Source organism: Eumetopias jubatus, unplaced genomic scaffold (assembly GCF_037043125.1).
Source record: "Eumetopias jubatus isolate StellerSeaLion01/CBP00866 unplaced genomic scaffold, mEumJub1_p1.0 scaffold_7, whole genome shotgun sequence".
In the NCBI taxonomy this organism is placed as follows: Eukaryota; Metazoa; Chordata; class Mammalia; order Carnivora; family Otariidae; genus Eumetopias; species Eumetopias jubatus.
In genome coordinates, this window is record NW_028274813.1 from 108,636,996 (window position 1) to 108,707,974 (window position 70,979).

At 51.1% G+C, this 70,979-nt stretch overlaps 1 protein-coding gene across 1 annotated transcript; it reads left to right on the forward strand.

Moving 5' to 3' along the window:
* Positions 1 to 3,623: 3,623 nt before the first annotated feature.
* On the forward strand, positions 3,624 to 27,130 carry NOX5 (NADPH oxidase 5). The gene is given in 19 exon segments (XM_088025180.1): positions 3,624 to 3,743; positions 5,561 to 5,708; positions 9,873 to 10,033; positions 10,035 to 10,078; positions 10,994 to 11,012; positions 11,014 to 11,197; positions 11,200 to 11,234; positions 12,518 to 12,668; positions 12,824 to 12,947; positions 13,033 to 13,055; positions 13,868 to 14,073; positions 15,629 to 15,788; positions 18,003 to 18,145; positions 19,934 to 20,083; positions 22,375 to 22,442; positions 24,853 to 25,573; positions 25,690 to 25,947; positions 25,949 to 25,993; positions 26,999 to 27,130. Coding segments are annotated over 19 exon segments (2,892 nt in total).
* Positions 27,131 to 70,979: the final 43,849 nt, after the last annotated feature.

Genomic DNA, 70,979 nt, shown 5'->3' on the forward strand with positions numbered 1-70,979 from the left:
GCTTCACGACGCACGCTGCTGTACAGACCACAGCCTCTCTGGGACCTGTGGTCTAGAAAACAGGAGAAAGGATGAGCAGGCCAGAAGACCCAGCCCAGCCAGACCCTGAAAGCTCCAGAGGGTGAGTGGCTCATTTCTCTAGCTTTCCATGCCAGCGACAAGGGAAAGGCAAGAGTTCTTTGCCTTTGGTGAGGGAGCTACAAAGGATGACTGTCTGCCTGGGACAGAAGTCAGGAGACCTGAGCTCCCCTCTTGCACGGTTACTAGCAAGCTGTGCAACCTTGGGCAAGTCACCTGACGTCTCTGGGCCCGTTTTCACATCTGTAAAATCAGGAATTGGCCTAGTCAGAGTAATGACAATATCTAGCATTTGTACAGAGCTTGTCAGTTGCACATTCCCAAATAGCATCTCATGTGATCCTCATAGCAGCCCCTGTTGGAGGGATGTTTGTAACGTGTTGCAGATGAGCAAACCAGAGTGCAGTGGGGCCAGTGATCAGTTAGGGCCAAGCAAGCCTGGACCTAAACTCCTGGTCTCCTGAGGAAAATTCTGGCCTCTGCTGAGCACATTGTTTCCCCAGAGCTCTGAAATCTGAAGATTCCTAGCTCCTCATTGAGGAGTTCTCTCTCCTTTGGTGCTACCTTCTCTTTCCCACCCATCCCACCCTCCCTTCTTCCTGCCAGCTGTTCCAGCCTCTTCTTCACCAGCTTCCCAGAATTTCTTCTCCTTCTGCAGGCCCGAAACACTAACATTTCCTAGAAGAGGGAAGTGCACACCAGATACCCCATCCCCACCTTCCCTGGGTTAGCACTTGCACGCAGCCTACTTCCCAGAGTTCTCTCTTCTTTGTGGAATGACTTCCTGTGGATCCCAAGAGGTAAAGTAAGTGGGGCTGTTTAACTTCTAGGTGAGAGCGTGGACCAGCCGGCATGGGTCGCCAACATCCAGGGTGCTCGTTAAATGTGCAGATTCCTGGGTCCCACCCCAAAACTGGTGAGCCAGAGTGGGCATTTTAGCAAGCTCTCCCTGTCTCTGACAGGCAGGTATCACAGCCTGGGGGCTGCTAGTCTTCCAACCTCTGCACCGTTGGACAGCAGGGGGTGGTTGACAGATTTCTTCATAGTGAACTATCCTTGTATATCTGGAAGAAGTCCTTCCTGATAAATGTGGATTATTATTTTTTGAAGTAAATTCCAGAATTTAACTTGGTTATATTCTAGTTCAAGTGTTGCATCTCTACCAGTTACATTTGTCTAGAATTTTCCTTTTCTTGCATGCTATCTACATCGGGATTGGGTAAAGCTAGCTTGGTCAAATAAACTGGGAGTCTGACCATTATTTTTTTAAACCATCGGAGATAGTTTGACACTGGGCCTAGTCTTTGAAGACTGGATAGGACTCGGCTACAAAAACAAGCTAGGGCTGACATTTCACTGCCTTTCTCATTTCTGAAATGATTTTTGGACCGTTAAGATTGTTACATCTTCTTGAAATCAACCCATTTCCCTGAATTCACCAAACATTTGCACCAGACGCTCATATGTCTGTAGCCCCTCTGTTTTTATTGCCTTTCTCAATATTAATGTTGTATTTTTTCCACTTGTTTTCTTTAATTGTGCTTTTCTACGTACACTTTTCAGAGACCCAACTTCTTTTTTCACTGCATTGGAGCATAATTGATAAACAATAAACTGCATACTTAAAATGAACAATTTGATGAGTTTTTAAAATATGGATACATCTGTGAAACTATTGCCATTATCAAAAATAAATGTATTATTTTGACCTTTTTTAGTTTTCTAGTTCCTGAATTTCAGATTTTATATTTAATAGTCTATCTCTAGATAGATGTGTGTATTTTATTATTTTTTTCCTGGTTTCTTAAGTGGAAGTTAGCTTGTTTATTCTTAATTTTTATGTATAAATACAGTTGATTCTCATTATTCATGGCAATTATGTCCTCTAAATTCATTTCAAACAACGAATTAGGGAATTCTGAGCCTTTGCACCTCAGGAAAATACAGGGTTAGGTTCCTGCCAACATCTAGTCACAAAGTGTTTTTTATCAAACAGTCAATATATAATCTTGTTTTATGTGTGATTCTTTTAAAGACTCCTTTAAAAATATAAATTGTTGATTTGTTAACATAGAACTCATGGTCAACGGCTGAACAAAGCTTACCTAATACACATATTTTTCCTGTAAGGCATGTCACAGCCTTTTCGTGCTCAGGAACACTAGTCGGCATTTCAACACCACTCCTGGGGCCATTTTAAACAGCAGAATCACTGGTACAGCGTGGGGACTATAATCAGTGATATGGTAACAGTGTTGCCTGGTAATAGATGGTAGCTACACTTGCAATGAGCACAGCCTAATTACAGATATACCTGAAACTAGCATAACATTGTGTGTCAACCACACTCAAAAAAAAAAAAAACAACCACTTTTTTTTAAGAATGAAAAAAATAAAGAGCAAAATAACCAACAAAAAGCACAAAAATTCAAAACTTGCAGCACTCAGTAGATCATGCAAAGGACACTCGTTCTCAGTATGAGAGCTGAAACAAGAAGGCAGAGGGTCCCCTTATTCAACCTTAGCTCGGAACCTGTACATCAGGCAACTCAAACTGATCACTGCTTTGCTCATGTCCACAGTGTCTGGGAAAATGCTGCAAGTATTGGATTGGGGGTTACTAACAAGTTTCAACAAACAGGTGAATTCGTGAATATGGAATCTACAAATAATGAGGACTGATTGTAGCTAAATCATTTAATGTTCTATTGAACTCATGGGATACAGGCAAAGTCATTCTCTCAGAGAGAAGTTTATGGTAATAGATCCTATAAATCCTCACTCACAGCTTCATTTTTGGTTTGTTGGGTTCTGATGCCACAGAAAGTGGTGTCCTCATTTATCACTAACCTCTGTTCAGGTCATTATGTAGTTAGCTCGTCTGGGAGGGTGTCAGTTCGCTGATAGCCTTGGAACATCATAGAATATGCCCTGGGCCCAGAAAATCAAGACCCGAGGTCTGAGTCCTGGTGTGGCTTGTTCTAGAAGTGTTCAAGTAGAGGGTGGAGGCTCTGGGGCATGATGGAAAACACACTGGCCTTGGATTTGAACACACTCTCTCTCTCACTGGCTGAATAAATTTCGCTAAAATACTCATCTTCTCTGAATCTATTTCCTCCCTATAAAACATCATGACCCACCAGGTTGTGACAGAGACCAAAGTCGTGGGTGGGAAGTATCTGGAAAACAGTGAAGAGCTGTGTAAATGTGAGGTGGGGAATATTGTCATCATGTTAATAGCATTCCCAGAGTGTGCCACTCTCTGAATTCAGGTCCACAATTTGGGCTCCATCTCACTGGGACCCTATCATTCCAGAACCTAAAGAGCCATGAGTCCAGGCTGACTGATGCCAGATGGAAGAAAGAGACAGGTACTTTGGGACGTAAAGAAGAAGCAGTCTTGGGGAGACTCCTCTCCCATGGGCAAAGCTGATCCAACCTATGGAAGGCCGAGGCCCTAGTTAGAAAAAGGCACACATCCTGGAACCACCAGGAGCCCTTGGCCACCCCAAACCCATAAACCTGTCTCCTTTTCTTCCAGTGCCATGAGTACTGAGGAAGATGCCACGTGGATTCAGTGGGTGACACACCAGTTTGAGAGCATTGTGGGAAAAGACTGGGAGATCAACCTGCAACAATTCAAAGCAGCCCTGAATGTGAACGAGGCAAGTGTCCACTCCGGAAGTGGGCCCTGCGTTCATAACAGAGGAGCAATCTGGCTCTCAGGGACACAGTACCTCACAAGGAGGGAAAGATCGCCCCCGGGGCTTCCTCAGGGCTTCCGGCCCCACCTCTAAGCAGGATCTGAGCGTTTCAGTCTCTGTTCCTGATGCCCTCCCATCTCTCTGGTAGCCGTGCCTCCTGGGGTCTTCAAAACAACATGTAAAGTTGGGTATCAGGAGCTTGCCAGATCTCAAGAAATGTTTTTGGCCTCATATTTTCCACTAGCCTCATGGGCAGAGTTGACGCTATGATGTCTGTAAGTCTCCTTCCAAGAAATAAGCTTCTCAATGATTTATATCCATGAAACTCCCACCCCATTTCCAAACCCGCTCTCATTTCGTAAGTTCTCTGCCCATTCCTGGAGGAGCCTGCATGTCCCACAAACAGGGGAGACATCCGCAGAGACATGGGGGGAGTGAGGCTGCAAATGTTAACTTCTCCCCACACGTTTCATGGGCTGGCATCTGGTGGTGGCCTGCGTCCTTGATAGGGGCGAGCCAATGAGCATTTGCATGTCCCTATTTGGATCAGAGGGCCCCTCACTTGCTGGTAGCAGGGATACTGCTAAGAACCCTAAATGCCATGCCTCCTTCCATAGTAAACATGGGGAAGGAAAAAAAGACATTCTGCCTAACAATACATTAGTCTTTTTTTTTTTTCTGAAGATTTTATTTATTTGAGAGAGAGAGCATGAGCAGGGGGGATGGAGGGGGAGGGAGAAGCTGACTTCCCGCTGAGCAGGGAGTCTGACTTGGGCTGGATCCCAGGACCCTGTGATGATGACCTGAGCTGAAGGCAGATGCTTAACCAACTGAGCCACCCAGGCCTCCCAATACACTCTTAACAGGACGCTGTAATATACCTTAAGATAGAGACCACTCCGGATGTTAGAGAGTGATAAAGGGATCCAGGGATCCAGGAAAGAAAGAGGAGAGCAGAAGAAGGGTGAGTGTCTACAGCAGACTTCGGTCCCCACTTCCTGCTTGTGAACTCCTCATGATTTCTTAGGTCAGACATGAAGCCCTGCGGGCCCCTCTCCCTGCCTTGAGGGGAGCCTCCCGGGCCGGCATATCTGGGGCACTGACCCCGCCTGTCTTAATTTCTGTGCTGGGGGCCTAACACCAGGCCTGGCAAGTCGGGGCTGTGCAGGACATGATTGCTGAATGAATGGATGAATGAATGAATGAATGAGTGAATGAATGAATGAATAGAGTGAGTGAATAGGAGCTTAAGAATCAGCCTGAAGTGTAAGCGCAAGGAGCCTAAACAATAAGTCCCGGGACGATCCAGGTGCTCAAGTGCCATCTACCCTCTAAGAACTTCCTGGTTCGCTTGTCCCTTGTGTTCATCCCAAGGCGGATGAGACAGGACCTGGCAGGAGCCTGCAGGGGGAGCCTGCAATTTGCATGTTGAGGGGTCTGGACTGCAAGGCTGATGGGGGTGACGGGCATGTAGGGGACAGAGAGCCTGTACAAATGACCAAGGGTGAGGGGCAAGCAGGGGTCCTGAGGCCCGGATACAAGCCCAGCTTCACTGCTGGGATCTGAACCTTTCTTCCACGGAAGTCCAAACTTGCTCTAGGCCAACAGGAGGGGCCGGGGACACCACCCCCTGGTGTGGCCAAGCGGGGCGATCACACCCGGTGCGGGCCTGCGTGAGGCCCCCCACCCCACAGCGCATGCGCGCACACCCTGCGGGCCTCCAAAGCCCAAGCGCCGAGGCTACACTGTGCCCATCTCCCGCCCTTTTCTGGCCACAGTCCTTCTTTGCCAAGACATTCTTCACCCTGTTTGACCCCGATGGAGGCGGCACCATCACCCTCCAGGAGCTGCTGGAGGCGCTGACCCTGCTCATCCACGGCAACCCCATGGATAAACTCAAATTCCTCTTCCAGGTGTACGTCGATGGTAAGGGCTCCGGAGGGACGGACTGACGGGCGGGCGGGCGGGGCCGGCCTCAGTGGGAGGGGCAAAGGGATCCGCCCACCTCAGTGACTGTCTTCTCCAGACCAGGCTGATGGCTCGCCCCCTCTGCGTGCCCGCCCCCCATCTCTCTGTCTGACCACTGCCTCCCTTCTGTGGAGACGTGGGAGAAGGGGCCACTCTGGCCCAGGAGACAAATGCCCTTGATTCGATCACCAGAAGCCTGAACTTCTTTTGAAAGTTTGAAAAAAGAAATTGCTTTATTTCTTTTTCCTTATTATGATAACATATGTCCACTGAGAACATTTTAGGCAATACAGAATGGTTTAAAGAAGAAAGCCAAAATCACCCGTAACAGTTTTCTATACTGCCTTCTAATTGATCTCTCTGTCTCTGTTTCTCTGTACACAGCCCCACACATTTTTTTTAAATGGGATTACACCATACATACTGCCTTTTCTTGCTAAACGATATAAACACTTGTTCGTGTAAGACTATATTGCTTTCTAACCTCATTTTTACTGTAGCAAAATATACATAACATTAAATTTACCACTTTAACTGTTTTTTTAAGTGTCAGTGTAACAGCATTAAGTGAATTCACATTGTTGGGCAACCATCACCACCATCCACCCACAGAACTTTTTCATCTTTCCAAACTGAAACTCTATACCCACTCAACACTAGCTCCTGTTCTCAACACCAGCTCCTATTCTGCCCTCCCCAGCTCCTGGCAACCACTCTCTCCTTTTTGTTTCTAAGAATTTGACTACTCTAGGTATCTCATATGAGTGGAATCATGTAATACTTGCCCTTTTGTATCTGGCTTATTTTACTTAGCATAATGTCTTTAAGGTTCACCATGTCGTATCACGTGACAGGATTTAGTTCTTTTTTTAAGGCTGGACAATATTTCATTGTATGATACCACATTTTGTTTATCCATCCATCTGTCAGTGGACGTTTGGGTTGTTTCCACCTCCTGACTACTGCGGATAATGCTGCTGTGAACACAAGTGTGGGTCTTTGGAACCCTGCTTTCCATTCTTTGGGGTAAATACCCAGATGTGGAATTACCGGATCATATGGTAGTTCTATTTTTAATCATTCAAGGAATGCCGTATTCTTCCACAAGGTTATACCATTTTCCCTTCCCACCAGCAACGCACAGGTTCCAGTTTCTCCACATCCTGTGCCAATCACTCATTTGACTTGTTATTTCTGTTTCTCTTTTTTAATAGTACCCCCCTACTGAGTCGGTTAAACATCTGCCTTTGGCTCAGGTCATGATCCCAGGGTCCTGAGATCAAGCCCTACATTGGGCTCCCTGCTCAGCAGGGAGTCTGCTTCTCCTCTGACCCTCCCCCTCTGGTCATGCTCTTTCTCTTGTTTTCTCTCTCTCTTTCAAATAAATATATAAAATCTTTAAAAAACAATAGTAGCCACCCTAGTGTGTATGAATTGGTAACTCAGTGTGTTTACAGCATCAATTTCCGTGACCATGTCCCATCCCACCCTTTGTACATATGTGACCCTGTGTCCTGTGCAGCACAGCCTAGGAGTTCAGATCTCTGACCTGGAGGTCAGGCTGCCAAAGTTCAGCTCCACCACTTATTAGTAATCACGGAGCCTGGGGCAAGTCACTTAACTTCTTTGTGCCTCAGTTTCTCTACCTCTCATATGCGAGTAATGGTTATAATAACAGTCTACACTCATGAGGCTGATAGGATTAAATTTGTTAGCTTATGTAGACTCAGAACAGTGCCCACCACACCTTTATAAGTGTTAGCGGTTATTTATTACTGGTTATTCAAACCCCATTACCAAAATGGAGAATTTCATTGTCTCCCCATTCCCACCACTTTTTTTCTTTTCTGTTCTTTTCTTTGGCAACTGTGGGGCATCAAGCATCGCTGAGTGCCTGGAGTCATCAGAGGAAGGAGCACTCCAGTTGGAGAGAGGCACCCAGTGAGACTGGGATGATGGGTGAGGCCAGACTGGACAGGCCTTGGTGGCCAAGGTTTGGTCTCAGTACAATTAGCCACGGGGAGCCACTGAAGAGTGTTGAGCAGAGAGGTCACTGGGCTGGATTTGCATCCTGAAAAGCTCAGCCTAGCTGCAGGCCTGCTCCTGGGCAGGGCCCTCTGTCCTATGGGGTTTCGTTAGCTCCCAGTTCCACCTGACTCAATCTAGCCAGACCTCATTCCCGGAACCCACTCCCCAAATTGGCCCCCTTCCCCTAGTACACAGGCAGTTGGCCACACCCGCTTCCTGAACATCTTTCTCAGACCACCCCGCCCCAGTCTGCATGGGACAGTCCTTACTGACTGCTTCCTGACCACCAAACTTTGCTCACTCCTGAGAGGCTGGTTTGTGACAAGAAAAAGAGCACACTCACCTTCTCCTTGCAGGCAGTGGTGGGGAGGAAGGCAGAACAGGGCAGGTGGAAGGAGATTTGTATTTTTATGGGAGGAACTAGAGGGCATTCCCTTCCAGTGGCTTCTGTTTTCTCTGAGAGCCAGGCGGGGAGTGGATGCACATGGAGGTGAGAAGTGGTCCTTGCAGGCAGTAGGAGAGTGACCTTACAAGAGAAGCAGGAGAAAGTTGCCAGGCAAGTTGAAGGCCTTGCTGTGGCTGGGGATCAAAGCTTCCTGCTCTCTTGAAAGCTTTTCTTCAAGAATGTTCTATCAGCTGCCCTGGTACAGGAAGGGAAAGAACAGGTGGCTAGATTAACTCAGGGATGGGATACGTTTAGGTCACTGGAATAGAGGACAGCAGGCCAAGGAAGAGGAATGTGTGTATGAGGATAATAGCGAAGGGGGACCCTGGATTTGAAACTAGCCAAGGAGAGAATAAAGCCGGATGGATGAGAGGGTGTGAAGGCAGCAGGGGAGGGACTCTCGATGCAGTTAGAAACCTGTTGCATGGTGGCTCTTGACTGGGAATGCTGAAGGACAGGAGGCGTGACTGGAGAGTGGTACCTTAGATTCTGCACTGTCATGTGATTACAGACTTTGGCTTGGGCTTTTATGATGATCAAAATACCAATAAGGCTTTCCATTTATATGCAGCTACCTTCTTCCAGATACTGCAGTAAGTGCTTTATAATTGTTATCCTTGAGCCAGTTCTGAAAGGGGGGAATTATCCCCATTTTATAGATGAGCAAAGTAAGGTTTGCCACTCCGAAGGACTTACAGCCCATCATCACAGTTAGTAAGGGGCAGAAACATGAAGCTACCTTATGTGTGTCTGCATCCAAATCAGGCCAAGAGCTCATTAATCATGGGCCCTGCTGCTCATGCAGAGTGGAAAAATACACAGAAAAAATGGCCCAAATCTCATCTTGATGGGTAGATCTGGCTTCCTTGACCCATCACACCTTTAGTCACTCATGTTCATGTAAGACCACATGACTGGACTTGGGGGCCCAGCTCTGACCTCCCAGGACAACATGGAAAAGCAAGATCTGCTACAAGTTAGAGAACAACAGGGAACTTTCCCTCACTACCAGCCCCTGTACAATTTGCCTCTGGATAATTGAGGCTCTGGGCATGTAGCTCCTTACAGATTAAGCAAGTGTATCTTCTCCCCCACTCCCCCCCCTTTTTTTTGGAGAGAGAGCGAGCTCCAGTGGGGAGAGGGGCAGAGGGAGAGGGAGGGAGAAGGAGGGAGAGAATCTCAAGCAGGTTCCAAGCTCAGCGTGGGCCCAACAAGGGGCTCAATCCCACAACCCTAAGATCATGACCTAAGCCAAAATCACGAGTCAGATGCTTAACTGATACAGCCACCCAGGGCCCCAAGCAAGTGTATCTTCTGTGCAGATGGTCTTGGAAGCTCAGTACTTAAGAGACGAGGCTGCAGATTCTGGAGAAAGGCATGTACTAAAGCTAAGATTCTCTATGCTTGGGGAGGAGTTTATCTCCACTGAGCTGGGCAGTAGGGAGCCATGGAAGGTTTCTGAGCTGGGGATATTATGTACTTTGATTGCCTGGTCTATACCCCGAAAGGGACGTGGTTGGCAGAAAACTGGAGGTGGGCGAATAGGGAAAGTTCACCACTCCATGAAATGGTTGGGCACGGCGGAATCTGCAGGTAGAGAGTGGGGTCCGGGGAAGGCCCCCACTCGGCTTCATCCCCACTTGGGACAGGCAGCGGCTCCATCGTGGATGAGCTGCGCACCGTGCAGCAGTCGTGCGTGTGCGAGAGCGCCATCTCGCGGCCGGACGAGAAGCTGGACCAGCTACTGGAGCTCTTGGAGTCGGCCAACAAGGACTGCAACCGCGCCAGCACCTTCGACCCCCTTCGGAACCGAGCTACAGCGCTTCCCCGGGGTCATGGAGAACCTGACCATCAGGTGCGGCCCTGTCTCTGGCGTGGGCACCAACCGTGTAGAGGTTAGATTCCAGGTGCGCAGAGTGGCGGGTAAGCTCCGAGGATCCCTCAACCCCGCCCCGCCCCGCCCCCGGCCTCGCCCGCTTTCTCATAGGGGACAAAGGTCTGTTCTGCAGGGAGCTATGGTCATGTCTCCGCTTTACAGTGTCTTTTCAGAATCAACTTCACAGTGCTAAGCACCTACAGTGGGCTGGGCATTTTTACAAATATACCAGTGCATTTTATAGCAACGCGCAAAAGGAAATTAGTTACCTCACCCCAAGTAACTTACCTAGGATCACACAAATAATTAGCAGAGGCAGACATTTATTCAACTTGGTCGAGCAGGAGGCACTGTTAATTTATAAGTAATTTATGCCGATAAACAAATGCATAAACTAGAGAAGTGCTAAATTGAACAGAGCTATGGAGGAAAATAAAATAGATGGGGTGTAACGACACACCCAAGTTTGTCTGATTCCAAGCTCTGAAAAGGCCCGCTTTTGTAGTTTATTCTTTTTGTGTATTAGCTTACTTGTGGGTTATTTACCACAACACATCTCAGGTTTTTCCATCCTTTTCGATTGCCTTTCCCTCCCCCCCTACAGTTGGTAAGTAAGGGAAGTAATAGAAACAGCCGTGATTATGTCATCAGACAGATGGGAGTTCCATCTTGGCCTTGCCTAGCTGTATGACTCTGAGCAAGTTGCTTGACCTCTCTGTTTCCTTCTAGAAAGGGAAGCCGGCCGCTTGCCCCGAGGCTCCTGAAAGTTGGTGGGTTACGGTGGGCGTGGGGTCTCTAGGTTCCCACTCGGGTGCTGCCCGCCACACCCCAAGCGGATTGCCCCCTCGGCAGCCCACCTGGCCCGTGCCTCTGAACAGAGCCCCTCTCTCGCAGCGCTACCCACAGGCTGATGCCCCCTGCCCCCCGCCGCCCAACCGCGCCGGCACCGTGCCCGCCCTCTGACCTCTGCCTATTGGTCCAACCACCGCAGCCACCTGCTCTGTCTGGCCGCCGACGCGGGCCTCCACGTGTTGCTCTTCGCGCTGGTGGCCAGTGCGCACCGGGCCCCCGGCCCCTGCGTCATGGTGGCCAAAGGCTGTGCCAGTGCCTCAACGTCGACTGTAGCTTCATCGCGGTAGGACTCCGCGGGCATGATGCTGGGAAGTGGGCGGGGGTGGGGGGGTGGCGGGATGCTGACGCAGGTTCCTCATAGCCGAAGGGACCCACACGTGGACTCCCGGAGTGCCAGGGCAGAAGGGTACCTCAGACGTCAGCTGTATCGATCAATACTCGGTGGACACTGAGGCCCAGAGAGGGGCAGTGACTTGTCCGTAGTCACACAGCCTGTAAAACACAGCCGGCAATTTTGCGCACTTAACTATGTACAGTCACCGTGCTAAGCCCTTTCCATTTGCTGTTCACAACAACCTGTGGTGGCCCCAGGGCAGGTGGCGTGGCTCCCGTGCGGGACTCCCAGCAGACAGAGAACACAGTAGAAGCCCTTGAATGCCAGGCTGATGAGTCAGAACAGATGCTCCGGGCCAGGGAGTGAGGTCTCCAAGCGTGTTTGATTGTGCGCTGCTACAATTAAAACAAAACAGAAACAGAAAATGAAAAACCCTTCCAATGACCCAATATGTGCTCATTTACTTATAATGATATACATGCCCTATTATCATTATAGCACCCTATAAGGCAAGAGTCATCCTGAACAGTCAGGGATGTACATCTTTAGTTCAGATACTCTTCTTGATAATGTCAGCCTCTTATGTGGGTTTTATTTTTATCCTCAGAACTGGCTACATACCAAGAGTCGGAGACCCATAACTCATTTGCTTGGTCACTTGCTTTATTAACACTGTTTTCAGTCAGCACTTTCTTCACAGGAAATCTTGTCTTTTCTGTGAGAGGTAGTTTAACTTGGTTAAAACCAGACAAATGTCATCTGCAAGTCTATGTATCTGGGCACACATATACTGAAAGCAAATGAGCAAGGAGGGAGCCCTCCTCCAAAGCCCCTTTGGAAAACCCGGTCTTCCTCCAGGACACCTTGAGAACTAGACATAACACGTGCCTGTCTGACATACAGACTAAATGAGGGCACCGTGTCGACACGGATATTAAATGTTAGCAAAAGCTCTGTGCTTCTCATGTGTTTAGGCAAAAGTAATACCAGCAGTCATTCTGTAACATTTTCTCTTCCTGCCCCAATTCCGGAGACCCTGCTTTGCACATCTCAGCTGTGGACCTAGGGGAGCAGCGAAGGCTTGGGGGCAGGGGAGATGGTGAAGGGGCCCCTTGGGGGGGGGGGCACAGCCCGCTCAGAGGGAGGCGGGGAGACAGCTGCTGGGGAAAGGAGAATGGGCCGAGAAAGAGAGAACCAGGTGGGGGCTCTCTGCTGCTGCTGTGTCCAGCCAGGTGCTGATGTTCAGGTGCTGCCTGACGTGGCCACAGGCCACCTGGCTGGCTCAGATCCTGCTGCTGGACTGGAACATCCAGTTCCACCAGCTCATGGGCTACGTGGTGGTTGTGCTCTCCCTTGTGTACACTGTGGCCCACATTGTGAGCTGTGTGTCCTGCAGGCCCAGTGGGTGGGGAAGGGGTGTCCTGTATCAGCCAGCAGTCTGGATGGAAGTCTCTACCCGTGTGGGTATCTGACGGGGAGGGGTGGGGCCTCTGAAGGAACAGTGGAGAGGGAAGAGCTTGTCTTGTGCTGGTCTCCAGCGCTCCAGGCTCAGTCCGAGGCCAGCGCCTTCCTGTTCTGGGAACTGCTGCTCACCACCAGGCCTGGCATCAGCTGGGTCCATGGCTCGGCCTCCCCGACCGGTGCTTGTCTGCTCCAGCTCCTGTGTCCGGAGGGGCGGCCCCTTGCCCCTTTGCTCTCCCAGGCTGGGCTCGCCTCTCATTTCCTCCAGAGCCCAGGAGGTGCCCAGGCTGGTCTGCATATCATGTGCATGTGATTTGGGGTCTGCTGTTGGGTCGTAGTGTTATGTCTGCCAAGTGGAAAATGTTTTGCTCTGGAAGATTCTGCCTTTTTGCTGGCCTGCCCCCTGCCCAAATTGGATTAGATTATAAAGTGGACCTGTGGTTCTCTACCTATGAAGTTATTTTAGGAATTAAGTGAGATAACATATGTGAAGCCCCTACCTATTCATCTGGCACACAGATGCTCCCAACATGTTAGTTCCATTTTCACTCCCCTCTGTGTAGTGTCCTCAAGATGCAGGAGGTCCCAGATTTGGTTTGGAGCTCTGGGGGCTGATCTGGTCACATCAGATGGACGTAAACAGAGCCCCAGCAGCAATCCTTTGATGTGGGACTCCGCATCCTCATTTGACCAATGAGGAGTCTGATGCTCAGACAAGTAATTTCCCAGCCCACGCTCCTGTGGCTAGGGGCAGAGCCAGTATTCATGCTCTTTCTTCTCCATGCCCAGGAAATTACCATCTTTTCTTTCCCCTGAGAAAGGGTCAATGTGATGGGGACACTGATGCTCATAAGCCCTTTGGGGGCACTCCACTCTGGCCAGAATATCCCTAGGCAGATGTTTCAGATGTTTGCTGCCAGTACCAGGAACCCTTACGTGATCCCTGGGCCAAACCCCCAGAATAAAGAAACCCCAAAATTCCGTCCCCAGCCTCCTACCCAGCCCAGTCCCCAGGAGAGGGTGTGTATGACCAAGGCTCTGGGTGCTGCCCTGGCTTTGAGGATGGCCCTGAGCTCTGGCCCTGTTCTGCCCCCAGGTCTTGAGCCCTGGAAGCTTACCAGCCCCTCCCTCTCCACCCTCACAGGTGTTCTACTGGACCCATTTGACCTACCTCCCCATGTGGATTCTGCTCATTCTGCACGGGCCCAACTTCTGGAAGTGGCTGCTGGTCCCTGGCGTCTTATTCTTCTTGGAGAAGATCATCGGGCTAGCAGTGTCCCGCATGGCAGCCCTGTGCATTGTGGAAGTCAATCTCCTCCCCTCCAAGGTGCGAAGGGAAGTTGAAGGTGGAGGGCGCAGCAGCTAGATACCCGTTAGACCCGCGAGGAAATGGGGACTAGCGTAGCCCCTGCATGGTGGAGGGGACGAGCAAAGTCCAGGATCCGGTCTGGCCTTCAGGAGTGACACTTGAGGCAGAGGAATGACAGGTAGGCAGGACACCACTACAGACCAGCTCACGAAGCATATATTGAGAACCTGCAAACTGCCAAGCCCTGTGCTACGTAGCAGAGACACAGCGATGGCTCAGGCACTGTCGTGCTCGGCCCCTGCATTACAGGGTAGGGCGGTGCGGGTGCGAGCAGAATGTCAGGAGGTACAAAACTATCCTTGAGAGCTCAGAGAAGGCTCCCGAAGGAGGAAGGAGGTGCCACATCAGGTTCTGAGAGACGAGCGGGAGTTTGTTGGATAAACAAGACAAGGAAGGGTACTGCTGGAACAGGAACAGCACCAGCAAAGGCACCGAGTTTGGGAGGGTATATTGTACCTGGGGACTGTGGGTAATTTGGCACAGCTGGAGCCAAGATGGCAGGGAGAAGGGGTGGGCGGGGCCTGGTGGGCCCAAAGGCTCCTTGCCCTGCAGGCAACGGGGAACCCCTGAGCAGGGGGGGGAAGGGGACAGTGGTATTAGGCGGGTCTGTGTTCCAGCTAGATTTCTACAGTCGCTCTGGAAGATGGCTTGGTGAGGACTATTTACGAGGCTGTTGCACATGCGCAGATGAGAGCTCCTGACGGCCTTCACCTTCAACAGGGGCTGTGGGGTGGGGGTGGGGCAGCATATCCCAGACAGACTCAAGAGGTAACCTGCTGCATTTGGGGGTGGGAGAGAGGAGGGAGCCTAGGACATCTCCCAGGTGTCTGAGTGACTGGGCCATCTGTGGGGAAAGGGAAGGCAGTTCCAGGTGGGCTCACCTCTGGGCAGTTGAGTGTGAGGACATGGAGAGTGATGTGCTTTATATTGAGGCTCTGGCCTCAGACGGCCATGATGAGATTCACATCCCATGGTTACCTCGCCGGTGGCCTTGAGCAAGCTCCTTAGCCATCCTGAGCCTTAGCTGTTCATTAAAGTAGAGAATGAATGGCATCCGTCTCAGAGAATATGGCTGTGAGGACAGAGATGACATTTTCCGCACTTCACACAGCTCTGGCACCCAGTGAGTGCTCAGTGGAGTGAAGCTGTGGTCCGGGGCGGGGGAAATGTCGTTCTCCCAGGGGAGATGCCCGTGCGTGGTTGGAATCCCAGCCAAATGCTACAGAAGTTCCATACAAGGGGCTAGAGCAGTCAGGGGGCTTTACAGAGAAGGGGCCATGAAAAGCAGTGTTTACATCCTAAGATGTGGGATCAAGCCATGAGCCTCACTTCAGACGCATCTCAGTTCTCCCTTCCTCCCACCCCCCACCTGGCAAAGGGGTGCAGGGGGAGCCCCACTCACAGGCACGGGAGGGTCTCACATCCAGGGCCCACCAGGGTGGTGGTCGAGGAGGATGGCCCGGCCTCTGCCCTCTTGCCCAGGGGGCCCCCTGGCAGCTTTGAGCCTGCACAGATGACCCTGACCTTCTTCTCTCCCCGGGTCACCCACCTCCTCATCGAGAGGCCCCCTCTCTTCCACTACAGACCAGGCGACTACTTGTACCTGAACGTCCCCAGCATCGCGCTCTACAAGTGGCATCCCTTCACTATCAGCAGCGCTCTGGAGCAGAAAGGTACGCCCACCCCTCCCTGCGCTCGGCACGTACTTACGGGGTTCTGCCGGGTGTCGGGCACAGGCTGGGAACCAGGAACACGGGAGTGAACAAGACCAGAGACCCGGGTGCCTGGGTGGCTCAGTTGGTTAAGCGACTGCCTTTGGCTCAGGTCGTGAACCTGGAGTCCCGGGATCGAGTCCGACATCGGGCTCCCTGCTCGGCGGGGAGTCTGCTTCTCCCTCTGACCCTCTTCCCTCTCGTGCTCTCTATCTCTCATTCTCTCTCTCTCTCTCAAATAAATAAATAAAATCTTAAAAAAAAAAAAGACTAGAGACCCAAAGTTGCCCTCCAAAAGCTCCCTCCGAAACCAGGAAGCAGATGCCTGAACACTTCCTGACTGGGGAGGTCTGGGCTGGACCAGCTGCCGTGAGGATCCCATGAGGGCCGGGCATCTTCCCCCGTCCCTGTGAGCAGGATCCCTGTGGAGCCCCGAGGCAGCAGAATCCCTCGAATCCTTCTTCCCCATCCCTGGACCACTCCCATTTCTCTCTGGCTCCCCAGCACCCACAGAACTGCTCAGCTGACCCGCCCCCCGCCCAGGGGACCTCTGGCCCCCAGCCCCATGTGTGCCTGCCTTCTGGTCCTGGGCTGTTGTTGGAGCCAGCTCCTGGACCTCTGCCCTCTTCCTAGGCCAGAGATCGGCCTTTCCACCTTAAGTGGTACTTCTGGCAGGAATTCCTTGCATGACCTATGACAGCAAGACCCTTGCTCAACTTCATGAGGGGCGAAGGGTCCTGCTTTTTGTTTTCTCTGATTCATCCCTACTAAAAGCTTTAGTTCCACTCGGGATGCCTCCCAGGGAACCCCAGCTCCCACAGTTCAGGGTGCAGGCCCAAGGCAAGGGCTCCCCACGTGAGGCTGCTCACCTCCTGCCCTGGAGTCACCTGAGTGGTGGCTCGGATGTACGGCGGGGCAGAGGTGGGGGTGGTGGCAGGAGGAGCAATGTTGTTTTCTTCCTATTTTTCTTCCCTGTTCTGTTTCTCAAGAAGACATCTGTTCTCAGAAAATTCAGACGGTATAGAGATATGTACAGAAGAAAATTAAGATCCCTCAAATAATTCCATCCAAAGAAAGCCATTGTCAGTCTTTTGGTGATCTGTCTTAATATATTTTTAAAGATTTTATTTATTTATTTGTCAGAGAGAGAGAGCGTACACGCGCACACAAGCAGGGGGAGTGGCAGGCAGAAGGAGAGGGAGAAGCAGACTCCCTGCTGAGCAGGGAGCCCGATGCGCGGCTCGATCCCAGGACCCTGGGATCATGACCTGAACCGAAGGCAGACGCTGAACCGACCGAGCCACCCAGGTGCCCCTGTATTAATATTTCTTCGTGGTTCTATAGGTATAGAGAGAATTTTGCATACACGGGATCGTACTGTTCATGCTGTTTTGCAGCCCATTTTTTCTCCGTGCACAGTATGTCCTGAAGGCTTTTGCATGTCTGTTCTTTTAAAACAAGAACTTGCCTCTGTGGCTGCATTGTGTTCCAGTATACTGATACTAGTATGATTATAATGACTGTGTGCACTATAGGGAGGTGCCGTCAATTGGACCCCTTCTCCAAGGGGTTTCTTCAGGGTCTCAGCTTGGAATCTGCCTGTCTGCTGGGCCCTGAGTCTCCTTGCTCTAATGTTGTGGATTCTCTCTGGTCGGTACCCTTCAGCAGAGAAGCCACCCCAAACCACCTTCTACCAGTCATCCACTCCACAGAGAACCTGAGTAAGCACCTGTTAGGTCCTAGGCACTGGGCACAACAAAAGCCATTGGTCCCACCACAGACTGAACACCTACAGTGGGCAGAGCCATTGACAAGCACCTGGTTGAATGTGAGAGGGAGTGGTCCTTGCCATGGTGAGACCCTGGCGTCATGGAGGAGGCAGGGCCTGCACCCCCAGGGAGCTCCTAGGGTGCTCAGAGCCACTCTGACCCCTGTCTTGGCAGAGGAGACTGAACCCTTACTTTGTAGGCTTAAGTTGACTTCATGGATCTCACACTGGAGAGATCAGATTTCCCAGTCCCAGGGCTGTGACTCTGGTTTGGGCCTGAGGAAGGACATTTAGTCTGGGACTTGAGCAGTTAATGCCCAGCTCCAGTCCGTCAGGTGAGACAGGCCTGCTCCCCACTGGAGGAACCCGTGCTGAACCCCTGTGCCCATGCCCTGTCTCTTGCTCAGACACCATCTGGCTACACGTCCAGTCCGAAGGCCAGTGGACAGACAGGCTGTATGAGTCCTTCGAGACATCATGCCCCATGGACGGTGGCTGCAAACAGCTGTCAAGAAGGTTGAGGATGAGGAAGAGCCAGAGGAAGGCCCAGGTAGGTGGCTTCGGGGGAGGAAGGGTCCACCGTGGAGACAGACCCAACAGGGACCCTGTGCTGGCAGCTGGTGAGCATCCATCGTTGAACAATGGCTGTATACACTGGCTAGATGGCTGCACAGGGGGTGAGGCAGCTGTGAACTATGTGATCCAAGAGCCTGACCATGCCAGGTCCTCCCCAGTCGCATGTCCTCCTTTAGAAGCTGAGGGACAATGGAAAGAGCGAGGAAATTGAGATCAGAAAAACCCACCTCCATGTCTCCGCTCCAGCACATTCTAACTTTGTACATCCTTTAGCCTCACTGAGCTTTAGCTTATTCATCAGCCACCTGGAGGTGGTTCCCATCCTTGGCCTCCCTTTCTCACACGATTCTTTTAAGGACCAACAATGGAATGAATGCAGGTAAACTACTGAGCTGACCGGTCAGCAGGGTCCCGTGGACCCTTCATCATCCCCGTCAGCAGCTTCGGTGGTAGCATTGTTATCTTCTGAGCCCTGATGAAACCCACAAAGCTGACAAGTTGCCAGTGTCTGGAATGAATACAGGCTCTGGGAGATTTGGGAGGAATACAGCGAGATCACAGTAAGAATAGACAAAGGAGGCTGAAAGTGCCTGGACACAAAGCTAGTAGACTGTACCACTCAGCTGGGAGACATGTTAACATGGGGGAAACCTGCCCAGGGTCAAAGGAAAAGACGTCCTGGGCCTGGCTCTGCCCTGCCACGCCCTTGTGGAATTTAAAGTCCACGGGAGAAAACCAGGCAGAATCCTGCCAGGCCAGACCAGAGGCAGGCATCCCCCTAGAAAGATGCAAAGCTTTGGAAAATGAAGGGGTAGGTAGAAACAAGCAGGGCGTTCTCTGCTCTTACTCAGGGGACGGAGGAAGCTGGCTCTCCAAACCAGCCGAGTCCTGCACCCCAGGAATCAGTGGGTAGATACACTAAAGGCTGTGTTTCTTTGGGACCTTAGGCACCACCGCCAAAGAATAAGTTGGCACAATCTTTCTGGAAGGCAGTCTGGCCACATGCGTCAGCATCCTAAATATGTGGACCCACTGGCCCAGCATTTCCATTTTTAGGGCTTTGTCCTAAGAAGTTAATTGGATAGTTGCACAGGAAGTGCGTTAATCTCCTTGTTCATTCATTCATTTAGCAATTTATTGAGCACAGCACCTACGGTTTTCCAAGGACGGTTCTAGATGCTGGAGATCTATCAGCAAAATTGACGCAGTCTCTGCTTAACTTCTGGAGGGAGAGATAGACAATAAACAAACAAAATACATGCATAATGTGTCAAGTGAAAATAAATGCTATGAAGGAAAATAAGTCAGGGTAGAGGGATAGAGACAGGAAAGGTGCTATTTTATATATGGTGGTTGTTGTTAACAATAATGAGAAAATGGGAATACTCGAAATACCCAACAACAGGGGTGTAGCTAAATAAATTACGCTTATCATGGAATAGTAAGTCCCTCAAAATGATTATGTAATGTATATGTGTTAGCATGAAAAGCTAGTCCAGATGTACTAAGTGGAAAAGGCAGGTTAAAAAGCGGTATGTTTCATTTATGTAAGTGTGTGTGTGTGTCTGTGTGTGTAAGTAAAAGTCTGGAAGGACATCGAAAAATGTTTAGAGAAGCTATTCCACTTTATTCAGGGTACTTTTTTCACTTTATTCTTTCAAGCCCTGTAACATGGGAATCTTTACAAACTAACACATATTGATTGCATGATTTAAATAACAAAGCAATTTCCACTTTGAAACTAAACAGTTTGCCGTGCCAGCCTATCCATTTGGGAACCTCAGTACAGGGAGCAGTGGCCTTCGGCAGGGACGTCACCATGGAGCTGACCTCCTGCGGGCCCAAGGGAACTCCACAGCAGGGGGACCTAAGGCCTGGTAAGCAGCAGGACAAAGGAAGGGGCTCCGGTGCGGTGGGGAGCTCTCTTTTATTTTTACATTCTCTCAACCACACTTTTAGTATTTGTTGTGATATGTTTGTCTATGTCCACAGTGTTAAGTTTAACTTTATAAGGAGATGCCAAACTGGTTTCTCAATTTCTGTGTTTCCATCAATAATGGACGAGCGTTCCAGTTGCTCTGCAGAGCCTTTGCCAACATTTGATATTGGCAGTGTCTTACGTTTTAGCCATTCTAGTGGATATGTAGCAGTATCTCAGTGTGCTCTTAATTTGCATTTCCCTAACAACTAATGATGCTGAGCATATTTTCATGTTCCTATTTGCTGTTTGTGCATTTGTAAAGCGTCTGTTCAAATATTTTGTCTACTCCTTAAATCTAGATGTTTGCCTTTTTTTATTAAGTTGTAAGAGTTCCTTGTGTATTCTGAAAACAGATCCACTGTCAGCTGCACATTTGACAAATACATTCTCCCAGTCTGTGGTTTGTCTTTTCATTTTCTTAAACTGTCTTTTAAGGACAACATTTTGAAATTTCAGTTATGTCCCATTTATCAGATTTTTTCTTTCATTCTTCATCCTTTTGTGTCCTGTCTAAAATCTTTGCCTCACCCAAGGTCATGAGTATTTTCTCCTAGAAGTTTTGCAGTTTTAGCTCTTCATTTCAATCAATCTCATAGTGAGTTCCACAAGGTATAGGATATTAGGTCACAATCAGTTTTATTCCTATTTACTAGCAACAGTTAATTGATTTCTGCTCAGGTCATGATCTCAGGGTTGTGAGACCAAGTCCTGCATGGGGCTCCATGCTCAGTGGGGAGTCTGCTTGAGATTCTCTCCCTGCCCCTCCCTCCACTCATGTTCTCTCCCTCGCTCTCTCAAATAAATAAATGAAAAACTTTAAATAAAAAATTTAAAAACATGAAATACTTAAGGATAAATTCAGCAAAATATGAGCAAGTCTGTACACTAAAAACTACAAAACATCTCTGAGAAATGGTTTTCTTTATGTTTCTTGTATTTGTAATTCGTTGAATTTCTGGGATGTGTGGACTAGTTTTCATCAAATTTGTTTTTATAGTTTTCATCAAATTTGAGTAAATTTCAGTCATTTTTTTCTCTACATATTTTTATTCTGTCTCTCTTTCCTGTCACTTCAATTACACAGTTAGACTGTCTGATATCCCACAGGTCACTGAGACTTTGCCCCCCATCTCTGCTTCATTTTTGAGTTTTTAACTATATGTTTTCACGTTCACTGATCTTTTCTATTGCAGCACCTAATATATCATTCCCTAATCAAAATCCCAGCAGGTTTTTAAAAATAGATACTGAGAGGGGCACCTAGGTGGCACAGTTAAGCACCCAACTCTTGATTTCTGCTCAGGTCATGATCTCAGGGTTGTGACACCAAGTCCTGCATCAGGCTCCATGCTCAGTGGGGAGTCTGCTTGAGATTCTCTCCCTGCCCCTCCCTCCACTCATGTTCTCTCCCTCGCTCTCTCAAATAAATAAATAAATCTTTTTAAAAAATAAATAAAAATAGATACTGAAGCTGATTCTTTTGGAAAACCAAAAGACCTAGAATAGCTGTTAATCCTATCCATTTTTCATTTGTGGTGGTGTATTTTTCTTCTCTAGAGGTTCCATTTGGGTCTCTTCTATGTCTTCACATCCTATCTGCTCGCTCTTATTTTTACATTCTCTCAACCACACTTTTAGTATGTGTTGTGATATGTTTGTCTACGTCCATCATCTCTCTCATTTCTTGATCTGCTTCCAGTGACTAATTTTCTCCTAGTTATGGAACATATTCTCCTACTTCTCTGCACGCCTGATGATTTTATTGGATGTCATGCATTGTGAACTGCATGTTGTGTGTTCTGGATTTTGTGGTATTTCTTTACCCAGTACTGTACCTTGTTCCGGTGCGCAGTTGTGTTACTTAGGGGAATTGGGATCCTTTCAAGACTTGCTTTTAACTTTCGTCAGGGTGAGTGCAGAGTAGGTGTTATGTGGGGCGACACCTCTGCAGGCGCTACCCACCGCCCTGAACATTACAAGTTCTCTCCACTCTTGTTGATGGAAGCACAAACTCTTCCCAGCTCTGTTCAAGCTCCCAGTACTGTTTAGCCTAGTGTGTTCTGGTAATTTTCTTTCCTCTATGTATTGGTTCACACTCAGCCAAAGACTTTGCAGAAACTTGATGCAGATTTTTGGAGCTAGGGAGCTCCCTTTCTCCCTCCCTGCCTCCCTTCCTCCCTTCCTCTTTCTCTTCTTCTTCCACTTGCTCTTTTTGCTTGCAGTTCCCTTCCCTCAGTTTTGTGACTGACTGCCTTGTGTCTTCTCAACGCAGTGAGACCAGCATCAGGCAGTGAGCTGGGCTCACTTCATCTGTTTCCCTCTCTCAGTGACTACAGTCCTGTGCTGCTTGATCACGTGAGTCTGAAACCATTGTTTCATATATTTTGTCCATTTTTCTAGTTGTTTAAGGTGAGAAAGTAAATATGACTCTTTTTCCTCCGAGATCGTTTTTTTTAAGATTTATTTATTTTTTGAGAGGGAGAGAAAGCGTGCAAGCAGGGGAAGGGGCACAGGGAGAGACTCTCAAGCAGACGCCCCGCTGAGCATGGAGCCCGACACAGGGCTCGATCTCACGACCCTGAGATCACGACATGAGCCGAAACCAAGAGTTGGACACTCAACTGACTGAGCCACCCAGGCGCCCCTCCGACATAAATTTTTAATGTACATAATCTGCTAGTAGAGATGAACAGGTGAGGAAGCATAGGTATTTATTGTGGGGTGAATGCTCAGTATTTTTCCAGATGAGGTGGCAGTCGACAAGGGTACAGAATGGTCTAAGGTACAGGTTAAACAACTTAGCATGTACGAATTATTTTCCTGTTTGGTCCCTTCTTTTATATGAATGTTGTGAATGTCCTCCTCCAGCCCCATGGTCTCCCCCTGCCCACCCCTAAAGGTTGCTGCCTACATTTTGTGCTAAGCCAAGGCTTAGTCTATGCGATAGCGTGTTTCTCTGGGTTCATCGGAGTCTTCACAAGACATCTTTATGGAATACTGAGGTTTTTATCCTGTGTTTTAAAGTTAATCTGTTAGAATAATTGTTTTGTTTTACTTATGGAATAATAATATGAGGAGGAATAACTTTGGAGAATTGGTGGGGAGGTTTTATACTGGTTGAATTCAATGGAACCAGATCTTCTTTGGCTGTTTTAATTATCCTAAGGCTGCCATAAGTGAATTAAAATTCCTATGATAAATAGTTTATAAGTTCAAGTAATCAAACGTGGGTTTTTTTCTTAAGATTTTATTTATTTATTTGACACAGAGAGAGAGACAGTGAGAGATGGAACACAAGCAGGGGGAGTGGGAGGGGGAGGAGAAGGCTCCCCGCCGAGCAGGGAGCCCGATGCGGGGCTCGATCCCAGGACCCTGGGATCATGACCTGAGCCGAAGGCAGACGCTTAACGACTGAGCCACCCAGGCGCCCCTCAAATGCAGTTTTTTATAAGAAACATTCAAACAGATGTAGTTTATTATAACAAACGTTCAAAGCCCTAAAGCACAAGTCAACAGTGTTTGACACAGAATTGGTAAACTTTAGAATGTTGCAATAAAGCTCCTCACCCTTTCTTGTAAATAACAATTATAGCAAATGTTTATAGAGCTTCAACTTCGTTCTCAATGCTTTTATGTATATTAATTTATTAGAAACACAATTTTATGATGACAAGCTAGGGGGGAAGTTTAGATTTCATTTAAATTTCCTGGTCGCTGGTATATAAATATTTGCTATTTGCTTCTTCCTAATCTGTGTAAACAAAGGATAACAACAAACCTGGTGCTTTGCCTTCTCAAGGCCACTTGAGTCAACAACTTTATTACCTCAAATTTCTTCCAGGGTTTTTCATTAACTGCAACAGAAACCCGTGACTTCTGGTTTCAACTTTAATTATTTACCAAGGTTTGAGTTCAAGAATGTATGGCTTCCCGCTTTTAATTTCTACAGCTTAAGCTTCAAACATTCTGTTTGAGTTTGAATCTTTATTCTATACCATAATAGCTCTCAAAACTTGGGGACATTATTGAACTGCTTTGCTTCGATTTCCTTATGTGAAAAATAGCGATGTAACAGTACCCACCTCATAGGGTTGTCATGAGGATTCAATGAACTCATCTGTGCAGCACCTAGAGCAGTGATTGGAGCTTAATAACTGCTCAGGAAAGTAAGCAGCAGCAGTAGTACCTGTAATAGTGGCAATAGTAGTAGCAGTGGTAGTAGCAGCAATAGTAGTTGTAGTAGTAGCTATAGTAGCAATCGTAGTAGTAGTAGCAGTAGTAGCAATACCTGTAGTAGCAATAGTAGTAGTAGCAGTAGCTGTAGTAGCAGTAGAAGTAGTAATGGTAGTATAGCAGTAGTAGCAATAGTAGTAGTAGCTGTAGTAGCAGCAGTAGTAGTAGCAGTAGTAATAGTGGTAGTAGCAATAGTCATAGTAGCAGTAGTAGTAATAGTGGTAGTAGCAATAGTAGTAGCAGTAGTAGCAATAGTAGTAGTAGCTGTAGTAGCAGCAGTAGTAGTAGCAGTAGTAATAGTGGTAGTAGCAATAGTCATAGTAGCAGTAGTAGTAATAGTGGTAGTAGCAATAGTAGTAGTAGCAGTAGTAGCAATAGTAGTAACAGTGGTAGTAGCAATACCTGTAGTAGCAATAGTAGTAGTAGCAGTAGCTGCAGTAGCAGTAGAAGTAGTAATGGTAGTATAGCAGTAGTAGCAATAGTAGTAGTAGCTGTAGTAGCAGCAGTAGTAGTAGCAGTAGTAATAGTGGTAGTAGCAATAGTCATAGTAGCAGTAGTAGTAATAGTGGTAGTAGCAATAGTAGTAGTAGCGGTAGTAGCAATAGTAGTAGTAGCTGTAGTAGCAGCAGTAGTAGTAGCAGTAGTAATAGTGGTAGTAGCAATAGTCATAGTAGCAGTAGTAGTAATAGTGGTAGTAGCAATAGTAGTAGTAGCTGTAGTAGCAGCAGTAGTAGTAGCAGTAGTAATAGTGGTAGTAGCAATAGTCATAGTAGCAGTAGTAGTAATAGTGGTAGTAGCAATAGTAGTAGTAGCAGTAGTAGCAATAGTAGTAGTAGCTGTAGTAGCAGCAGTAGTAGTAGCAGTAGTAATAGTGGTAGTAGCAATAGTCATAGTAGCAGTAGTAGTAATAGTGGTAGTAGCAATAGTAGTAGTAGCAGTAGTAGCAATAGTAGTAACAGTGGTAGTAGCAATACCTGTAGTAGCAATAGTAGTAGTAGCAGTAGCTGCAGTAGCAGTAGAAGTAGTAATGGTAGTATAGCAGTAGTAGCAATAGTAGTAGTAGCTGTAGTAGCAGCAGTAGTAGTAGCAGTAGTAATAGTGGTAGTAGCAATAGTCATAGTAGCAGTAGTAGTAATAGTGGTAGTAGCAATAGTAGTAGTAGCAGTAGTAGCAATAGTAGTAACAGTGGTAGTAGCAATACCTGTAGTAGCAATAGTGCAGGCCAGACAGTGGATATAGTCGCTGTGTGCGCCTGGCGCAGAGCCCACTCCGCCCCATCAGTGCGCCGGCTTTCCTTTCTAAAGCACTGGTGGGCCAAAGGTGTGAGTTCTGAGCACCCGTGGTCTCTCTCCGAGCCCTGGGGGCAAGGGGCTGACATCATGCCCTGTGCCTATCGTGGGCGTGAGCCCCTCCATGCCACCTTTGCCTCCCACCACCCAGGCCCCTTCATGGAGCTGCATATGTACATGACCTCTGCACTGGGCAAGCATGACATGAAGGTCAGTAGCCTGCAGATGGCCCTTGACCTCCTGGCTGAGAAGGAGACGAAGGACTCCATCACAGGGCCTCCAGACATGCACCCAGCCTGGGCGGCCTGACTGGAGCAAGGTAAAGGCTAGCGAGAGCCCCGGCCGCCTGCAGGGACCAGTGGGGCTGAGAGCCTAAGGCAGTGGCTGGGCAGGTTAGGGCCAAGCAGCTAGCAACTGGGCACGAGGCCAGCATCCAGGGTCCAACCGGGGTCACTGGTGCCATGACTGGCTCCCCTTGTTCCAACTTTGGGCTCGGTTTCCCCAACTGTTCAGAGAAGAATTTAGCCAATTTGACCTCCTAGGCCTCCCCCCAGCCCTGACTCCCTATGAACCGGGGTCAGAAGGCCTGAGTAGACGGGGTCTTGGGGAGGCAGCAGGTCCTGTCCTTCCTGGTACAAATGGAAAGACTGAGGCCCAAAGGCACAAAAGTTTGCGGTCTTTCTATTTTATTTCTCAGATTGGTTTTTAAATTATTTTTCCCCCTGAGTACTTACCAATCGGAGTGCAATTTGAGTGAGGTGCCAGAAGGTACTGCTTTTCAATCTGTGGGCGATAATCATGCCCAGATAGTGAGGGAACAGGACACCACTGGTGCTTAGGCACCAAGGAGGGCTTTCCACAATGGCCTCCGTAAGCAGAATTTGGGGTGGGAAAGGGTCTTCGCTGGGGGAACAGTCAGACTTTAGGAAAGAGACATTTCAGTGGAGGCACGTGCCTGCTGGAGGACTAGCAGGATGTCCAGACAGTTGGGGTTCAGCGTGCCCACAGGGCCCTATCCCTGTCCCCCAACACTGCAGTCTCCCCGCAGACGTGCTCCAGGAGTGGAGGGCCTGGGCCTTCTGGTCCAGCCCCTTCCTGGCGTCTGGGTCAGGTTAGGGGTTGAGCCAATGGCCCCCCAAAAGAATGGCTGCATGTTGGACCCTTTGCTCTGAAGCTAAGCACCTGTGCCTTGGAGTTCCTCATGGGGACAGAGGGACATCGCTGCCGACCCGTTATGTTTTCAGCTCTAGCTGGGTGTGTCCCTGAGCGGGTCCACAGGCTCACTCCCCTCCCTCTGCTCTCTCCGACCCCGTGTGGGCTCCAGATGCTCCAGAAAGTGGCTGCTGAGAAGAAGGGCAAGGTGCAGGTCTTCTTCTGTGGCTCCCCAGTCCTGGCCAAGGTGCTCAAGGGCCACTGCGAGCAGTTTGGCTTCAAATTCTTCCAAGAGAACTTTTAGCCTCGTCTCTCCCAGTTCTGCCCAACCCACACTGCCAGCCAACTCGATCACATTTCTCCCATGCCCCACAGAGGCCAGCCTCAGAGGACCCACCTAGTCCTGCTCCACACCCAGAGCAGATGGACTTCCTTCAAAGGACCCAGGGGAAAGGGCGGTGGCCTGCGTGGTGCTGCTGTGCATTCTGGGATTGCTGAGAAACTGACCAGGCCAGAGGCCCGCGGCTCCGGAAGGGGGTGTGGAGGCGGCTCCCCAGGCCACTGCCCCTCCAAAAGTCCCCTGAGGGAGCCTTCCCCCACAGCGGTGGTCCCACACCTGCCTAATCATCACATCATTTGGGATTTTATCCCAACATTTTATTATGAAAATTTTCAAACCTACAGACAGCTGAAAGAATTGTACAGTGGACAGGGTTACCCACTTGCTGGATTCCTCTGTCAGCGTTTTGCTATATTTGCTTTCCTGCATATTATCCATCCAGCCCTCTCTCCGTCCATCAACCCACCTTGTTTTTGTGATGCACTTCAGAGCATGCTTTGCCGTTCAGAGGAGCTTTCTTTCCATGCAGACTCCTGGGTCCCATTCCCAGAAATTCTGTTTGTGAAGTCCTGGGGAGGAGACCCGGAAGATGTATTTTATTCAAAATCCATCCTTTTCGGAATAGATAAGCAGCACATTTCCTACTTGTCTCTCTGTCACTGTCCCCCTAGTTGTCTGTGTCCCTTTTCCTCCCCCCACCCCCTGCCCCTCTCCCTCTGCCTCTCTCTGCCTCTCCCCTGTTCATGTCCCTCAGTGTCCCTTCCTGGCTCCACATGTTGGTTTCTCCTTTCTCCCCATGCACCGAGTCATCAGAGAAATAGGGGGGAGACAGTGTGTGTGTGTGTGTGTGTGTGTGTGTGTGTGTGTGTGTGTCCATCTGAGGGGGACACAGAAAGGCCGAGTGCCTGGAAACCACGCACGTTGTTACTTGAAGCTCAGTTGAGCCACGCCACCGTGATGCAGCCCTGGCCTCCTCTCCCGAGTCTGATTCTTCATCTGAAAAATGGCCCTGATGACATCACCCGGTCACAGTTGTGAGAGTAGAATGAGACATCAGCATCAGGGCTCAGGACACGCATCTTCCATCCCCGCATGGCTCTCTGGGTCTCAGCATCTTCTTCCTAGGCAGCCTCTGTCACATCTGTCACCGTGCGGCCGGAGTACCTGGCAGAGGCAGCAAATGCCGAAGCTCTCCTATGAGACGTGTTGTGGAGGGCAGGGGAAGGAGGGCTGGCCTCGCCCCCTCAGATCGGAGCTGGGGGTTTCCACCTACCCCGCACCGCCAGCCCCTGTGAACCGTTCAGGTCCTGGGCATCCTCCACGTTGCAGCCTGTCCGGCTAGTTCTCTGTCCTCTGTGAGAGTCTAAGACACCCCTCCCCAACCCGCCTTCCGGGGTTCCAATCAGGCACTTACCCACGGAATTGCAGTTGTGCCTTTCTTTTGTGCGGATTGGAAGACCCAGAGGGAGAACAGGTGAAGAAGCTGGGTTACAGCCGTGATGATGACACCCCTTCTAAAGAGCTGGGCATCCAAGGGAGGAGCTGGGTGGTGTGCACAGGCTGAGCGGAGAGGACAGATGGAAGCATCCTGTGGGTGACAACAAAACAAAAGTCAGTGGGGAAAGTTCTCTTCACAAAGCAGCAGTGAGAGAAGGGGAAGGTGGCCAATGGAGTGTAAGGGCGCCCTGGGGGAGAGGGTGGAGTGCTCCTTGGGGACAGAGGCAGGACAGCGGAGGCAGGAGGAGCCGGAGGAAGGGCTGGGTGCAGAGGGCGGGGAGGAGGGGAGCTGGGCCTCACTGAGCCCCTCCACACTCGGAGCCCGCACATCTGGGAGACCTGGTGTTGGGGGCCTTCTACACATGGCCAGGTTCTGTTCCCAGCGAGCCTGGGGTAGGCACACAACTCACATGGAGGAGTCGTGTTATCATCTTGTGGTCACACAGGCTTGGAACCCATTTGCCCCTGCCGATTTGGTTTTCCCCCCTTCATCAGACTTGTGAAGCCTTTGGGGGAGACTGTCACTCTTTGCAGTGGAGAAGTTAACTAAGGGGGTGTTCTGACTCAGGGTTGGGGTATGCAATGGGAATGTGCCAGTCATTTGGAAAGTTGGCAGAGCAGAGTCTGTTTAGCATAGGACTTCTCTGTCTGTCTCTGTTCATCTAGAATTTTATATCACGCAGAGGGTGGGAACAGTTGGAAGAACATGAATATAAAATCTTTTTTTTAATTTTTAAAATTTTATATAAATTCTAAAATCCATTAAGGGCCCACATGTTTGACTTAAGACCCGGTGAGTCCTAAGGCTTTCTCTCCAGACATACTCCAGTTGCCCACTGGAGGGCGCTGCGGAATCAGAGATCTTGGAGGTTTTGTTTGCTGGGAAGGAGACTGGTTCCTGAGTGGCAGTGAATCCAAGGCAGGCGGGAGGAGACTGCACCCCCCCCACCCCACCCCCGCCACCCCACCCCCGAAGCTCCAGGCAACACCTCCAGGCCCAAACGTGGGATGTGTGAAGTCGAGAGAATTAATTTTCAAGAGCAGAGTTCCTCTAGCTGCCGGCCCCTAACACCAACACACAGATGCACACACAGACCCTCTCCCGGCCACGCCCTCCCCACATACCCCTCCCTTCCTGGGACCCACTGTCTAGGTCCTGGGGCTTCCCACGTTTCCATCTGTAAAGTCAGAAGAGGCCTGGCTGGGGGAGAGTTTGTAGGTCCATGCTCTGCCCCGGGGCTCTACCACCGTGGCCTGTCATCGTAGGTGGTGTGTCCATCTGGATGTGGCCTGGATGTCCAGATGGGGGCCATCGTCCCATCAACAAAATGGCTGACTCTCCTTAGACGTTTGCCGGTCTAAGAGGGCTGAGGCAGGCACACAGAAAAAGAACAGAAGGAACCCAGGCTAACTACAGATAAAGGGTGGATTATGTGGCGGTGAGCTCCCCACGCCGTCAGCTCCCCAAGGGCAGGCCCGCGGCCCCAGAATCTAGCGGAGGGAACAGCAAGAGGCCTACGCCGCGTGTCGACGCCCACAAGGCCAAGGGCTTCCTCAACTGGCATGATCCTTGGGGAGGACGGGTCCTCTGCATATAAGGGTAACAGAGGCGCGAACTCGAGCCCACTGAAGGCATCCCCTCGCCAGGGTCCGCAAGGCTTCTCTGCTCTGAGGACAACAGCTCGGGCAGAGACAGCAGGTGCTCGTGAAGCGGTGAGACAGGCCCACCCGGACGAAGGAGACGCACAAGTGCAGTCTATTAATACACCGAGAGCCAACGGGCATTCCGGGGAGGGGAGGGTGACAGCGGCAATAGTGCGAGGTGCCACCAGCCTGGCAGACAGGGTCAAGATTGGGGCGGGATCAGAGACGAGTGGCGCTGGGCGAACACCTTGGAGACGCGCAGAGAAAGGGCCTGTGCCCTCTGAAGTCAGGGCACGGGCTTCCACATTTGCGTCTGTCGCAGTCAGCTGTGTGACCTTGGATCTGCCCTGGGGCCTCTCTGAGCTGTCACCTCCTCATCTATAAGATGAGCAGATTAAGGATGAGTATTTTTTTAAAGATTTTATTTATTTATTTGAGACAGAATGAGAGAGAAAGAGAGAGAGAGAGAGCGCACACGAGAGGGGGGAGGGTCAGAGGGAGAAGCAGACTCCCCGCTGAGCAGGGAGCCCGACGCGGGACTCGATCCCGGGACTCCAGGGCCATGACCTGAGCCGAAGGCAGTCGCCCAACCGACTGAGCCACCCAGGCGCCCCTAAGGATGAGTATTTTAAAATGCTAGGATATGCATACTCCTTTCTTGAAAGATACGCAAAAAATGCATGTTTTTCACCTGTTTGGGGAGTAGGACCGGAGGGACAATCTTGTCTGGGGGCCGCTTTGTTGTTATTTCTTTTTCTTTTTATCTTCTACTCCTCCCTAAAGTTCGAAGTTTTTACGATAAATGTCTGTAGGTTTTATAGTTTTATTTTTTTAAAGGATGTTAAGTAAAAGAAAAATGAACTTCACGTAACCCCAAAACAAACTGCGCATGCGTATGGGGCAAGGGTTAAATCGGCAGAAACGCGTAGGAAGACAGGCCACACACCAAACGCTCGCAGGGGCCCGCGGAGGAGGAGGTAAGGGAGGACTCTCGCGCGTTCCTCTTTCCTCTCATGCATTCACGTAGCAGCCATGTAACGTTTCACATTATGGCATAGAAATTTTACACCTGGCTCTTCAGGAGTTCTTGTGTGATTGTTTTACTTCTTAATCTATGTTCTTAGGTTAGGCCTATATAGTTTTGTTTTGTTTTGTTTTGTTTTCCGAGAATAAACAAAATGGAGGAATTGAGGTGTCCTTACGATCCTGAATACCGATTAGCTCCCAAATGGAAGTGTTCGGGCCGCGGCTGGGCAGTGGGACCGGCGCGTCCAGCGAGGGGGGGCGCTGCCGGGCCTCTTCTGAAAAGGGAGGTCGCAGCCTGCGGGATTCAGTGTGCCAACCTGCGGGCCCTAGCCGGTCTCAGGAGTAAAGCCGGTGCGCACAGACGGCAGGGGCCCTGCGCAGGAGAAGCTGCCTGCACGGGGCTGGGCGCAGCAACAGCGCAGCCTCGCAGGCCAGATGCCGGGGGCCGGGGGAGCCCGCGGAGCCGGGGCGGGGTGGGGGTGCACCAGGGGTGCCGGGAGGAGGTGCACGGGAGGGGGGCACTATTTCTGCTAAACAAACACTCATCGTAACCAGCCTTCCCGACAGATTGATGCATCTTTTTATGATCTGTCTTTACAATATGATGACTCTCTCCTTTTAAAAAGAAGATTAATTCAGACAAGACGTTTATTTTATGGGGAAATCCATCCCAGGGGAAGAAATACTCAAGCTCAATGGCGGAGATGGCTGGAAGGAGAGTTGACTCCGCAGGCAGCTTCCAGCCTCCCAACCAGAGCCCCATGACAATGGCCCCAAAGGGCTCCTGCCCACGGACAAACGGGGCCATCTTGAATCAGCCCAGCTGGGTGAGGGTAGCTTGCTGGAGAAAACAAAAAAAGAAAAATAGGAGTGAGTTTCTAGGGGGCAGGCGTGAAAAGGGCACATTTTTTTGGTAAAGAAGTTCTGAGATGCGCCCAAATGTGGTGGGATTCGAGTTTTCATATATAAATCAAGCTTGTCTTTAAACGCCCCTGAAGAGCATTCAAGAGAAATGAATTATTTGTCTCTGTGTCTCTGGGACTGGAATAACGCTACCACCTGGCAGGGGCTTGGCCTTGTGTCATGAATGTTTCTGCCCCTGTGGTCCCTGTTTCAGCTGGTGGCACCGGGAGGCAGCATTGACTCTTCTATCTTCCCCATCTTCCTCCCCCAGCCAATCACCAAGCTCTGTCAACATGACATCCTATGCGTTTCTCACATCCATTCCCTCCTCCTTGGCCCTGCCCAGGTTCAGTCCTTCAACTGCCTTTCGCCTGGACTTTGCAGTAGCCTCCTGGCTGGTCTCCCTGCCTCCAGCCTCTCCCAGCCAACCCCCCCCCAACTGTTGCAGATCTAATCACACATCTTCCTGTTGGATAACTGTCCCTTTGCTATCATCCAAGCCCTGAGACGGGCACACAGACCTCCCCCATAAGCTAAGCACTCAGTTACGATCTGCAACCACGTTATTACTGGCCCTTCCCGACTTCTTGCGTCTTGCCAATGCCCATCTCCCTCTCTGTGCTCTAAAAATACCAGGTAACAGAGCTCCTCCCAGACAGAGCATCTTCAAGCCCTGGCCTCCATGGTGCCTGACATGTGGAGCACCCTTCCCCACCTTCAGGTTGAGGTTTCAGAACATTTCATCTCCAGCCCATCTGTGAAGATGGCCTTGCCTGGTCCCTCTCGTCACAGAATAAACAGCCTCCTCCATATGATGGCTCGGGACCGACTTCTGCTCGGGCATCTTCTGCAGGTACTTACCTATTTACTAGCCTGGGGACCCCTTGAGGGCAGGAACAGACTCTGTCTGTCTGTCTCTCGGCCCCTGGTACGTAGCAGGTGATCAGCAAAGGCGTTGGTAAGCTGACAGGACTCCCTGGAGCCCCCATCTCTCCTTCCTTTCCCTACCGGCATTGCTGCTCCCCATCGAGGGTGGGAAAACCCGAATATCCCTGCAGGCAGTCAGGACCTCTCCTGTGAGTAGAGCAGGCGGCTGCCTTCAGAAAGGCTCCTGCGTCCCCCACCTCCCCCACCAGCCACGCTGGCTTTTCTCCCACGGGGTCGTGGAGGGGGGAGGTCAGGTGTAATAGACACGTCTGAGAGGCAGAGGCGCTCACGTCTCCAGCCCCGCTGTGAGACTCGGCGGTGGAGCTTGAGGTCCCTTGCACCTGTGACACCTCATTCTCCTCTTCCTCTCTCTTCCTGTAACTCGAAAGAGATGGATGACTTAGAAAGAGCAAATGAATCAGAAATAGGGAGAGCAAAAAAAAAGAGAGAGTGATTTTGCCAAGTTATTATTCAAAGGAGCCCCGTCAATCGCCCGGTCAGTGGGGGGAGTGGCCGTGCTGTCTGGAGCTGGCTCTGCGTGAGTGAGCAGGTGCCTGGGGTCCTCTGGCAGCCATCACAGGGGGAGGGAGGGAAGGAGGGAGGCCAGAGGGGCGCTGAAGGGGGTCAACCAACCCAAAGGTCCGGGACAAGGTCCACCGACCTGCTTTTCTCGGCAGAGGCCAGAGCCCTGAAGGCTGCACTCCGGGCCAGGCCAGCTCTGGTGGAAGCACCCGCAGGGCAGAGAGGAAAGAGATGGGTGGGGAGGGGTGCACAAGCCTCTGGCCAGGAGCCTGCTCTCCTCAGCAGCATGACCCAGGCCTCTGCTACCCTGGACGGGGCAGTCACTGCCTCCTCCCACCAGAAGGGGAGCCTAAGTCACTCTCATCCCTGCATCCCAGGGCTGAGCCCGATGAACGCTCCTTGAGGGAGTGAATGAATGAATGAGGAAATTATTACAGCACATTGTTTGCTTCTCTTTGTGATTCTTACTTATTACTACTTACTACTTTGCCATAATTTTTGCCCATAGGTTATCCCTGCTTATTAAATTGTCATTATAATCTACTTGGAGGCAAAACCTAAATCTGATTTCTCTCTATGAGAAACTGTTGCAAATCGCTGGCCTTGGAAAATAATCGTGGGTGAAGGGAGGGTGGTGGGGAGGGGCATGAGAGCCTCAGTCCGTGTCCCAGGGGAGGTTGTTGGCCCCCAGGCTCCACATCAGAGGGCATTTTGGTGCTGTGAAGCAGACGAGCTTGTTGAATTCCTACCATTCTGGGTGCTGGAGTTCAACAATGGACAGAAGGGTCAAGGTCTCTGCTCTCAGTTTACTCATCTGTAAAATGGGGACAAAATAATAATGGAACCTATTAGATAGGACAATGGTAAGGATTCAAGGAGTTAATGTGTGCGAGGTGCTTAAAACAGTGCCATGCATGTAGTTACATTTCAATAAATGTTGGTTATTTCTGTCTTACTCTCTTTGGGCCGCTATGACAAAACAGCATAGACTGGGTGGCTTATAAACAACACAATTTATTGCTCTCAGTTCTGGAGGCTGGGGGGTCCAAGATCAAGGTGCCAGCTTGGTTGGGTTCTGGTGAGGACCCTCTTCCAGGTTCCACCCCTGCCATCAGGAGACACCTGTTGTCCCTTGTCTTTAGGTCCTTCATGACCAGCCATATCTGGAGGCCTAATAAGCACCCTCCTGTCCCACGGAGGACCACCAGGCGCCCGGGGGACAGCAAACACCACCGCCCTCCCCCGCCTCGGGGGGAAGCCTGGGCCAGGCCGTGTGGCTACTGCTGCAGTGCCCCTCCTGCATCCCATCCCAAACCCACTCGTCCTGGGCGGTAGGAGGCAGGACCAGATCAAATCATGGCTCCTCCAGCTCATTAGCGCTGCATTGTGAATTCCGGGAGTAATGTATGTTCTTTTCTCCCCGGATTGCTTCTGAAATTTCCTGCCTGTTTATCAAATCTGAGCCACACTTTGCAGCCCCTGCTCTTTAGCTTTGTGCTCTTCTTCTCCAGAAGAAGAAAAACAGCAAAATTCTCTCGGGGGTTTCAATTCAGTGCTGAGGACAAGAGGGCCAGTTTCAAATAGCCTGGCCCCATGTCCCCAGGGGAGCAGGGAGATGGGGTGGGCTTTAGGAGGTCGGAGGGTCTCAAAAAGAACCTGGCCCCCCACCCGGGCTGGACTGAGGCTAATCTCCCAGGAAGGAAAGCCCCCTCCTCCCGCCCTACTCCACCCACAAAACCCTATCGAATCAGCAGAGGCCTACTAGTCCACCATTTGGAAAATCGCTCCATTCATTCATTCATTCATTCATTCATTCATTCATTCACTTGACAAGCGTTTGCTGAATGCGGGCCTTGTGCCGGGTACAGGGGCAGGCAGGAGGACAGCGCGTGTGGTGCCAGTACGATGAAGCAGATGCCTGCGGAGAGCCTCATAAAGTGCTCTGATGGCCAAAGGAGGAGGGGGCCGAGGTCAGGGTGGGGTGAAATGACCCCTGGCCTTGGTCTTGAAGGGGGAGTGGGAAACAGGGGTGGAGGCAAGCGGCTCTTCAGGGTACAAGTCCGAGCATGCGCGGAGGCTCGGAGGTGGGACTGTGTATCTCTGCGTGGTGGAGGATGGGGGGGGCGGGGGGGAGTGGGGGGGGCGGGGGGGAGTGGGGGGGGCGGGGGGGAGTGGGGGGGGCGGGGGGGAGTGGAGGGGGGAGGAGTGCAGCGATGGAACCGGGCCTGGAAGCGGAGCCCTGAGGAGCCACTCCAAGATTTAGAGCAAGGGCATGACAGGGCCATAAGAAAGATCAGCCTCCACATTTGTAAATGAAATGGAGGCGGGAGAGCAAATGCAGGGAGCCCAGGTGGGGGAAGAGGACCCGGACCAAGGCGGAGGCGGGGAGGATGGATTGGGCAGCACTGAAGAGGCGATGAAGGGGTGAGGGGTGAGGGGTGAGGGGTGAGGGCAAAGACTTCCCACACCAAAACCGTTCAAGCCGAGACACAAAGGCCACTCAAGCCAGCCCTAGCAAAAGGAAAGTTGATGGTCAGGATGGCACAGGCAAGCTCCAATCCCGGGAGGGGATGGACCCAAGCCAGCAGTGAGGCTGCCCTTCGCTTCTCAAGGACCCGAGTGGCCTCTGCCGGCAGGTCCCTGCGCCTGGCCCCTTCTGGTATGGAGACCCCTTCGCGCAGGGGGCCGTAATCTCCGGGCCGCTGACACCCCAGATCCTTGAGAGAGAGTTTCTGAGTGGCTGGGCTCGCGTCCTGGCCGCCAGCCATTGTTTGCCTTTGGCTCGGGGCCCATGTCTGGTGCCATCAGCCGTGGCTGGGGTGGGGATGGGCCCAGACGTCCCGGGACTACCCCTTCGGGAGCTGTGAGCAGGCTGTGGTCTCTGCGAGGGGCGTGGGCAGGGAAGGCCGTGAGGGTGTCTCACGCAGGGATCGCCTGTACTCGAACCTCTGTTCCCTCAGGTCTGTGCATTCAGATCCCATCAGAGCCTCCTCATTCTCTCACGGGGGAGGCTGTTCCATGTGCCTGTGTGTGTCACCTCCAGCTGGTCTGAACGGTCCCTGAGGCTGGAGCCTTTCGTCCCCCTTCACGTGCCCTACAGAGCCCTTGGAAAAGAGCTTGGTAAACAGTAGTAAATACATAAAGGCTTTTTGCTTGACCTCGGATTGTATCTAACATCATTTTTAAATTGTTTCTCTATACTGAAGATTGGAAATAGTACCCTTGCCCAGGGAGTGTTTACCTTAGTGGGTGTCCACCCACCCCATGAACAGTGAGGGAACAAGACACCTGACCCCAATGTTCTTCTCCCTTTTTCTTTGCAAACTAAACCTTGACTTTGTTCTGGGCAACTCCAGGTGATAAATCCCGACCAGATTAACGAGTCATGAAAATTCTGAGGCACACGAGGACACCAGGGCTCCCCTGGGCAGCAAGAATCTGCCGGGGGTTCCGGGAAAGCTTTTGTTCTTCTGGGAAAAGGAACAGCAAAGTCTGGTGCCACCTCCGTCTCCTGCTTCCCGTCTTGACTGAGTGAGATTCCTGGACAACTGGAGCCATCCGCTGACCATGAGCAGAAGCCAATACCTGGAGTGATTGGAGGAGAAAGGCACGGAACCCCGGTATCCAAGGCAATGTCAAGTCCTTGCCCTCACCTAAGCTGCTTCTTCTCCAGGATAGGAAGTTCGCTTTTCTCAGGTCTCACCACAGCTCCTAGAACAGTGCCTGGTGCGTGGTCAGCTCTCAGTAGTTTTTTGTGGATCGAGGGAATGTCTTTACCCCTTAGGGCACTGTTAGTTGGGCGATGGGTTCCTTACAATCAGATTCCTAACCGATTCACTCCATACCTACAAAAATTCGTAACAGTGTAGGCCAAAATTATAAATGGAGGAAGGTGGGTGGACCCACAAATTCAGGTGCCACCCTGAAATTTGAAAAGAGATGCTGTGAGAAGCCACCTGGGCCCGGACCCTCTCGGCCTTTCTGGGCTTAAAGCAGGGACCACCCGCCCCTCTCCCTACAACTTGCGCTTGCGCCCCCCTTGTTCCCCAAGGGAAGGGCAGGATGGCTCACTGTTGATGAGTTAATGTTTCTCGGTGTTAGCCATCACCTTCTGGCCCTGATTCCCAGAGCTGAGGAGGCACCCGTGACCCAGGTCTTCCCAGGTAGGAGAGGTCAAAACCCCACCAAACATGGAGGGGAGGGGACCAGCTTTTCTCAGGTTCCCACTACAGGCCTGGAACCTAACTTGGCAAGACCCCTTTCAGCCTCCCTATTTTTATATCCAACTAATACCAGATTTTAGGTTTCTCAGCTCCCTCTCCCGTGCTCCCAATTTTCTTGCCATGCTGCTATCAACGTCTTACCCCCCATTCTCTGAAACGTCACCTAATGTCATCTGCTCTTTCCTTCAAAATCCAACTCAAAACTCCTTTTCTCTAGGAAGTATTTCTGCTTTATGCTCCCAACCCCATCATCCATAGTCTGTGCCTCACGCTGCTAAGCACGCACTTGAGTGTGGATTAATAAATGTCTCGAATCTTCATGCTTGCCCGTGTGCAACCTCCTTGCCCATACTAAGCTCCCAAGGGCAGTGCCTGCATATCTCTCATAATGAGCGTCCATGGTTTGGTACATAGTGGAGACTTAAAAATCCCGCCGTTTCAATTATCTATTGTTGTATAATACACAAAATTTAATGGCTGAAGACAACCATGTGATTATCTCTCATGAGACTGGAAGGTGATTGGGATCCGCTGGGCAGTTCTTCCGTTGTACATGGTATCGCCTGGGACCGCAGCCGTGTGGGGTTGGACTGGGCTGGAGCATCCAGGATGGCTCACTCACATGGCTGGTGCCTTACAGGCATGGCTGGAAGGCTGGGCTCTGGGGGACACAGGGATCGTTGCACTTCTCTCTCTCTCTCCACATATTCTAAGAGTTTCTTCTTTTCCACGTGTTCTCTCAATATGCTCTCTCCAGCACAGAGAGACCAAATTTCTTACATATTGGCTCCACATCCCCCAAAAGCACAAAATTGTTAGTTTCTAGGGCTTCTTAAGCCTTAGGCTCAGAACTGTCTCAGTGCCCACCACATTTTACGGGTTAAAGCAAATCACAAACCAGCCCAGATCAGATATGGAAGGAGGTCACACAGAGTGAGACCGGAACCAGTTCATAGGGGGACATCTCTGCTACCCACCACCCCCTGACTGAATGCCCAGGAGTATTTTATAGAGTCAGGGGTCTGGTTTTCTAAAGTGCCAAGATTTCCACAAAGACTCAGTTCTTCCTTGTTTTCATCAAGACACACACACACACACACACACACACACACACACACACACACACACACACATCCTGAAACACTGCCACCCCATCCTGTAAAAATAATCAAATCTCGAAGATGCTGAAGTATGTTATGTGTGTTATGAAGGAGAGATTAAACGCCATCCTTTTTTAGCTGCCTATTTATAAGGTGTCTTAAATATATTATCTCGTTCGATCCTGATTTCCATCCCCATTTTAGAGATGAGAAAACAGGCTAAGCAATCTGCCCACAGTGGTGAGCTAGGTCTGTCTAACCCCCAGACTCTTCCATCATAGTGAAAGGAGTCACTAGAGAATGAGGTAATGTTTCTAGTCTGAACAAGAGAGGCCCTGAAAGGCGAAATTGCCCAGGGTCCCACCACCAGGATCCCGATCCCCCCATAGAAGAGAACAGACACAAAAGAAAGCACAGGGCCTGGCACAAAGCAGGTGTCAGTAAATTCGAGCCTCGCCTCTCCTCCCCAAGCCTGATTTCTCACGCAGCTCACTGTCACCGGCCCCAAGAACGCAGCATGTGCTGCGTGATGGGCATCATTGTGGGCACGGCCCGGTCCCTGTCTGATTGGGCGGGAAGATGGAGGGCGAGCGGAAGGACTCAGTCCACCCCACCTCATCCTTCCCCGCTCACCTTACCCAGCAGTCATATGCGCTTTGAGCAATCCGTTCCCGGAAAGCAGAGGAGAGCAACAGATTGATGCGTTGACTACTGTGGGGCCAAGTGGTTCATTTGTTAATTTTTATTTATTTATTTATTTATTTTTGTGATTTATTTTTAAAGTGACTAAACAAGACACACACCTGCCTATGGAAATGTAATCACATCGAGTCATCAGGGACTCAGAGGGCCGTTTAGGCCAGGAGAAGACGTAGAGGGAGCGGGAGGGAGAGAAGTGAGGGAGGAGACGTAAGGGGGGGAGCAGAGAGGAGGTCGGGGGCCCGCTCCCTAAAAATGATGATTTCGACAGCATCAGCGAGGCACCTCCAAGTGGGCCAAGTGCCCCCACTTAGCTTCGCTGGTACCTGAAATTTCACAGACTTTTCATTCTCGTGGTCTAGGCAAACACAGTATGTCCCCCACCAAAGTGTCCATGTGACAGCAGAAGGGCACAAAATGACACCAATTTGACTTCAGTGAGAAAGAATTTAGAAGATCTTTTACACAAGCAGGGTATTTTTTTCTGGGGAGATGGGTATTAAAGTCTGTGGAAGTCACTGGAGAGGAAATGGGGGGGTGGTGGTTCTGGAAATTTTCTTTTGTGGCTTTTTTTTAGTTATCCCAGCTGTCCGACCTGGGGCTCTGGGGCGTCCAGGTGCTGTGGGCACAATCCGATACACGGGTGCCTTCATCCCGTCTTGGCAGTGGCCCTGGGAGTTGTCCCCGCTCTCCAGGGGAGGGCTGTAGCCCAGCCTGGCCTGCTGTCCCTCTCAGCCCCCCAGAGGTGCGCTCCGGACACAGCAGGTTCTCACGGGGTTGCCAACAGCTCAGGATGGACATGTCAACAGAGTCAAGTGGCAGAGATGGGACATGAATGCAGGTAGTCTAACTCCATTTCTCTCTCATCCGGAAGTCTAAGCTGGTAGGAAGTCCTGGGAAGAAGGGTGGCTCCCTGAGGGGGCCCAGGGACGGGGTCTTTCCATGTATCACCCCACTCTCTCCACAGGGAAGGAAGTAGGCCAACAGCCTCCTGTAAGGGCATGACCCAGTTTCACACGATACCTGTCATTGTCCAGCACTTAGTGATATGGCTCCACATAGCTGCAAGGGATGCTGGGAAGTACATTCCCGAGCCGAGCCAGCTCAAACCCAGGAGGTCTGGTGAAGCAGGAAAAGACAGACAATGGATAGTAGGGGACGATGAACAGTTTCTGGCACAAACAGGAATGATCAAAATTAAAAGTGCATACACCGCTTGATCCTGTAATTCCAGTTCTAGAAATCGGGTCTAAGGATACATTCACATAAATGTGCAAAGATTATGTATAAGGGCAGTACTGATGGTTTCAAGATATGTTCACAAATCCTTTGCACTCCTCCCTCTAGAACTGCTGGACTTAGTGACCTGTTTCTGAGGAACAGAACGTGGCCCAAGTGACAACGTGTGACTTGTGAGCTTAGGTTGTAAGAGGCGTGGCTCCTTCTGCTTGGTTCCCTCCTGAATAACTGCCGCCGGGGAAACCAGCCACCGTGTGGTGAGGACACCCAGTCAGCCTTGTGGAGAGGCCCACACGGGGGAGAAACTGAGGCTCACCTCCAACGGCCAACACCCATTTGCCAGCCCTGTGAATGAGTGTCCCCTCCCGCCCCAGTCAACACCCATTCACTGCAGCCTCGTGAAAAATGCTGAGCCAGAAGCCACCCAGCCAAGCAGCTCCCAGCTTCCTGACTGGCAAAAACTGGGAGTGATAATAAATATTTAGTATGGTTTTAAGCCACCGAGTTTTGGGGTAATGTGCCAGGCAGCAATAGATAACTAATATAATAGTCATCACGTCCTTGTTTGTAATAGCAAAATAAAAGTTAGAAACACCACGGATGTCAATAATGAGAGGTTAAAAAACCAAGAGAAATCCGCAGATTGGAACAGGCAGCTGTTGGGATGAGATAGGGCTCCATGTAGACTGGTGTGTTCCATGATTGACAGCTCCCCCAGACACATTACATGAGAACAGCAATTTGCAGAACACTTATGGTATGACCCCAATTATATTAAGAAAAAAGCAGAACCTGGGGCGCCTGGGTGGCTCAGTCGGTTAAGCGTCTGCCTTTGGCTCGGGTCATGGTCCCAGGGTCCTGGCATCGAGGTCCACATCGGGCTCGCTGCTTGGAAGGGAGTCTGCTTCTCCCTCTCCCTCCTCCCCCTGCTCATGCTCTCTCTCACTCACTCTCTTTCTTTCTCAAATAAATAAAATCTTAAAAAAACAAAAACAAAAATGATATGTACGTGCACACATAGGCATAGATGTAACAAAGCCATATTTGTGTATGCTCAGACGTGTGTATTCATGTATGTGTGAATGCAGGAACTTCCCTGAGAAACACGGATGAGATGGTGTAGCCCAGACTCTGGCTGTGATTCCACCTGGGAGGAGGCAAGGGAAATTGGGGGGGCGGGGCAGGGATGGAGGTATGCTCTGATATTGACATTTTGCTTTGTGATCTCAAGCATGTATTGTTCCAACGTCTTCCATGAGAATGAGCTTGTGTATTCCCTGTGTGATGGAACAAGGAAAATCATGAAAAGAGAAAGGGAGGCAGGCAGACGGAGGACTTGGAAGGAAGCAGACAGAGGAGAGGGAGAGGCATTTCACAGCTCACTGGGTCTCCCCTACAGGACCTGGCTCAAAAAAGCAGGGAAGCATCTCCGTGGCCTTGCACTTGCTGGGTGAGGCTGCCAGCCCTAGGGCTCAGGGCGGTCTGCTGAGGAGCAAGAGAATGGGAACTGCCTGATTTGATCCCTCCTTTCCCCTGGACCCTTGCGTTCCCCTTGTGGAGTTTGAGCTACGGAGGGGGAGAGGGGTGGGGAGGGTGTCTACACCCAAAGGGGCAGGGCGCAGACCAGGCAGAGTGGCCGAGGGACATTGGGGGAGAAGGGGGAAGGGGGTGCGCTGGTGAGCCTGCAACAGGGAGGGGCATGGGGCACTCTCGCTCCCTTGGGTGCTCTGTTCCGTGCCCTGCGGGGACAGCGGCTGCCCCGGAATCCCCAGGCTTGGGAAGTCCACGAAGTTTCTGCATAAAGGCCTAGGGAAGAATCAGTCGGGGCCTTGGGCACAAACCAGAGACGGGAGGAGGGGGCACAGAGAGGCCCGAGACGGTTTGCACCCCTACAAGGTCGTGGCTGCAGCCAGCGAGGAAACCGAGGAAGCCGGCTTCCGGCCCTGGGATCTGGCCTCTTGGTCGCCGCCCTTGTCCAAAGCTACCCCCCCTCCAGCCTCCCTGGGCCTCTGCAGGAGAAGGGGACTGGGACATCTGGGATCGTCAGACAAACCCCGTATTCCTCCTCCATCTCCCTCCCTGCAGGCTGGGCCCCCCATCCTGGCAGCCTCACTGAACCCACTTCCTTGCGCCCCTGAGATGAAACAAAGAGAAAGCTGGACTCTTTTTTTACTTCCCCTCCCCTGTGTGGGTAAACGCTTCCATAGCTCCTGTTGGCCTTTGGGAACTCACCGTCAGAGCCCCATGAAGCCTGTAGAGGCCCGAAACATGACAAAGCCCCACAGAAGGAGGCCACTACCTCCATCTCTGAAATTGAAAGGGAAAAGCAATACACAAATGACACTTTACAAAGAGCTGATTTTTTTTCCCCATCAGATTATTTCCAGGGCAACGACATGTTTTGCCCCCGGCCTCCCAGCACACTAGCTTGGGCACCGGACGACCCTGCAAGTGGCACAAGACCTGTTGGGGTCTCCATCACTTCTCTCCGCCTTGCCTCTTCCCAGTTCCCTGCACCAGCACGCCACCCCCAGCCAGTTTCCAGTTCCTCTGAGGCTCAGCTCACCCCTGTCTCCAGGCCTTTCCGGAGAAGTTCCCAGTGCCAGGCAGGCTCGCCTGCCCTCTCTACCTAACTAACTTGCACACCACTTTCCCAGCCAGCCCACATTTCCAATCCTCCAGCAGCCTCACCCCATCTGCCCCTGCCCCAGCTTCCTTGCCAGTCTGTGTTAGGGGTCTCCAGGGTTTCTCACTCGCAGGACTTACTGCCCTGGAGGCTCACGCTGTGGTCTGCATGTGTGCGTGCCCTCCCCTGGCCCCCCACCAATTCATATGTTGAAGCCCTAACCGTGTGGCTCTATTTGGAATAAAGAGTGATAAGGTAAAATGAGACCATAGGGTGGGGCCCTGATCCAATAGGACCAGTGTCCTTCTAAGAAGAGACGCCGGAGAACGTTCTCTCTCCAACATGCCCCAAGAGAAGGCCATACGAGAACAGAGTGAGCAGGTGGCCATTTTGTGCTCCAACAAACGCATCAATATTGGAAATTGGCCATTTGTGCATAGCAAAATAAATAGTACCCGATAAAAATGCACAGTTCATCCTGGCCTATGCAATTAATTAATCATTCCTTCACATTCAGCTTGTCAACATGTATTGAGTTCCTCCTACGTGCCATACAGGTAACGCTCAATACAAGTTAGCTTCCTTCATGCGAAAAAGGATGTGGTATCCACCTAACTCAGCTGCAACCCTAAAGGAAACCAATTATCCTCCCCTTTCCCTGGGTGTCTGATTGAACTCGGCGTGCCCGTCATAGCCATAGGAATATCACTAACAGGCAGCAGGATTAGATCTGCAAGTGTTTAAAGTTTAGCAAGAAAGCTTTCTGCAAATGTCAACACTCCGACTTGTTCCCTGCAAACCAGCATTCTAATCAGCGGGGCTGCCGTTTCCAGCTCATTGAGCAATGACATAAAAAAGTCCTGACACAATCAGTTCTCTAGAAGAAAAATACCAGAAGGCGGAGGGAGGGAGTAACAGTCATGACTGCCTACTAGGTGCAGTGGGCAGTGCCCGCTGCCTCCATTACAGGCGCCCCCGATTCTTACGGCAGCGCCCATAGATGGAGTCCCTGAGGCTCCCGGATGTCACCCAGCTCCAACCAAGGCCAGGTGGGGTCTGCCCTTCCATTTCGTGTCAGAGCAGGACTAACCGCAGAGGCTAGTCATAGGAAAAGAGAATAGCCAGGGGCCTCTCGCCTGGATGTCCCGGGACCCCGATCTTCTCCTCTCCCTCTTCAATTCCCCTCAGAGGCCAAGTGTAGGGATGTAATGATTTTGGAAATTGTGAGCTAAAAAAGGAAATCATTTTCTTTTTCTTTCTTTTTCTTTCTTTCTTTCTTTCTTTCTTTCTTTCTTTCTTTCTTTCTTTCTTTCTTTCTTTCTTTCTTTCTTTTCTTTCTTTCTTCCTTTCCCTCCCTTCTTTCTTTCTTTCTTTCTTTCTTTCTTTCTTTCTTTCTTTCTTTCTTTCTTTCTTTTTCTTTCTCTCTCTCTCTCTTTCTTTCTTTCTTCCTTTCCCTCCCTTCTTTCTTTCTTTCTTTCTTTCTTTCTTTCTCTCTCTCTCTCTCTCTCTTTCTTTCTTTCTTTCTTTCTTTCGAGAGAGCTGTGAAGGTGTTTGCCTGTTGGGTTCCAAGCATAGCACCTGGTAGACTTGATGGGATTTCAAAATGAAGTTACTAATGGAAAGGATACACTGGGGACTTTCCAACGAAATCGCTAATGGGGAGCAGTCTGTGCTTGGTGAACGGAAGTGGCCTCCAGGTAGTCACAGCTGTGCACGGAAGGTCTTGGGGCCAGGCATGGCTGAAATGTTACAGTAGGGGTCACCTCTCGGACTTGGCTCTGTACAGGAAGCACAGCCAAGGAGGAGCCAAAGCAAAAGGATAAAAGCAGATGCAAAAGGCCCAGGACTTCAGTTGGCCATCAGTCTGCCTCTGGGTATAGATCTGAAGACATTTAGCCTTGGACACAGGCGGGCAGCTGCGTGGAGGAGCCTGATGTTTCCCTCCTAGGCAGCGTGGGCAGCGGATAGCCCGAGCGCAGCGAGTTCCTGGTTCTGATCTCCAACCATCCCCAAGACCCCATGGCCCTCGGTTCTCAACCCTGCAGCTCACTAGCATCCCCAGGTGAGTTTTTAAATAAATAAACAAGTCAGAACTCACCCAGAGAGATTAAATCACAATCTTTAGGGGAGGGACTGGGTGTCATATACTCTGAAGCTCTCTATGTGATTTTATCTTGCAGCCAAAGTTCAAAACCTCCGATACAGCCTAGGCATCCAGTAATCACAAGAAGCAACCAGAGCATTCCTTCAAATAATTTTGCCAGGTCTCTCCCCTGGGGATCTCAAATCAGTGGGCCTGGCTCTGGGCCCATGACTCTGTTTTTAATGAGCTTCCTGGTGCTCATTATGATCAGATAAGCTTGGGGACCCCCAAATGTAGCAAAATGCTGTATGCTCACATTATCGTCATTATAACCACCACTTCTGATGTGTTATATTTTTATTTGTGTGTATGTTACTGTTTCACATCCATCACTAGATTGTAAGCTCTGACAGGGCGGGGACTTTGTCTTATTTGCTGTGGTGTTTTCAGTTGAGAACAAAGTGCAGGCAAATCATCATGGGGACTCCATGGATGTTTGTTGAATGAATGAATATGTTCTTCTGCACTTTGTCACTTCTACCTTGTGAACCAAGGCAAGGATAAGGTGGAAACTCTGAAAGAAAATAGAAATATATACATATTTTCACTTTTATTTCACTTTCCTGCATAGATCTAAAGTCCTGCTGTTAGAAACATAAAGATGTATTGTATATGGAACTTGATTTTCTTCATTCCATCACCAAGTTTGGGTATTTGGAGATCTGAAGACCCCAAGAAAACCAGAAATGTTCAGGGGGAATAAATTTCCAAAAGTTTTCTAGAGCAAATCCCCTATCCCTACCCAATTTTTTTTTTTCTGAAAATTTCTGGCTCATTGCTGAATTTATTTACTGTGTCACTACTGTTTCCCAGTAAGTGCAACTGAGGATTCAGTGAAAAATCACCCACAGGACTGCCCTCAAAGATGTCCCAGTTAGTGGGAAGCTAGCCATGGAACTAGTCAGTTACAGTCCACAGTGATAACATGTGACATCAAATCTAAGATGCCTTCTGTTGTAAGATGTGCCATTAATTTACGGTCCTCCGGGAAAAACGCTGCTGATGAAATGGTGGTAAGACCTATGCTAATTTCAGATGTGCACAGGTAGAGGGGGAAATATGCATTTTTAGAAGTGGTAAAATGTGTGAGTGTTGAGAGGTACATTCAGACCCAAAGGGCGTTGGGCAGAATAAGATGGGGCGGGGGGGGGGCTGCGTGGGAAGGAGAGAGAATGGGGGAAGAGGGGGGAAGGAGGGAGAATACAGGGCAGCCTGTGTGGAGAGGTCTGGAGCGTGGCTAGGCTTAGGGATCCCCCCTCCTGCCCAGGGCTTGCGGGAGCTGAGGGGTGAGGCGGGAGAGGGCAGCAAGGGTCAGGTCATGACCGCCACATAGGTAGGTGACCTTGGCCTCGGGTCACACACGTAGCACTCCCTGTCAACCTCAAAACTGCCCTGTGGGGCAATAAATTCTATGATCGCCCCGCTACTAAGCCATCTGGAGATGTGCACTCTTTATCCTACCGGCAAAGGAGAGCCTTTCAAGGGTTTTGAGGGAGAAGAGTAAATACCATAATCAGAGTGGTGAATGTGCCTGCATGCTGAGGGCTTGTGGGGATTGCCCGATTAGAATGCTTTCTGAAGAGCTAATATGTTCATGCAAGTCAACATTTTAAAAGAGAGTGAAGGGAAAACTCTCCCAGCTCGGCCCTCCTCCCACCCACCCATCTCCTCCCTCGGGTCAAAGCACATGATCAGTCTCCTGGGTGCCCTTCAGAAGGATTGATTGCGCCTACAAACAGTTTGTCTTCTTCCTTCACGTCTCGTTTCCCCGCTGACCCTTTATTTCTGTGTAATTTGCGGACCCTTCCTCCTCTTCCCGTCTCTCGCTGAGTTTTCAGCAGAATTTATCGTCCCTTTTACTCCTTCTGATTTTAGACTTTAAGAATGAAGTCGGTGATTTTTTCTTTTCCTTCCCTTGGGCCTCCTGCCGGAGAGCGGCCAAGGTTGTCTTCCAGGTGGGCTCAATTTTCCTGTTGACCGGGGTCAATATAAGGGCTCTTAGCTTTGAATTCTCTTCACCAACGGTGAGGCTCTTCCCAGGGCCAAGTCTCTCCTCCCCTCTTGCCACAGAGACAGACTACTTCTTACAAATATGGTTAGCCCCGGCCCAGCGGAACCGACACCACCAGCGTGTGCACCCGCTTCCTGCTCTTGCAAATGAAGGCTTTCTCCATTGCTCCCCCAGGTGTGCCCCTGACCTTCTAGATGAATGTTTTGCAAGCTGTCCTTGAGACTCTACAGCCCCGTGCCCCCACACCACTTCCTCCTACGAGCACTTCTGTGGAAGAGCCATTGTTCTGGGTCAACTCTTCCACCCATTTTGTGTCTTAGGTTTTACTTTTACAAAAATGGAGTTTGTGCTTTTATTTCTCAACTCCTCTATGGATTTAGATGGTTGCCAGTAAAAGAAAGGGGCATTGCCAACTTGACACCCTCTTGGAAACCGAAGTTCTCAGACGACGAAGATCACGTTGGCTGTGGCCTGTGGAACAGACTGGAAGGCAGAAAGATCAGAGGTCAGTAGACCAGGAAGGAGATGGTTCCCGCATCGGGGAGCTGGTGTTGGGGAGGAAGAGAAATGGATCCAGGACAGCATTAGGAGGTAGTGTGGATGGTTCCTACCAGCTGATGGGACATCTGACTGCGGGCAGGGGACATGGCTTAGGTGGAGAGGGACCGTTTCAGGGCTTGCTGCCAGAAGCTGCTTGTGATAGAACACAGCTTCCTCTTCCACAGCTTTCCACCCAGTTCTGGGCTGCATCTGCTGGGACTGGGCCCTCGGGGAAGGCCATAGAGAAGTCCTAATGGGGCGGTGAGCAGCGCACTGCTTTCCTGGAAGGTCCCCTGCAGATATCTGGACAAAACTCAGGACTGCTGGAAATGTCTGAGAAGACCCTAAGGCGGTCAGAAGCTGAATTCCTTGTCATCCCCCCAATTCCGGTCCTACTAACCAAGTCTCCCTAATGATGAGACCTGAAAATAGGGTTTGCAAAATTAAAACACCTGGGCACAAAAGGCTCTAAAATTGTTGCTCTCCCAGCATTTCCTGCCAAGTCTTGGTGGAGGTAGATGCGCCACCTACTGGAGGTCATGGAGTCCACCGCCCGCCTTCAGAGAGGCTTTCTAGAGTATCTCAAGTGTGCAAGCCGAACAGAGAGCTTTCCACGGACTAAAATAAAATAAAATCTGATTTTTTTTCTTTAATCATTATGAGTTAAGTCCTGGACATTTCCTTTGTGTTTTCCCTTAATGTTCAATCAGGGTTGAGAACTGAGCGCTACCTGGTCGCTGGTCAGAGCTCAAAATTAGGCATTTGCTGCCCTGCTGTTCTGTTCATTCCCATCCAGGAATACAGCTGTCTGCCTGTGTCCAAGACGAAATGTCATTGCTTCTACTCCCTGGGGACCGATTGATGGCTACTGACACAAACACCCAGGTAGGGTGCCTTTTGTATCTGGTTTGGTTTTTTTGTCTTTTATCTTTTTTTTTTTTTTTTTAAATACTTTACCTTGGCTCCTCCTAGGATATGTTTCTTGACCCAGCTCACACGGTTCCAGCAGGTCTGGCCTCAATGCTTTCTGCACACAGCTTTGATATCCTAAAACAACATTTCCAATTTAACGTACGCTGATCCCTATTAGTGATTTCTTTCGAAAGTCTCCAACAATTCCCCAGCTAGTTATTAGGGCTCTTAAGGATTTACTTTAGCAAGAGTAATCCTGGGACGTTGACTTTCTAACCCTAAAGATCCCAGGCTGTGTTCTACAACGGGATGTTACACAATCATTTAAAATGGTGCTTATATAAGACAGGGTTTTTAGGGAATTTTTTAAAACTTGGGAGGATGTTTATCATATTGTGAAAAAAGCAGGATAGAAAATTGTATAATTTCAACTATGTTAAAAAAAATATGTGTGTGATAGGCTGAAAAGAGACTTTTCACCCCCGCCCTCCCCACCACCCTATACCCACCCCCAATTTCCTTTCCAGGCAATTAAAGCAATATGCTTTTTTTGTCAAGTTAATGAAGGATATCTTGTCATCTAACCTTGACAGAGAAGAGGTAAATGTTCATTTGGGCTAATAAGGTCAGCGTGTTTGCTCACAGGAAATAGAGTTACGAGTAGAGTAATAGGAAGAATATTAATTTCTTATGTGTGTCAAATATTATTTGTATGGTTGTGGGACTTTTTTCCTGGAAGAAATTAGTCTTGGGGTAGTAAGATACCTTGTATTGTAGACGTGTCGTTGGGCGAAGCAGCTACAGTTTGGGAGAAGGACCCCTCCACCCCCTACCCTCCATCCCTGCGCTCCGGAGAACAGGGTTCCTCCCTCATCCCCTGCGTGCGTCATGCAGAGACCTACTGTCTTCTAGAGTAGGAGCCTCTGGAGGCAGTAGAGAAGAAGCCACGGTCATTCGGAGCCTGAGGATGGAATGTGGGAGGCACAGGAGTGGATTCAAGAGTCCCTTGTTTCAGGAAGAGAGGCCATTCCCAGAAGGGGGTGAGCAGGAAAAGATGAGCAGTCAGCAGGGCAACAGGAAGAGAGGAGAGGGAGAAAGACATCAAGCAGGGTGGGGCATGAACAGCGTCCCCCGACTGGGGGTACCTGGAGGGAGTCAGTTAATCTCCAGGCACCCCCTCCCCTGAAGACTCTAGAAAGAAGCCTCTCACAGGAATTGCAAATATATGCGCAGAGTAAGATCGGAAGGAAAGAGCTAAAATGTCAACCATGGTTCCTTCCGGATATCTGGATTACGGGTATCGAACTTTGCAGCTGCTTTGTTTTTCTGAAATTGTCAATTTTTTTTTTTTAATAATAAGAGGTATGTGCTATTTTTAAAATCAGGAGGGAAAAAAAGTCCATGGCCATTTGTCCAGGGAAGTCTCAAGTCTGGAGGTTTCAGAGAAGGAGGCCCAGGCGGGTTTGCAGGGGTGGGGACACAGTGGTTATGGGTGTGTCAGCGCATATCCCTTGGTAGTGACCCCAAGAGGCCATCCAGTCCATCCCCCTGGCTCTGAGAGGAAGTACCTGAACAAGACACAGTATCTGAACTCCTTCCCTATGCCAGAAACCGCCCCTTGCCCTCCCCCCTCCACCCCCAGCAGGACCCCGAAAGAGGTCTGACTTCATACCAAGTGTCCCTGTTGCCCTTGCGATGGCCCCAGTGTTCTGCTGGAGAGCAAACAGGGCAACGATAGCTAGATGGAAACTAGGGCACGGTCCTCCCGCAGAGTCTTTGCTCCCAGGTGGCTCTTAGAAAACTCCAGGCCCCCAAGGGGAGAGGGAAGTCAAGCTGAGCCCCAGGTGAGCAGAGGCCCTCAGGGAAGAGAGAGGGAGCCTTTGTGCAGGACTGTGCAGGAGGCCCGCTGGGCTGAGAGAAGCAGCTCCCTCCCTCTCTTCCAGTTTTTCTTCCTCCCTTTTCTCTCTGATGGCAGGTGGTGCCAGGCCAGGCATTTTGGGTACAAAACAAGAGCTGAAGACTTGGCCCTTGGCTTCCCGGTGCATACAGCCGGGCAAGGAGTTAAGAGTTAATTTCTTAGCACAAGAGCTTGAGTCCAGAAGCTGCCCCTATTCCCCATTGGGGTGGGGGGGGGAGGGACAGGAATGAGTAAGAAACAAACATGGTCATGTGACAGCCCTTGAAGAACAAGGAAGTCACCTTTTAGGTGGGGCTGGAAGAAGAGGTCTGCAGTGAGGCTTGGGTCACAGTGCATGTAGAAAGTTCCAGAATGCCAGAGATGGAGGAGGGGTGGCTATGCTTTGGGACAATACTACCAACCTCTTCTGCCCACCCCTCCTCCCTTCCCTGAATAACGGCCTGCCAAAAGATGTCCATGTCCTGATCCCTAGAACTGGGGACTATGTCACCTTACATGGCAAAGGGGTCTTTGCCAATGTGATTACAGATTTTGAGATGGGGAGGTCATCTTGGATTGTCCGGATGGGCCCAATGTAAGCACAGGGATCCTTATAAAAGGAAGCAGTAGGCTCAAATAGAAGAGATGGAAGGATGGAAACAAACCGGGGAGGAGAGAAGATTCTATGCTGCTGGTTTTGGGGATGGAGGAAGCAGCTGCAAATTAAGGTGGGCCCCAGAAGCTAGAAGAGGCAAGGAGATGGGCTTTCCCCCCGAGCCTCCAGGAGCCCCGATGACCCACTTTAGACTGCCAACCGCAGACAGTGAATTCAACTGGTTTTAAGCCACTACATTTGGGGTAATGTCTTATGGCAGCTGTAGAAAACAAATACAGCCCCCTCCTGCCCTCCCCATGGTCCTTGTGAAGCAATCGTTTGAGCTACCTCTAGAAACAAATGTTAGCATTTATGTGAGATTATACAGTGAAAAATGGGAAAATGTATTTGTAACACATAAAATTGACCAAAAACTGATTTCTATAAGTTATAAGTGTTTGATAAGGAAAAGACCCCAAACCAGGTTTTCAAATGAACAAAGAAAATGAACACCATGTGTTCTGGAAAAGAAGGTGGATGGCCTGGTGCTAAAGAGGGGAGAAGATTCTCTCAGATGTGTTACTGAGTGAAAAAGAACAAGGTGCAGAACATCTTGGGGGTATCATGTAACCCCGCTCACGTTCCACACAAAATGGAGTCTTATTTGTTCATGTTCCTTTTTCCTGAAGGAATCACAAGAAAATGTTAGCAAAGATGGACTTTGGGACAGGGAGAGAAGGGGGTGGTACTTAATTTTGCAAGTTTTCCTGCTGTTTGAATTTTTAAAATTTATACTTCGATTTTCCCCCCAGTTTTATTGAGGTATAATTGTCAGATATTATATACATTTTAAGTGTACAACATGAAGATCTGATACATATATTTGTGAAGTGATTACCACAATCAGTTTAGTTAATGGTTTTTTGTTTTTGTTTTTGTTTTTGTTTTTTTTTGAGAGAGAGAGATGGGGACAGTGGTGGGCAGAGGGAGAGAGAGAGAGAAAATCTTAAGCAGGCTCCGTGCCCAGCGCAGAGTCTGACACAGGGCTCAGTCTCACGACCTTGAGATCATGACCTGAGCCAAAACCAAGAGTCAGAGGCTCAACCAACTGAGCCACCACCCAGGCGCCCCAATAGATTTTTTTTTTTTTTTTTTAGTGTCAGCAAAGGCTAATCTGACCGGGAAGCTTAAAGACTTATTTTTGATTATCTTCTTGGAACCTCTCCATATTAAAAGAAAGAAAGGAAGAAAAGAAGAAAGAAAGGAAAAAAGCAGGAAAGGAGGGAGGGAGAGAGAGAGAGAGAGAGAGAGAGAGAGAAAGAAAAAGAAAGAGAAAAAGATGGAAAGAGAAAAAGAAAGAAAAGAAAGGGAGGAAGAAAGGAAGTTCGTTTTAAGCAGCATAATGAAAGGTGAGCCCCACATGGCGAAATCAGGCAGAGAGTCTCTCCTGGTGCATGCGTCTTACTGTCTTGCAAACATGAAACACTAGGGCGCTGTGTAAGTTTTACTACTCAGGCTTCTCCTCGGAGCCAGAGCCAAAGGAAGTATGAACACCCGCAGTGCCCTGTGCGGCTGACATCTGTGATGCAGCTTACAGAGACCCTACAATCTAAACACGGTTGTGGAGTCAGCCTGGCGACTAGGTCTGTGGGAAGAACACCTCTGCATGCAGGTCCCAGTTTCGCTGCTCACCCCCCATTCAGCCTCTGACAAGTCAGGGGACCTCTCTGGGCCTTTGCCTTCTCGTCTGGAAACATGAGGAAGGTGAGGATGTTTGTTTTCAGGGTTCCTGTGAATGCAGGATAAGATGAGGCTTGCGAGGTGCCCAGCACAGCGACTGGCCCAGGCAGGAGCACCACGAAACCAAGGGTTCTCCTTCCTTGCCTTTCTTTCCAAGCCTGTCAGGGGCTGAAGGAGGGCCCTGTCCAGCAGGAGCGAGGGCAGAGTGAGCTTTTGTCTACAAAAGGACAGAGACCTCAGAGAGAAAACCAGAGTCCCGAAGCCACATGTTTGTCTCCACATCTGTGCGTCTGCCACCAGCGGGCTGTCTCTGCCAAGGCACAGAAGGTTCTTCAAGTGTGCGAGCTTTTTACAGCCACGCGGGTCCATGTTGCCTTCTCCCTGCTGCACATTTTATTGTCACTGCAGTTGCTGAACTCCTAGGTGTCATTAACCCACATGCCATGGCCCGGTGACCAGGGCGAGGGTCGAACAAGCATGCTTTACTCCCAGAGCCCCTGCCTCGATGGGCTAGTTTTCTGAGGGATTCAAACAAGAAATGGAGCAATTCAACTTTTAGCTGCTCGGAATGCTGAGAGTGGCTAACGGTCCGGAGCCCAAGGGAATCGCAGGATCTGCAGATCCACGGCATCTTCAGAATTCTCCACTCCACTGGCTGCCTCACGCAGAAGGTTCTGCACAGTCCCACCGCCGGGCGCTGGGCAGCCCCCCGCCTGACAGCCGCAGCAAGGCCCACACAGGCAGCCCGAGCACCCCTGCTTTCCCAGGCCTTCAGAGATGCTGCCTCTTCCCCCCAGGAAGCACCCCCTTCTCTTCTCTCTCATCCGTTCATTCATCCGTTCAGTGCACACCGTTCTGGGGAGATCTTGAAGCACCGGGCACCGTCCCGGGCTCTGGTCAGGCAGGAGTGACGACGAGACAGACCCTGCCCTCCCCGCAAGGCCACTCGGGTGGTCACAGGAGCAGAGAGGAGGTTGTGCAGAGCACGGCGTGGGGCCTTGGCTAAAATAGAAACCGTCAGTCACCCCTTACTTCCTGAGCGCCTACCCTGAACGGGCAGTGGGGCTAGAAAGAGGTAGATGGATTCCAGAGCCATTTATAGTCAGGGCTTGGTTACATCTGGGGGACAGAGCCGGGGAGGGTCAAGGCTGACCGGGTTTCCAGCTCAGTGGTGATGGTGGGAAGACGGAGGGAAGCAGTTTTGGGGGCTTGTGGTTTGGAGGGTGGGGGTGAGGATGAGTTAGGTGTTAGATGTGTGGGGTTTCAGGCCCCAGCAGCACCTCTGAGGGTGAGAGGCCATTAGGTGGTTGGACCTGTGGCGTCATGGTGCAGGAGCGACCCCTGGACCGGCAGTGTGGGTGCAGGAGGCAACACATGGGTGGGTGGGGGAGGGGCAGAGGGTGACAGCTCAGGAGAGAGAAGAACAAAGACAGCCCTGCGAGGACCCTATGCATTAAGGATGGGAAAAGAGGAGGAGCCCCAAAGTCTAGGAGGAGTGGTCCCAGAGGGTAAGGGCACGTGGAGAAACAATGTCATGGTGGCCCATGTCCATACCCCACTTTTTAAAGATTTTATGTATTTACTTGAGAGAGAGAGCACGCACATGAGCAGGGGGAGAAGTAGAGGGAGAGGGACAATCAGACTCTGCGCTGAGCGCAGAGCCAGACTCGGGGCTCGATCCCAGGACTCTGAGATCATGACCTGACCGGAAGTCAGATGCTTAACTGGCTGAGCCACTCAGGTGCCCCCAGCCTTCCTCTTGTGTCATTCTTTCCTAGGGTTTGAGTGAGCAGGGCCAGTCCTTAGGCAGTGTGTCTCCCAGGCCCCACCGGGCTTGGTTTAGGGAGGGCCATATAAGCTCTCAAGGCCAATGGGAAGCAAGGAGACGTGGATGTCAGTGAGGGGTGGACGGCGCAGCTATTCTTAGAAGGAGGAATTCTTCTACCAGAACAGAGACCCGCCCCCCCCACTCCCACCCTTTGGAAAGAGTAGTTAGGATGTGAAGTAAGGTACTGGTGTAGCCATTCATAATTGTGAGGGGAAAGCCTGGGGTGGCTGGAGATTATCTAGATAGCAGGACAGAGAGCCACCAGTTCTTTTTTTTTTTTTTTAAGATTTTTTTTATTTATTTGAGAGAATGAGAGAGAGAGCACATGAGAGGGAGGAGGGTCAGAGGGAGAAGCAGACTCCCCGCTGAGCAGGGAGCCCGATGCGGGACTCGATCCCGGGACTCCAGGATCATGACCTGAGCCGAAGGCAGTCGCTTAACCAACTGAGCCACCCAGGCGCCCAAGCCACCAGTTCTTAGGTGACATTGTTTGAGCCACTAGATCAAGCTTCACCTGAAGGCAAACCCCTCTAGGCTTTTCAGTTATGCAAGTCAATAACTTCTCTTTACTGTTTAAACCCCTCTGACCAAAGGCTTTGTTTGTTTTGCTGCTTGCAATACGGAGTCCTGATTAATGCACAAGCTGAAGAGGAGGTCTCAGGTCAGTGGGTGGAACATGGGATGGGAGGGAAGGTGTCAGGATTTCAGAAACTTTGATGCTTCTGTGTCCCCGAATCATTGTCACCTACAAAGTCACACTTGCAATCTCTCTACTGGTGTCTGTTGTTTTGTTTTCTCTCCTGCTGTATCACTTCCTTGACTACAATTAACATTCTATAGTTGCTTACTCACAAAAAATAAGATGCCGCTGGAAAATAGGTTAGACTCCCTTTCTCCTTATGTTGCCACTCAGATGCCGAGGTGCCTTCCTCATAAACCAGGGTCAATGGCATGTAACGGCAGCTCCTTGAGTCTCTCCCCGCTCAGATCCACCTTCCACGCTGTGGCCCAGTGGGCTCTCGAAAATACACATTCCTGCTTATAAAACACCAGTACTTCCGATGGCGTGCAGGAAGAAATCGCAAACCCCTTGGCATGGTGCCTGTGATCACATACGTGTTCTAGATCCTGGGTCACTTTCCTATATCTGATAGTGTCCCACGAGCCCGGTACCGCACCAGTGGTTTGTCATTGAATGATCTGAATGTGCCATGCTCCTACACGCCTCTGAGCCTGTGTTCCACTTTCTGCTCTGTTTGGAGAGGTCGTTAATAACAATAGCTAATGTTCATCAGGCACTTTCCTTGTACCAGGCACTGTACGAAATGCTGTACGTGGATTATCTCATTTAATCCTTATAAATTCCCCATGAAGAGTATCCTCCCCGCCTCCTCCCACAGTGTCGCCCCCGGTCTAGGCCCCAGGTTTGGGGAAAGATGCTAGAAAAGCAGATATGGATTCTGGCTTGAGGTCAACACTGGAGTCAGACAAAAATATGAAAGTTTGGAGGCCAGGAGTTTGAACATGAACTGGGGAGATCCAGGTGAGGAATGGGGGTTGGGTGGTCGGGAGGGTGGGAAACCCCACCTCAGCTGACACTGAGGCTCCTCCCCACTCAAGCAAGGGTCTCGGGAGCCTTATGGAATATGGGCCCTTCAGGCTAGCTGCGCCAGTCTCCGGTATGCTCTGGACACCCCAGGTAAGGCAGCGCACGATTTCCTAGACCCTGAAGATTGGAAGCTCCACGATGTCCCTGCTAAGCATTTGTGGGATGAGGGATTATTCACATCTCTGCCAGGGTTGGGAACTTGTGGGACAGGTAGGCTGACAAGTCCCTTCTAAGGTCCCCCAGAGCACCCTCCCCAGGGCCAAGCCTGACCCTTTTCTGAAGATTGGGAAAAACACCCAATTCTCTACTCCAGCTGCTTCCACCTCACCCCCTCCAAGCCCTCCCCTCTCAGACAATGCAGCATAATTCCCCTGAAAATGTGTTTTCACAAAACAAAAGCCAGGAAGGGGAGGGATGTCTTCTGAGTGCTTGGCAACAGCAGCCTAGGGCTGGCTCACCCAGCAACACAGAGGCCTCTGGGAATAGAACTCACAGACACTGGGCTCCCTCCCCTGCTGGGAGAACATCTGCAGCAGGAGGAGCAAAACACATGTGAATCCAGCCACCCCCACCTCCGTCTGTGATGACACAGTCATCTGATGAATGACTGTCTCCAGTCTTCACCCCTGGAGTGTAAGCTGCACAAAGGCAGGGTCTTATGCCTGCTTTCTTCACTTTGGCCCTTGCACAGGGCCTAGCATACAGTAGGGCTCAGTAAGTGTTTGTGGAAGGGAGGGAGAGAGGGAAGGGAGGGAGGAGGGAGGAAGGAAGGAGGAGGGGGAGAAGGAGGGAGGGAGGAAGAAGGGAGGGAGGGAGAGGGAGGAGGGGGGAGGGAGAGGGAGGAAGGGGAGAGAGGGGAAGGAAGGGGGGAGAGAGGGAGGAGGGGGGAAGAGAGGGAGGGAGGGAGGAAGGAGGAGGGAGGGAGGGAGGGAGGAGGGTGGAGGGAGGTAGGCAGGCCTAAGAGAGATCCTGGGCCCCCTGAGAGGAGAGGCTGTGATTTCCCCATTACCCCCGCCCCTTTTCCCAGAGCCCCGCCCACCAGCCTCCAAGTTCTCTGTGCTGCACCAGGAACGGAACAGGTGGGAACTGGGAACACCTTGGTAAACTGCCCTCTCGGCTCACCTAGTAAGAAGCTGCGTGGCTTAGGCGGAAGCACAGAGACTTCAGAGTCTGGCAGGCCTGGGTAGGAATTCCAGCCTAGTGACCTTGGGCAAGTTATTTATCCCCAGTGGCAGACTGGAGGTGCTCATTGTACCACGCGAGCTGCTAGTAAGTAAACGTGCCTGGCAAATGGGAGATGCTCAAGAAATGGTGCTCTTACTGTTTACATCGCATTGTGAACTTCATTCATTCAACACACACGAATGAGCACCCCCAGGCCCTCCCCTCCCAGAGCTTCTTCTCAGAAAGTTCCACCGTCCCTTATTTTCTCCTGGGCCAGCACACAGCACCTCCTGTGCTCAGGACCAGGCATCTGGGGACGAAGAAGATAGAATCCTGTACAGTGGGGGGACACATCTCTCCCCAAGACCTTCTGGCCCCCTGGTTTTTCCTTCTCATCTCCTTCTCTAATCCCCTTGGGCTCCAATGCCTCCTGGGCTCAGGGCTGATCTCTCTGGAAGGGGGCTCCTTCCAGGCTGCCTGAGCCTGGGAGCTCCTGCTGTCCTTCCCATCTCCTCCACCCAGTAGACGCTCACCACTTGTGCAGACCCAAAAGGAGGGGAGAGGTCTAACTCTTCCCCTGGACCCTCTCCCCTACAGTGGAAATTCCAGCTCTTTGCTGCTGGCTCTTCCATGACTCCTCTTTTGTATGTCAGCTTCTCCCAGCTGAAACAAGACTGGTAGGAGGAAGGGAAATGCAGCCTCACCGAGGAGGCCTCCTTTCTGGAAGGGCTTTCCAGGCCCAGAGAGGGGAGAAAGAAATTTGGTACCACTCAGGTGTTGCTGATGCTGGGCCTCACCCCTCCTCCTCCCCCTCCTTCCCCGCACCCCATCCCCTTACCCCTTTCTTGGGAATATTTGACTCTCAAGGGACATGGGGAGGGACACCCGGGTGACTCGGTTAAGCGTCTGGCTTCGGCTCAGGTCATGATCCCAGGGTCCTGGGATTGAGCCCCGCATTGGGCTCCCTAGTCCGCAGGGAGCCTGCTTCTCCCTCTGCCTGCCGCTCCCCCTGCTGTGCTCTCTCTCTCTCTGACAAATAAACAGAATCTTAAAAAAAAAAAAAAAAGGGACATGGGGATCTGACAGAAGACTTATGTACAGACTATATAAAGAGCTCCTATGAATCAATAAGGCAAAAAACCCCAAAAAACCCCAAACCAGTAACTGTATAAGCAAAAGACTTAGAACAGCCATTTCACAAAGGAGGGTGTCCAAATGGCCAATAAGCATGAAAAGATGCTCGACCTCATTAGCCATCAAGGAAACTGAAATGACAACTATACGCCACAGTGGAAATTAAAAAGACAGGTAATATCAAGTTTTGGTGAGGATGTAGAGTAATGGGAACCCTCACACCCTGCTGGGGCAAGAGTAAGGCACTATAGCCCCTTTGGAAAACAGTTCATGAGTGTCACTAAGGATGAACATACTCATACCTACCCCCGAAATCCTGAGCCTGGGTGTATACCTAACAGAAATCTGTTCATAAAACACGAGAGTCAGGGACACTAATGTCCACCGTAGAGTTATTTGTAATAGTCACAAACTGGAAACTACCCAAATACTCCAGGCAGTGAATGAGTAAACGAAGTATGGCAATGTAGACCTGGGGAATGTGAGCAGCAGGGGGGATGAACCAGCTACTGGCACCGGCAACACCATGGATCTCACACACGTAACAGTGCCTGCAAGAAGCCAGCCACGTAAGAGCACATGTGATTCCGTTAATTTCAAGTTCAAGAACAAGCAAACTTGAAATCTACCTCCGGTGTTGGAAGCCGGGACAGTGGTGGCCTTTGGGAAGGAGAGAGGCACAAAGGGACTCCGGCGGGGCCGGACAACACATTACAGGCCACGTTCGCTTCGCAAGGATTTGAGTTGTCCATCATTTGGTACGTTCTGCACCTTTCTGTATGCATGTGTTCCTTCAACAGAAAAGAAGGTTACTGGACAAAGAGGCGGGTGGAGGAAAGAAGGATGCAAAGACAACATTCGGGCCAAAGGCTGGGCAGCAGACTCAGATGGAGGTGAGTGGTGTTAGCAGCAGATCATGGGTTAGGGAGGCCCCCGGAATCCACAGCAATGGGAGGGGGGGCGAGGGAGAGGTCACCGTGCAGCTGGGCAGCCGCAGCTGACCTCTCGGGGAAGTCCTGGAGCTAGGGCAGCCCCTCAGAGTTGTCCTGACTGGGGCTGCAACGGCCTGACCCTTACACGCCCGTGGCCTTAGGCTGCGGGGGAAGGGGTGGGAGCTGGGGAGCGGCTCCCCTCTCCTGCCAAGGCAGCCCTGCAGCAGCTGACTGCTGAAGGCCACCTGCCACAGCCCTTCCAGCAGATCTGGGAAGGGGCATGGGGGCAGCCACACAGGCTGCCCACCACCTGAGTGAAAACAGTGTTATGGCCTAGAAAGGTTTTCCTGAGGCCCCTCAGCCCAGCACTCCTGGTGAAATTCTCCCAGAGGCACTCATGACTCACAGACCTGCCTGGCATTTCAGCCTGTGGCCAGCTTCCCACACAGACCAAGAGACCTGGAGGCACCCTCCACATCTCAGCAAAATCCTCTCCTCGGCCTGCACGCCCTCCCCTGGGCCTCACTGGGTGAAATCCAGCTAGCCTTTATGACTCAGGAGTCACCTCTTCCAGGAAGCTCTCCCCAATCCTGTACCTTTCCTAGGAAGAGTGGCCCTTACTCTTCTGAGCCCCCTTCAAGCACCATAGCACCCCGCCTTTTATAAATCTCTCATTGCACTATTTGTTTATCTGCCCGTGTCTGCTACCGGTAGGAGCCATTTTGATGGGGAGATGCCTTATTGATCCACTGTACAAATGGATGGCTACCATTTGTTGCATTCTTCTGGGGAGCCTGGCACCGTGCTGTTCATTTGTGCCTGCATTTACATAACTCTAACAACCCTGTGAGGTGAGAGTGGCTACCTTTTAAAATGGGGGGAGCCCTTGCCCACCATCGCACCATCACTAAATACCAGAAAAAGTACCCAGATGGGAGTCAGTGTGAAGCCTTGGAGTCTTCTGGAAATGTTGTTCAGGGAGGGAAGGGAAGCCAAGGGGAGGGGAGGGGAGGGGCGGGGAGGAGACAGGAAAGAGGAGGACAGGAAGGAAGGAGGGAGCGCTCCTCTGTTCAGTCCCCACTGGCAGGCTCTTGCACACAGGCGAAGGGACCTGCTGGGTGGGAGCGGCAGCTCTCTCCCTCCACCAGCCCTGCCCATCACTCTGTTCCCAGAAGGCCCTTATCCTGGCCTGGGGAAAAGGCAGTTGTGCAATCAAAGCCTGTCTATAGGGGAAGGTCCCTGGGCCAGGGCTGGAGCAGGAGCAGGGTTAGTTTACAATTTTAACCCTGATGTTTGCCTTCTTTATTCCACCCCCAGTGCTCCCTTTGAAGAACTGCCTTGGGGTTCATGTGGCAGCATCAAATGGGGATGGAAGATGCAGCTCAGGTTAGCAGTGGGAGCCTGTAAAACTTGAGTCCCTGGGGACGCCTGGCATACAGAATCCTGCCCTGAGCCCAGAGCACAACGGACTTCACAGGTACAGTCACGCCGACGTGCCTGAGAGCACAGAGAAGTCACACACGCGGTCCCTTGCGTGCATGGCCCCAGCGCGCATCCGGAGAGCAGGCTCACGTGCACGTGTTGGCAGGCATGCATACCCCTGGCAGGCATGTCAACAGACACACACAAACACAAACACCCCAGAGACACGCCCAGAGGGTTCTGGCAAAGAACATAATTTAGTCCTCAGCTTTTTGCCACCGGGGCTCTCTTGGTTCCATCTCTGAATGTGGCACCTGACTGTCCCTCTTCCCCACCTACCACAGCCCTAGTTCCCTTGAGTCCCTGCCTGGGCCACTGGAGAGCAGCAACGGTGTCCCGGCTGGATCCCCACCCTCTTCTATTCTGGCCCACTCTGGTTCATTGGACACACAAGAGCAGGGGGTGTCTGGGCATCAGGCGGATCTGATCACATCACTGCTTTAAAACCCCTCCGAGGCCTCCCCTTTCCCACCAGCCGTAGTTCAAATCATCGGGCATCCCACATCAGGCCCTTTGCGATCTGCCTTTCGCCCCTGGCATGAGCTGGCGCCCCAGCTGAGGGGCTCCTGCGGGAAGCTGCCCCGCATGCACCGTGCTGCACCCTGGCGCCCGCGCCCCGCGCCCCACGCACCGTGCCCTCCTCCCGGCTTCCCTCGGTTCCGTTGCTGGACCACCACTTGGCCACCCTCCCAGGCCCAGGTCAGCCACATCTGCCCACTTCACCCTGACGTTCAAGGCACCGCCACCGTCCTGCCCCACTGCTTTCACAGGCCTTTTCCTTGGCCTCACCAGCGTCACCGTCATCTGCGTGCGCCTGGGCTTCTCCCGCGCAACTCCAAGCATGGCCGGTACCCTGCCCCAAATGTACGGGGTGCTCAGCGAGTTTCTGGGTGGGAGCGAGCGAGGGAATTGGCCTGTGAGCGGGTCCGATCACCCTAGCTGGGGGATCACCCTGGTTAGGTGATCTTGGGCATGCGCGGTGGCTCCGCCCCCAGCCGGTGAAAAGAGTGTACTGAGGGCACCTGGCCGTCCACCGTGCGGCTCTCGGGCCGTATGGAGAGAAGTAGGCTGAGCGGCTAACACGGGGTGGGCGCTCCATAAATAATAGCCGAGCTTGCTGTGGCCAGTTTCTATTTTTATTTCCACCGAGTCCTTCCCACGACTGTTTTCTGATCCTCGTCCCCCTCACTGCCCCCTCAGTTGAGTGCGGGCTCCCAGAACTGACTCACTTGATGGCTCGCGGCGGGATGGATCAACGACATGGCTTCTTAAGGCTTGGGTGCAGTCTGAGACTTCGGAGCCCAGTGCGGCTCCTCCTCCGGACCAGCCTCCCCTGAGACTGAAGCTGAGAGCTGCCTGGAGTCCCCATCCTCCTCCCGTCTCCCCAAGCTGAACAGCTGCTCTGTTCCGAGTCCTGTGAACTGAGCCGAGCTGGGACCCAAGGCGACGGGAACAGCTGGGCCTTTTTGCTCCAAAAGGCTCAAAAGCTGCGGGCGCCCCCCAGGACGCTGCACATGTGGCTGGGGTTCCCATAGCAACCTGTGTGGGGACCCGCTGCAGCCACTTCACTCCATCTCCTCCCGGACTTGCCTGAGAGGTCAGGCAGAGCACCGGAGGGATGGGGCCGCCCGGCGCTTTCACAGGCACACGCCTCCCCGTCTGGTGGGGACCCGGCTATTATTGTCCTCATTTTACTGGCGAGGAAATCGAGGCCCAAAGGCATGGGCTTCCAGCCCCAGGCTCCCCAGCTGCAACCAAGAGCACTGGTCTGCAGCCATATCCGCTTGTACTGGGGCAGCCAGCCACGGTCAGCCCCGGGCGGGATCTCTGGCTGCAAGCAACCCAGACCAAGCCCCAGGGTGGTAAACAAGAAGGGATGTACAGAAGGATGGTGGAGCAGCTCCAGGAAGAAAGGACAAGTGAGACACATGACTGGAAAGGATACGGACAGGGGGGCTTTGAGGGCCTGGGAGCAGGAAGGAATGGACAGTCATTTCATCAGAATGAACAGACTTCGGTTTTAAAACCTTCCTGTCACTCCATTTGGGGCTCAGGTCCAGGAGGGCCTGGGGCCAGAGGCATCTGTTGGCTGGGGGAGGGCGGAGCTGTGAGTGACAGTCCTACCAAGCCCGCAGCTAATGGGGGAGGGAGTGGTCTCCAAATAAAACTTGGGATGTTGTTTTTGGAAGAAAGGGGAATGAACGCTAGGCAGGCCAAACCCAAGCTCACCTGGGCACCATGCTGCGATGGGCACCCAGGGTGGGAGATTTTCTATGGGGAATGAGGAGGGAAGTGTAGATGCATGGGGGGGTGCTTCCTAGCAAAGCGAGAGCCAGCAGTGGTGGGGAGATGGACACCCAGAAGAAGGAAGGGGTAAGGTGGTCTCATGTCCATTTTCATAGGAACAAAATGCACCCATGTCCACACTGTTAACTGACCTTCCTTCTGCACCCCAACACACTCACCCACAGACACACCCACACACATTCCTTTTCTCTTTAGCTTTTTACCCAATACTTAATTCTCAGGATCACAGGGAATTATTTAGCATTAGCCTTGGTTGGTAGAAAGAGCCCTGGTCACCTTCTAATAGTCTCTATGATTTCCTTATTATGTTCACTGCTTATTGCCTGCCTCTCCTGTCCCTTCTAGAATGTAAGATCCAGGAGGGCAGAGATTCTCCTGTTTGTTCACTGCCGTATGCCCCACGCCTAAGAGAGCGCCTGGCACACAGTAGGTGCTCAATAAACATTTGCTGAATGAGTGAGGAAGTACCAAGCACTCTGATAGGCATTTGGGATATAACAGTGGACTAAAAGAAGGATCCTGATCTCATGGAGCTATAGTCTAGTGAGCTCCAAACCACCACAAAAATACATAGCAAAAGAACAAAATGAAAATAATGTAAATTATAATACATATAATTCAAAGGAAACAAGTGTTTTTTAAAAAAGAACTAAGATGGTGGGAAATTACTTAAGATATGGCAGCCACAGGACAGAAGTCCTCTCTTAAGCAACAGGGATTTAAACAGAGATCTAAACGGTAGGAAGGGGCTGACCATGAAAAGTGTGAAGGCAAATTCTTCTAAGAAGAGGAAAGAATATGTGCAAAGGCCCTGAGGCTGGAAAGAGCTCAGTATGTTGGGGGAACTGGAATGACAAGACCAGTGCTAGAGCTCAGTAGCCAAGGGCCAAAGGATACAGGTTGAGAACGGAGAGTGTGCCAGGCCCCACCCCACCCCCACCGGCCTGCCAGGTCTTGTAAGCCATGGGGTAGAGCCTGGATTGCTTTCTGGGTAAAGTAGGAAGCTGTTAAAGGGTTTTAAACATTAATGCTTGACCCCGTTTATGATTCAAGCTGATCACTCTGCTCTGGCTGCCGGGTAGAGAACGCACTAAATCAGGGCGCAGTGGACCCGTCAGTAGGCAACTGTGGCAGTCCAGACGGAGCGCAGGTGGCCAAAGTCAGGAGACAAGGAGACACCTTCAGGCCACCTCTCAGTTAAATCAGGTGCTACAGTCAGGTTGGATGATATCACCTTCTAGGGGCCATAAAGGTACCTCCCCCCTCCCCCTAGTCTACTCCCAGTCCATGGGTGATGGATGGACCTACAGATGATCTGGCTGGGCCCCGTGCCTAAGTGACGGGTGACAGATGGGGTTGGAACAGAATGCTCTGAGCCATGTGGCCAATGCACTGCTCTGAGGAGGACTTTGGAGCCAGGAGTTAATTTAAAGAAAGGAGTGGGGGAGCTCAATATCGCTTCCTCCACTGCTCAATTAGTGGAGAGGGCTGTAGGGAGCTTGAGTTTTAAAGATCCCCTTAATCATCTTCTGTCGGCCTGGCAGTGTGCAGGAGTGTGACAGGGATAATTGCACCTACCCATTAACAAATGCAATTAAGGCTCTGGGGCCTCCAGCACCCCCTTCTCCAATTAAACAGCAGATAAGGGGCCCATGGGGGTGGCCTTTGAGATGAATCACTTGAAGCTGAAAACTTGGAGGCCCGAAGTCTGGACAGAGAGGCAGTTAGAGTCGATAAAATCATGATGGGAAAAGAGAGACTCTTATCCACTCCCAGCCTGCTCCAGCTTGAGGCCCTCCAGGCAGTGGGAGAGCTATTCCTCAGGACAAATTAGAAATTCTGCTTTACACATGGGAGAGCCAATATTTGGGTTCCACCGACCAGTGCCCCCAGCCAGCCGCTTCTTCTCACAGAGTGCCTAGATGCAGGTGAACTCCTAGGTAATTCCTGTGGCGAGAAACGAGGCTGTCTGGTGTGTGGGCAGGGAGGGTGTGGGGAGGGCGTGCTCCTCTCCTGTGAAGGGGAGGGGTGGCAGGGAGGGAACTTCCCTCCTTGGGCAGCTCCAGTAGGCCAGGCCTATGCTCCCTCCTTCCCTACGGACCATATCCTTTCTTTTAATCCAAATCCCAACAGCTTCAGAGGAGGGACACAATCTCTGTTATAGAAGATGGAATAGAAGCTTGGGGAATTTAAATGCTTTGTGGAGGGTCCCAGGATTGGTGGCGGTAGAGCCAGGATTTGATCGCTGGCCTATCTGATGCCCCGGTCTTCCCTCACTCCGCTAGGCACAGTGGCCTCTTCGAGATCATCACTGCCAAGATCTTGCCCCTGTGGCCCATGGGGGAGGGGGCTGGTGAGCTCAGGGGAACATTTCAAATGTTATTCCCAACTCTCTCCCCTCCCTCCTTCCCACTGCTCCTAGCTGCATCTCGAAACTTCAGAAAGGAGCCTCTGTGGTTTCCGACATGGCCAGAGGTAGGAATTGACAGGCTGGTGATTCCTGAGGTGCCGAGCACCATGCTCTCCTCCGGCTAAGAACAGAAATCCCTCCTCCCTTCCCTGCCTCTCCCTGGGCTCTTTATATGTCTCATCCATTACGAATGCTAGGAATCATTATGCATGTGCTGATTATCACTTTCACTTAGCATCCCCACCGAAGCTCCGGGTGCCGAAGTGCATAACTGGGGAGCTGTACAATTTGTTTGCAAAGAGAAGACCCGGCTCCACCTGCTCATCCCAGAGCGCACAGGTCCCCCATGCAGAGGCCCCGACAAGGACCAGGAGACCCAGCCACAGCCTGCGGCCGGCCCGGGGACACAGCCACCCCGGGCGAGAGCTGAAGCAAACTCTGCTTCCCCCCCAAGAAGCCCAGGGGGTGAGTAATGTTTCCCCAAGTCCACCATCTTATTGCCCTGTGAACTCTGCTTTAGGTTTACGGTTTGGTTCTGTTTTGTTTTTGTTTTTTTTCCCTCTGTGGCTTCACTGAGGAGTGGGCTCTAGAGAGCAACAAATGTTGTGGGTTAAAACTGTATTAACAGGGGAACCACTGCTTCCTTTGAGGCCCTCCTAAACTAACACCAGAATACCCGCTGTTTCCTGTGGCCTAGATTCTTCTCTCCCACGTCTGCCTTATCCACTCCCAACTCCATAAAAGGTCCCATGAGATGGGGAGACAAGGGAGCAAGGGGTGACCGGCGGTCGCATGGCCCGATGAGAAACCTGAGGCCTGCCCTCACCAGCACCCAGGGCCTACTTTGCTGCCCGACTCGTGCGCCCTCAAGCCCCAGGACATTGCTGGGAGTTTAGAATGGCAGTCGAGTTCTCTCTCCTCGCCTCCCCCAAACATTTACCAAACATCTGCTGTGAGTCTGGCCCAGGTCCAGGGGCTGGTGACCAAGTGATAAATAAGCCCGGTCCCTGTCTGTGGGAGAGACACTCAGGTAAGGAACACATAATAACAAACACGATGTGAGGAGTTTCTCAGGAGAAGCAGGGGCAAAGTCCTCCCTCTGGGAGCATGGAGGAGGGGATAATTGATTCTGCTCCGGGAAGCAGGAGTTGGCCTTCAGTGGCATGGCTGGCTGGGGCGGGGGAGTTGCAAGGCAAGAAAGGCGCAAGAAACATGGCAGGGCTGGTGCTACCTGGCCCCTGCTGCCTCCACAGCCCCTGAACCATCAGACACCCACAGAGCCAGCCCCAAAGTGGAGGAAAGGCACAGGCCTCCCAGATGGCAGCCCCAGAGCTGGGTGGGAGCACCAAAGGGCTCGGGCACGCCCCCTCCTCCTGCTCTAGATCAGTTGGAGTGGAGGCAGGGAGGCTGCAGACACCGGCTCGGGGGCCAGACTCCAGATTCAGGGAGAGCCCTCGGCCCACGCACCTGGAGTGTCCACCTGCCTAGGAAATAGTCTGGCCAAGATTTCTCTACGCCGGAGTGAACACACACAGGCGCATTCACCCCTCTGCCCCCCACCCCCAGGGCTGCGGGCCTGGCTCCCCGGATCCCCTTACTGCGTCCTGCCTCCACTTCCGTGAGCAGGTTCCCCTTCACACCAAGCTGAGCATCACCAGTCGCCCGATGCCAAACAGATGGCGGGAAGAGCGCTCGCTCTGAGGGGGATGGGCCGCAAGGTCACCGCTGACACGTGAGGGCTGGCCTGCAAGGCAGTGAAAAATTAATGAATGGCTTCCCCCTCATCCCGGTGCTCAGTCGGGGCCGTTTCCTGCCCAGCTGCCCATGCTCAGCTGCCGTGAGGTTCAGTTTGGGGCTGGGCAGCAGGATCCACCAGGTTACTCTCCCCACACCCACCTGCACCTTTTCCTTCTCTGCCCTGGCTTTTCACTTCCTGAACTGGACACCTTCTTCCCTCTTCCTTCCCCCCTGCTGGGTCTTCTCTTTCCTTTGCCCCCCGCGGGGGTGGGGGGAGGACAGAGGATGGCAGGTGCATGGAGGGCGTGGATGCGGGGAGACACCACATTGGCGCCCCGATGTTCAGAAGCTGGCCTGACCCGCAGAGCCAAGCCAGGTTAAGCTCCTATTAGATAAAAATGATTCCACAGAATGTCAACCTCAGACAAGTTTACTCTGAGACCAAGATGTAATGAAACAAAGCAAGGCCACCCCATAATTTTGTTAAAGCTCAGACAAAACAAGATCACTCCGCCACCCACCGAGTCCCAGATGTGTGACTGCTACCTCTTCACCAATTTCAACTGTGTCTTTCTTCCAGTCTCCCCTCCCGCTACAGGATATGTATCGAGATACTCCTAGCATTGCCCCACTTTCTGAAGCCATCCAATCTAGAGCAACCCCCACTTCCCGAGACCCCACTCCCAAGTCACTCCGCAAAGCCCAGGTGCATTCGCTTGTTTAACTACAGATGTGTTCCTGGTGCTCTTTGGCTGGAGACCGTTGACAGAATTGGAACTTCCGCTAAGACTGGGCTGAAACCCTCACCACCTTGGACCAGGACCCTCACTCAACTTGGTAACTGTGCACACATCTTTTAGGGGGTGGGCACTAGCTCCTGGTATTTTTTTCTTAAGCTCCCTAGGTGATTAGAATGTGCATCCTGGGTTTTGAGGGATGGGGTGACAAGTCACTTCAGGAGGTCACAGAGGGGTCCAAAGGGAATGCCTGTAAAACACTGAGCACTTGTCCCTGCCCATGGTACTCAGTTACTGTGAACTGTCATTTCTTTGCTGCAGGGCTTCTTCATTTTTCTGTCCCTCTCAGGAAACGTCCGTTGGATGTGCATCAGTGCTGCTGACGGGAGGATGTGAATCACATCAAATGTAATACATCTCAAATCATGATGCCATCTTTCTCCCCAAACCATCTTTTCCTTTGCTGTAGTGCTCTCCCAGTCACTAAGGGTGGAGTCCGGAGTTGGAGGCTCAGACTCATCCCAATGCCCCGTGTCCGCTCTCCACACAGGATCTCTTGGCACCCCTTCCTTTCTGATCTCACTGACACCCCCACTTCAGACCCCAAAGACCCCACGGTGGCTTGGGCTCTCAGGCTTCCCTCTGGTCTTCTTCTCTATGCAGTTCCTAATGTCCAAGACAGCTCTTTCTGGAGCTTGTCTTGACCGTAACACCCTCAGCTCAGACAGCCTGCGTGGATCTTCATCCTCTCCTAACGAAATCATCTCTACATTCAAGGCCTTCCATAAGCCAGCCCCGCCTCACACATGGATCACACTCAAGTGTTCTCATTAGCCCCACGGACATTCTTCGTGCCTTCAGGTCACTGTACTTTGCTCATGCTGATCCTACTGCCTAAAACACCCTTCCCACCATTACAGCTATATAAATCCTACTTATTCAAATTCCAGCTCAAATGCTACTTCCTCTATCCCTGCTCACCCCAGCGAAAAGGGCCTCCTACCCCTTTATAATCTCTTAAGACCATCTTCTTTTTTTGATGCACTTGTGACCCTTTATCAAACACTGATCTGAATTGTGATTATTTTTATTCACCCTCCGTCTATTTGTCATGGGAGGCACTTCAGGCCAGAGGGTAAGAACCCAGACTCTGCCATCAGGAAACCCTGGAATTACCATTCTACTTCCTCCTACTGCTAGTTCAGTGACCTTGGACAAGTTTCCTAACTCCTGTGAGCCTCCGTTTCCTCACATGCATAATGGGGGGGAACCTCATAGGGTTATGGTAGGGATTAAATGAGATAGTCACACACTTGGAATGCCTCACACGGAACCTGGCAGAAACCATCATTATTATAATTATAATAACAATGTTAGAATTACTAGGACGAAATCCAGAGGAGGGTGTCTCATCTCCCGTAGGCACACAGGTTACCCAGGGATCTCGTTAAAATCCAACTGTGATTCAGGAGGTCTGGGTGGGACCTGAGCTTCTGCATTTCTAATGAGCTCCCAGGTGGTGCTGATGCTGCTGGTCCAAGGAGCACCCCTGGGGTAGCAAAGTCCTAGAGGGCGGGGCTTGCGCCTTGTAGAGCAGCGTCTCTCTCACAGAATCTAGCATGGTTTTCTGCACAGACCAGGGGCATCATCATTTTTTAAAAATGAATGCATCCTCATGGCGGTGTAGGAATGATATTGCACAAAGCCTTCCTTACTCAGAAGATCACGCACACACCCACCCCACACCAGCTAATCTAACCCTGGGTAGGACTGAGATTTCCCAGGGGCCCACCTGCTGTGTTTCAGAAATCAGTGCTCTGAGACAGAACCGGCTGTGCCCTAACCTGATAGCCCTGATTAATTCCATCCCTTTGTTTGCTTCATTATCGTGATTAGGTTCTGCCCGTAGCATAGCAACGGCTAATTGTAGGCTGGTTGCAGAGTGCATAATTCTCGCTATTAAAATTTTATCGAGGCTTAATTGTGCTCCTTTTTGCAGCAGCAAAGCTTCAAAGTTTCAGAATAGAGGGGATGTGGTTAGTGGGAGCTGATGATTTTTTTAATCTTAGCAAGCTCTGTAAAGCCCTGCTCGGCAATACTGGTGACCTTGAGATGGTTTCCCGTGGCCAGAAAGAAGCCCATCATTTATTTATTAACCCTCCAGAAGGTCTGCAAACAATCCCCTGTGGCCAGGCAGAAAGCATACTATGGGTCAAATGCCATTACAAA